This window comes from Aquarana catesbeiana, linkage group LG06, assembly GCF_042186555.1.
Source record: "Aquarana catesbeiana isolate 2022-GZ linkage group LG06, ASM4218655v1, whole genome shotgun sequence".
Taxonomy (NCBI): domain Eukaryota; kingdom Metazoa; phylum Chordata; class Amphibia; order Anura; family Ranidae; genus Aquarana; species Aquarana catesbeiana.
In genome coordinates this window covers 342,586,247-342,658,335 of record NC_133329.1, presented here as the reverse complement: position 1 = coordinate 342,658,335, position 72,089 = coordinate 342,586,247, and the positions used below count along the sequence as shown (strand labels likewise).

The window sequence follows — 72,089 nt, the reverse complement described above, 5'->3', positions numbered from 1 at the left end:
ACCAAAAAGTTTTTCTCCCGCAGGAAAAGGATTAAAAAATTATGCAAACAATGTCAGCCTTACAGATCAGTTGGTCTCGCTGAGAGAGGTTTCAAAAGCAGTGGGTCTGATGACCTCTTGCTTTCCCGCAGTGCCATGGGCAAGAGTTCATCAATGCCCATTACAGCTGTTTCTACTAAGGGACTGGGAGGGAGACGCAAGTTCCCTGGAATCAAGGGTCTTGTTACCCTCCAGGGTAAAAAGAAGCTTGTGGTGGTGGACACACCTGCACCTAACAAGAGGTCTACCATGGTCCATTCCTATATCCCAGAGGATCACAACGGATGCAAGTTCCTGGGGCTGGGAGCCCACCTCAGCAAACACAATGGCACAGGGAGAATGGTCCTCAAGGGAAGCAAGAGCTTCATCCGAATCAGAGAGAACTTCTAGCGGTTCAGAGAGCCTTGCAGGCATTTCAGGCGGTAATCAGGGCTCACACTCTCCAGATTCTATCCGACAATATCGCTACGGTTGCGTACCTCAACAAACAGGGAGGTACGAGGAGTTCGGATACTTCAGTCTGTTTCCCAGGAGATTTTATCATGGGCAGAAGGGAATCTAGCCTCAATTACAGCAACGCACCTGAAGGGGACACAATTGTCTGGCAGATTATCTCAGCCGCTACCCGGGTATGTCAAGACAATTGGTCCCTTTATCCCGAAATCTTTGTGGGTCTCACCGACAGATGGGGATGTCCCGAAGCAGACCTGTTCGCAGATCAGAACAATCGTAAAGACAGAGATGTTCTTTTCTCTGAACCCAGCGGATCGATCATTGGGGATCGATGCTCTGGTGAATCCGTGGCCATTAGGCCTCTGTTACGCCTTCCCGCCAATCAGGCTAATTCCAGAAGTCCTCCGGAAGTTTCTTTTAGAAGAAACATCTTATCCTAATAGCCTCTTTCTGGCCCAAGAGGCCATGGTTTTCCTTGTTACAGACTCTGGTCTCAGAGCCTCCACTGTTATCCCAGGGTCCAGTGTCACACCCACAGGTGGTTTCCTTAAGCTTGACGGCCTGGTATCTGAAGAAAAGATACTAAGCGCCCAGGTGTTCTCTGACAAAGTAGTCAAGACCCTGGTAAATTGCAGAAAACCAGTCACTAGAGCCATATATTCCAAGGTTGGAAGAAATTTAACTCATGGTCATCTGAAAATCAAAGATTAACTCATGATGTTCCTTCAATTTTGGATTTTTTTCAAGAGGGTGTCGAAAAAGGGTCTTTTCAGTTAGTACTTTAAAAGTTCAGATGGCAGCTATCTGTGTTTTTTTTTTTTTTTTTTCCTCCAATTTTCTCTCTTGGAAAATCCCACTATGGCTAGATTCTTCAAATCAATTTCTAGGTCCAGGCCAGTAGTGGTTAGAAGTTGTTCAAATTGGGGCCTGTCCCTGGTGCTTCAAACTCTGGTAGAATTCCCCTTTGAGCCCCCAGAGGATATTTCATTTAAGTTACTTATCTTATCCTATTTTTCTTGTGGCAATTACCTCAGCTCATTAGGGTCTGTAACTCACTTACCCATCAGTGAGGGAGCCTTTCCTCACAATTTTTGAAGATTGGGTCGTTTGAAAACTGATCCAGGATTTCTGCCTAAAGTGACCAGTACATTCCACAGATCCCAGGACATTGTACTGTCAACCTTTTGTAGTTCGCCAAAGGGCGACCAAGAAAGAAAATTAGTTTTTTAGACATGAGGAGAAGTCTTCTCCTCTACTTTGAGGTCACCAAGACCTTTAGAAAAACGGACGCCTTGTTAGTCCTCTTTTTCAGGAGCACAAAAGGAAAAGAGTGCATCTAATGCCGCGTACACACGAGCGGACTTTACGGCAGACTTTGCCCGGCGGACAGGATTTCGTCGGACAATTCGATCGTGTGTGGCTCCAGCGGACTTTGTTTTCTCAAAAGTTGGAGGGACTTAGATTTGAAACATGTTTCAAATCTATCCGACGGACTCGAGTCCGGTCGAAAAGTCCGCTCGTCTGTATGCTAGTTCGACGGACAAAAAGCCACGCTAGGGCAGCTATTGGCTATTGGCTATGAACTTCCTTATTTTGGTCCGGTCGTACGTCATCACGTACGAATTCGACGGACTTTGGTTGATTGTGTGTAGGCAAGTCCGTTCATTCAAGTCCGCCGGGCAAAGTCTGCCGTAAAGTCCGCTCGTGTGTACGCGGCATAAAGCTACCTTGGCTAGATCGAAAAAGCAAGTATAGCGCTTACTCCCGAAGGAGCGGCTTAATATTTGCTATATCTGTAATTCATGTTTACTACTCAACCCTCGCAGCCCATAGATTTAAAAGTCACAGTCCTTAATGCTTTTTCTTAATGCTTTATTCATCAACATAAACTGGGATGGGAGAAGGACTTCCTTTGAGATGCTCTTCTGTTACATTGTCATCTTTCAATGAATCATACAGGAAAATCTGAGTACAATTGCGGAACAGTCACGAAATAATTTTCTAATGATCTCTTCAATCAGGGACGATGGAAGTAGATTTGAGAATGATTAGAGAATGATTTGATAATGATTTAGTAACTTTAAAAGAACGATCCATATCTCTACATGTGTACTTGCAGCTTCACCGCTACCTCTTTACCACTACTTCCACCGACATGGTACTTCCAAATTAAGCTAAAGGAGAGCCAATCTGAATAACTCCTCCCGCTTGACTGATTGGAATCCCGGGGCAATGCTGAACTCAAAGTCACAGGCCATTACTGCCCATCTCACTTGACTTGTGTACCAACAACCCTCAGTCTCTGGCAGTACCTTTCCCTTGGGCTTTCACTCACGTGATCAATAGTCCATGTGTCACTCATAAACGATCGATCGCTCAGTTTCCTTCCGCTTTGTTGCTACTTCATCCGCAATGATCCTCAGTTTTCTCTATCTCTTTGTGGCCCGTTCCCCTCCCCGCAGGGGCGGCCTACGACATCCACAACTACACGCGGCAAGATGTCGTCTGTTCCTCCATGAGGACCGGATCTCCACCCTTCTCGCTAAGGTGAAGCTCCCTTGGCTCCCCGGAGGGGAAAACCTCCAACTTCCCCTCTGGGAACCAGGCTGGCTCTCTTGCTCCTCAGAGCAGGACTGGACTCGAACTCTCCCGGGCACCATGTGACCCCCTTTTTATATGAGAGTCCCGGGATTACCAAGCAAATTAATGAATGGCCGAGACCAACACATAAACCACCTGTCACTCAAATATGGAAATCAAACAAAACAGGCCTGCTGCAAATAGCATCAGCCTGTCTAAATTTACCTGTAACAGAAAGCTAACAAGAAAGGTCACCTGCTTAAAAGTAGGTGCCCGCTACACAAGCTGTTTCTGAAACTTACAAAATTAGGCAAGTTCCTCCACCTTTTGTCACTGCGCACTCTACAAGAGTCTTGTCTGTGTCTTGGGCTGAGAGGGCTGGAGCCTCACCGGAACAAATTTGCAGGGCTGCCACATTGTCCAGTTTTTCGACCTTCATTAAACCATTATTGCCTGGATCTCGTATCTGCTCAGGAGCAGGCGTTTGGTCGTAAGGTCCTTCAGGCAGTTGTCCCTCCCTAGACTGGTAAGTTCTGGCTCATCGTCTCATGGGCTGTCCTGGAAGACGCTTAGAGAAAAGCTGAGTTAGACTTACCGGTAACTCCTTTTCTGAGAGTCTTCCAGGACAGCCGGATTCCCACCAGGTTTTGTCTTGAAGTTATGTGTATTATGCATGTGTTTTACAGGGACGTCCTACGGTTCTCGAGAATACTGACATGGGGCCTGGTGGACCGCCCTTTTATCTGGTGGGGGTTGACGTGTTTTCTGTCCTGTAGGAGGCGCCCTAGGTCTCATGGGCTGTCCTGGAAGACGCTCAGAAAAGGAGTTACCAGTAAGTCTAACTCAGCTTTTTTGTCTAGAGTGTCTGCTTTAAGAAAACGTTTTGGGGGTTTATGTAATCTTTAGGCCTAAAATTATTATTTTATTTTTTTTTAGGCATGTGTGCAAAAAAAATGCAAAAACAGCTCTGGCAGCAAATGGGTTAAAGGCTGGAACCTCTACCTCTACATACATATATATATATATATATATATATATATATATATATATATATATATATATATATATATATATATATATATATATATATAATTTTATTCATAGCTTGCCAGCTATTGGTATTACATAAGAACTTGGGGTTTCAGGGGGTACAGCAATTGTTCTGTGATTGAACACAGCATGAGTTTGGCAGCAGATTTCAGCCAATGATTTTGGCTGAAACCTGCTGATCGGCTGTGTCCAATCACACACTGAGTTCTGTGTTCTTAAACACACACAACTCTGTATACAGAGAACAGCGATCTGACTGTTTCTTCTCCCGGAAGAGCAGGGTGAAAAAAACAGCCAGATCAATAAGTAAAACTAGCACACATTAGACTTGTTGGGCGCACGCGTACAGTACCCCCCCCCCCCTTCCCAGCCAGTGTCTTTAGTATTATCACTGAATTAGTGTCACTAGCGACACCAGTGTCCGTCAGACTCTCTCGGACAGTGTTTGTTAGTGCCAGATAGCCTGCCACACTATCACCGTCCCACTATAAGTAGCTAATCACCACCATTACCAGTATAGTGTCTTAGCTGTGTAAATTCTTCCAGTGTATATATTTCATAGTCTTTAGAAGTTATAACTTTTGCACAGATCAGCTAATATACACTTATTGAGATTTTTTTTTTTTAATTTAAAATTGAAAACATGTAGCAGAACACATTTTGGCCTCAGTTTATGAAGAAAATTAGATTTTTTTTGATTGGATATGTTTTATAACAGAATTTTTAATTTTTTTATTTTTATTTTTTTTTAAATATATATTATATATATATTTATATTTTGAATACAGTGTTGCAATTGCCAGTAGCAAAATGCTAAATAGAAAAAAATGGCCTGGTCATGAAGAGGGTAAAAACTTCCAGAGGTCAAGTGGCTAAAGTGGTTGTAAACCTTTGAAATAAATAAAAAAATAAAAATAAAAAAAAGCAAGAAAATCCTCATATAGGCCTCATTCACACTAGCATTAGGAAAATAGGTTTAGGCTACTTTTTCCCCTCACTCCCTGAATGCATAGCCATTGCAGCCCACAATGTATGTCTGGAAAGTGGGCAGAACTGTTCCCATTTAATAAAATACGTAGTGTTTGTGTTGCTTCATGCTGCTGTGCTGGAAAAACACTGCTACATGTAAAGTCTGTGCCAACTCCTTCCATTCAAGTATGGTAATGCATGTATTTATAAAATATCAGTGATGTGGAAAAAAATTGTGTTGGAGAAATATAGAGGAGATTATAGATGTCACTTTATTATTTACTATTACTACTATATATTTAATATATTTAACCACTTAAGGACCAAGCCTATTTCTGACACTTGTTTACAAGTTTAAAAATCAGTATTTTTTGCTAGAAAATGATATAGATAGATAGATAGAGAGATATATATATATATATATATATATATATATATATATATATATATATATATATATATATATATATATATATATATATATATATATATATATACACTAATCTTTTTTTTTTTTTTTTTTAAGCAGATACCCTAGAGCAGGGGTACACACTGTATTTGTGCAGTGGTCTTACAAACGCAATTTTTTTTTTTTTTTTTTAAATACACTTATTTGACTTAAAATAAGAAAACACAGTAAAGTTAGCCCAATTTTTTTTCTATAATGTGAAAGATAATGTTACACCAGGTAAATTAATACTGAACATGTTATTCTTCAAAATTGCACACACTCGTGGAACGGTGCCAAACTTTGGTACTTAAAAATCTCCATAGGCGACATTTAAAAATGTCTACAGGTTACCAGTTTAGAGATACAGAGGAGGTCCTGGACTAGAATTATTGCACTCGTTCTAACGATCGCAGCGATACCTCACATGTGTGGTTTGAACACCGTTTACATTTGTGGACGCGACTTGCATATGCGTTCACTTTTGTGCGTGAGCACAGAGGGATGGGGCGCTTTAAAAAAATAAATCTTATTTATTTTATGTTATATTTTTACACTGTGCCTTTAAAAAAAAAAAAAAATTGATCACTTTTATTCCTATTACAAGGAATGTAAACATCCCTTAATTATTTATATGATTGTTTTTCTTCAATTCTTTGTTTAGATAAGGTTTATGCCCCGTACACACGGTCGGATTTTCCGACGGAAAATGTGTGATAGGACCTTGTTGTCAGAAATTCCGACCGTGTGGAGGCTCCATCACACATTTTCCATCGGATTTTCCGACACACAAAGTTTGAGAGCAGGATATAAAATTTTCCGACAACAAAATCCGTTGTTGGAAATTCCGATCGTGTGTACACAAATCCGACGGACAAAGTGCCACGCATGCTCAGAATAAATAAAGAGATGAAAGCTATTGGCCACTGCCCCGTTTATAGTCCTAACGTACGTGTTTTACGTCACCGCGTTTAGAACGATCGGATTTTCCGACAACTTTGTGTGACCGTGTGTATGCAAGACAAGTTTGAGCCAACATCCGTCGGAAAAAATCCTAGGATTTTGTTGTCGGAATGTCCGAACAAAGTCCAACCGTGTGTACAGGGCATTACAGTTATACAGGAACCTCAACATTGGTGAACATCATCCCTCTGCCTCTAGGAGTTATGCCTGTACTTGTCAGGGTTTTTCAATGTCTCATGGGACTTGTAGTTTCAAAACAGCTGGAGGGCTGAGGTTGCCTACCCCTATTCAAGGTAGTCCCGGGGGGGGGGGGGGGGGGGGGGGGGGACAGGCAAAACAAAAAAGGGAGGGGGAACTTCCAGCCAGTTCCTCTATCCAAGCCAGGGGAGCCTTTCCATGCATCTCAGCTCCCAGGGGAGTTAAGACTTTAGCTCTACATGCTCCTCAGAATATATGTACTCGTGCCAATAAAACCATTTCTTGAGGAACTTCTCACATAGACCACTGTCCGTTGCACCAAGTCCTCCATTGCACTGATTTCGGCTACTCTTTTCAACCAGATGGCCAGCGCCGGCAGTTGAGTCTGCTTCCAAAAAAAGTGGAATGCAGCTCTTTGCTGCTGTGAGCTGGAGCAGTAAGATGGATATCCTTTAGAACTTGCTTGAAATCTCATGGTGATGTAAGAGGAAGAACGCGGGAGTCCAAAGCAACTCCCAATCAGTGAACTTCTGGACAATGCGATGGACCTCGGTCCAAAAAGGCAGCAAGACCAGTAGATGTGGAGGAGCGAGCCCGGTTCCTCTCCACACCTCCAGCTCAAATTTGAGCTCTGGAGAAACGTCTTTTTGATTCTCACAGGCGTATAGTACCACCGGGTCAACACCTTAGATCCCGCCTCTTGATGATTAGCGCAAACCGAAGTTTTAGAAGAGAATAGACAAAGTCTCTCCACTTGCTTCTCCATGAATTGAAGCCCTAGTTCTTGCTCCCACTTGTATATATAGGGAGGTCTGAAATCTGGGGTGGTGATACGAACAATTTTTTAAGTCAGAGAGACTGCATGGTGTGTAGGGGACTGCGGGCCCCCCCCTAAAGCACCTTGTCCCCATGTTGATGTTATCGGAATCCGGGAGCCCCCTATAATAAGAGGGCCCCCAGATCCCGGCCCCCCACCCTATGTGAATGAGTATGGTACCCCTACCCATTTACCTAGGGAAAAAGTGTCAATAATAAAACACACTACACAGGTTTTTAAAATAATTTATTAGACAGTTCCGGGGGGGGGGGTCTTCCTCCGGCTTCGGGGGTCCCTCCGGTTCCTCTTCTCCTGGCGTCCGGTTGGTTCTTCTCCGCTCTCTCTGGCCTCTTCTCCCGGTGTTGACACGACGGTCTCTCAGGCTGGACTGCTCTCTGAGCACTCCGCTGTGACTTGTATAGGCGGAGACCCCGCCCCCTTATGCCGTCACAGTCCCTGGGCATGCTGGGACTGTGATGTTTTAGTGGGCGTGGTCACTGGGTGATGTTGACCATGCCCCCTAAAACGTCACAGTCCCAGCATGCCCAGGGACTGTGACTGTATAAGGGGGCGGGGTCTCCGCCTATATAAGTCACAGCGGAGCGCTCAGAGAGCAGTCCAGCCGGAGAGACCGTCGTGTCAACATCTGGAGAAGAGAAGAGGGAAGAAGCCAAGAAGCCAAAAGTCCGGGCCTCCGCTGGCAAAAGAGCGGCATGAAGACAGCGGAGGAGCCGGCAGAAGAACTGGAACACCGAGAGAAGAGGCCAGAGAGAGTGGAGAAGAACCAACTGGACGCCCGGAGAAGAGGAACAGGAGGGACCCCCGAAGCCGGAGGAAGACCCCCCCCGGAGCTGTCTAATAAATTATTTTAAAAACCTGTGTAGTGTGTTTTTATCATTGACACTTTTTCCCTAGGTAAATGGGTAGGGGTACCATGTACCCCATACTCATTCACATAGGGTGGGGGGCCGGGATTTGGGGGCCCTCTTATTATAGGGGGCTCCCGGATTCCGATAAACCCCCTGCCCGCAGACCCCGACAAGTAACGTCCAGGGTTGTCGGGAAGAGGCCCTTGTCCTCATCAACATGGGGACAAGGTGCTTTGGGGGAGGGGGGGCCCCGCAGGGCACCGCCCCTCCCCCCAAGCATCCACCCCCCCATGTTGAGGGCATGCGGCCTGGTACGGTTCGGGGGGGGGGGGGCTTGCTTGTCCCCACCCCCTTTCCTGACTGGCCGCGCTGCGTGCTCGGATCGGGGTCTGGTGTGGATTTTAGGGGGGACCCCACGCCGTTTTTTCGGCGTAGGGGGTTCCCTTTATAATCCATACCAGACTTAAGGGCCTGGTATGCCCCGCAACGGGGTTCGCAAGTGTCAATCTTGCCAATAAAAGCGGCGAGATTCACTTCCTTTTCTAGTCCCGTCCTACCCGAGTCACATTCAAAATGAACGGACTTGGCCGTGTCTGTGGGCAAGTCCGTTCATCCTGAAAGTCCGCCGTATCTCCAGCGAAAGTCCGCCGGAAAGACGGGCGGACCTAGCCTGCCGGAAAGTCCGGTCGTGTGTAGGCAAGTCCGTCCGTTCAGGTAGTCCGCCGGAAAGTCAGGCGGAAAGACCGTCGGACCAAGTCTGTTGGAAAGTCCGATCGTGTGTATGAGGCACTAGTCTCAGAACACCCGAGTGGTTCTCTAACTGAACCACCAACTGGGTGCAGCCCTATGTGGGGAAAGTGGTTGTATACAGCAGGGATCAGAAGCTCCCTAGCCCGACCCAAACCACAGTAAAATTTTCAACAGAAAAATGCATAAAAGACAATTCAATTGGCTAATATGCCCGACCAAACTGGCACTGCGGCCCTGGAGCGTACGCTCAGGTGCACAGTGTCCAGGCCTACGAGCTTATCCATGTCGCTCAGATAATGGCGGCAGCAACAGAGGATTATACAATAGAGCCCTCCAATAAAAATCTAAAGTGGTGAAGTATTGGAGGGGGGGGGTTAGGGACCCCACGTGAGGAACCATGCAACAGAACAGTACAAGGTATACAGCTTGGTGTGCATTAGACTATTAAACCAATGCCTCTCCTCAGGAGCAAAACCCCATGGGGGGTGGGAGGAAGGGAAGGAGAGAGGGAAAACAGGGGAGAGAAGGAAAACTGGAGGGAGAGAGAGAAAACAGGAGGGAGGAAGAGCACAAACTTTCCGGATGTCACCTGGAGGGGGGGGCCTGACCATGAGATATACAATAACTATAGCTCCAGGGTAATTATAAAGTCTCCTCGTTCCCCTCCACTAACCCAAAGCTGAATATATGGAGGATAGAGAGCTGGGCTGGTCAGTTGTTTAACACCCAAAAACCCCAAAATACACACCCCCCACAAAAACAAGTAGATAATAACCCCACAAAATCATCCAACATAACCCCAACCTCCTCCACCCTCCACATGCCATGCTGAGAGGAAAAAAAAAAAGACTAAACTGCAGTGCATAGAGCAAGACACAAGCCCAGGCTACGGTCCATTTGAGGCCTTGCAAATCAAAATCTGAGCGACAGTCTAAGGTTGGAGGATCTTACCCAACATCCATGATGGCAGGCCTGCTGCATACCGTCCTGTGTGCGGGCCAGAAAAGGCTCCCGATGGGCCACCAAAACAGCTGTTTGTTGGGGTGTGGAGGGAGAACAATCGGGGGGGGGGGGGTGCGGGGGCGATAAATTCCAAGAAAAGGACAAGGAGGGGAGTCCTGAGGAGGCCCAGGTTCCATCAGCTAGGCATAACAAACCACACACTCAAGCTGCAGGCTGATCAGTTGGTAGGCTACTCATGTGGAGATCCTTGTAGCATCACATCTCTGGATCGTTCACCATAATCGGCCTCTGATCCCCCCCGTCAGCATCTTGATGAGCGGCGTGGCAGATCTGATCTGTTTACCTAAGGTGCTGGATGAGTATCTCTGCTGGGCAAAGGACGCAGCCAGTCCTGGAAGGGAATTGCCTCCATCTCCAGGAAAGCAAACAGGTCCAGGAGATCTGCATAGTGCCTAAGGGTGAACGAGAAGCCTCCTTTGCGGAGGGGGAAGCCCCAATCATACGGCAAGTTTAGGAGATATTCACGGTACCTACAGGTAAGCTTTATTATAGACTTACCTGTAGGTAAAAGTGGTAGTACAGAGTTAACAACCACTTTAAGGAGCAATCTGTGTATTTAGGCACCTAAATTATAGTAAAATGCTGTGTTTTTTTTTTTTTTTGTGACACAAGGGGCACATACTTAGCATGGATGCTGGCATACTAAAGGTAAGGCGCCCAAAGCCAGCACCCCTTACTTCCTGGAATTTGTGGAATTATGTGGCTTACCCAGCATGCACATCCAATTCTTGCGCATGCTCAGCAAGCACACAGCACGGGAACCCAATTGTTGACAGGTTGACATAGCGATAGCAGTGTCGGCAGAAGTTCCCACCCTGTTGCTATAGCAACATGTCAACAATAGGGGTTCCACAACAGCAGCAGAGGCCAGTGTCGGCCAATAAAAGGCTAGCCAAAAAAAAATGACATAATAAAAGAATAAATAAAAAGTTTATTCGTTTAAAATGAAGTCCTGAATTGTGTGTGTGTGTGTGTGTGTGTGTGTATATATATATATATATATATATATACACAGTGCATAAAATAAGTATTGAACACGTCACAATTTTTCTAGGTAAATATATTTCTTAAGGTGCTACAGACATGAAATGTTCACCACATGTCACGTTTTTTATGTTGGTCCTCTGGATCTACTGTGGGTATAGGATTGGGTATATGGGATTGTATGATATTTTTATTTTTTTATGGTTGAATTAGATGGACTTGTCTTTTTTCAACCTAACTATGTAACTATGTAACAACCCATGCAATCCATACATACAAAAAAAACTACAACAAATAAGTATAGAAATGAAGTTATGTGTAATAAAATGAAATGACACAGGTAAAAAGTATTGAGCACACTAACTGAAATGTATTTAATACTTCGTACAAAATCCTTTGTTGATAATGACAGCCTCAGGATGCCTCCTCGTACAAAATCCTTTGTTGATAATGACAGCCTCAGGATGCCTCCTGTATGGAGAAACTAGTTGCATGCATTGCTCGGGTGTGATTTTGGCCCATTCTTCCACACAGTCTTCAAATCTTGAAGGTTCCTTGGACCTCTTTCCATAGATTTTCTTTTGGATTCAAGTCAGGTGATTGGCTGGGCCATTCTAGCAGCTTTATTTTCTTTCTTTGAAACCAATTGAGTGTTTCCTTTGCTTTGTGTTTGGGATCATTGTCTTGCTTAAATGAAATGTCCAACCTCATTTCATCTTCATCATCCTGGTAGATGGCAGCATAGTTTTATCAAGAATGTCTTGGTACATTTTTTCATTCATCCTTCCTTCCATGATATGAAGTTTGCCAGTACGGTATGCTGTAGGATTGTCCCGATACCGATACTAGTATCGGTATCGGCACCGATACCGAGCATTTGCCCAAGTACTTGTACTCAGGCAATTGCTCCCGATGCTTCACCCGATACCTAAAAGTCAGCTGTGATCGGCGCTTTGGGGAGATACAAGATTCTCCCCCAGCGGCTTTCAGCTGCTTTAGTGACACAGCGGTGATCGCTCACCGCTGACTGTCACTGCATTATCCTCCATGCCCCCTCCGTTCCTCTGTGCCTCTCCGCTGTCCCCCTCCGTTCTTCTCTCTTTTTCTGTCCCCCTCCGCTGTCCCCTCCGTTCCTCTTTCCTCCTCTGTGCCTCTCCGCTGTCCCCTCCGTTCCCCCCTCCTTCTCTGTCCCCCTCCGTTCTCCCCCTCCGTTCCTCTTTCCTCCTCTGTGCCTCTCCGCTGTCCCCTCCGTTCCCCCCTCCTTCTCTCTCCCCCTCCGTTCTCCCCCTCCGTTCCTCTTTCCTCCTCTGTGCCTCTCCGCTGTCCCCTCCGTTCCCCCCTCCTTCTCTCTCCCCCTCCTCCTTCCTTTGTGAATAGACAGAGTCAGCTGACTCTGTCCATTCACATAACTGAAACATTGTAATCTCTTGTGATTACTATGTGTCAGTTTATGAATGGAGAGGAGCCGCTGTCTTCTCTCCATTCATTCTCAGTGCAGCTGAGGCTGCAGAGAAAGGGACTGGGGAATCTCTATCCTCTGTCTCTTTCTCTGTCTCAAGGGGGAGATATCAGAGGTCTGTTAAGACCCCTGATATCTCACCAAAGCCCCCCAACAGGGCTGATTAAAAAAAAAACAAAAACAAAAAAACACATTGCAATAAAGAATAAAAATTCTAAATTAAATTAAAAAAACAAAACAAAACACATACACACACATACACCGTTCACCCCCCCCCCCCCCCCCCTAAAAAAAAAAAAAAAAAAAAAAAAAACTGTTAAAAAAAAAATAAAAAAAAACACTGTCACGTGACATAAAAAAAAGTATCGGTATTCGGTATCGGCGAGTACTTGAAAAAAAGTATCGGTACTTGTACTCGGTCCTGAAAAAGTGGTATCGGGACAACCCTAGTATGCTGCAAAACAGCCCCATACCATGGTGTTCCTGCCTTCAAACTTCACTGTTGGTATGGTGGTGTTTTTGGGGTGATGTGCAGTGCCGTTTGACCTCCAAACATGGTGTGTATCATGGCATCCAACGAGTTAAATTTTGGTCTCATCTCACCAGACTATATTCTCCCAGTATTTCACAGGCTTGTTCAAATGTTGTGCAGCAAACTTTAAACATATTCAACATAATTTTTCTTCATGGAGCCTTGCATGGCGAGCATGCATACAGGCCATGGCAATTGAGTGCATTACTTATTGTTTTCTTTGAAACAATTGTATCTGCTAATTCCAGGTCTTTTTGAAGTTCTCCACAAGTGGTCCTTGGCACTATTGCAATATATATATTGCAACAGCAATATTGGGACTTTAAATGAGGATAGTGGGGCCGTTCATACCCCTCCTCCATCCCGGTTCAATATTAGAAACTAAAAAAGAGAGCAGATGTGGGACTTTGAGTGAGGGACACGGGAGCAGAAGTCAAACTAGAATAAAATTTCAATTTTTTAATATAAAGTAATACATAAATTCATAAATTTACATTTATAGGCACACAGCTCAATAAATATAATTTGTATTCAATCATAAGATACATTCAATCATAAGATACATGTAAACATATGAGGATATGAATAAAAGATACATAACAATAAATATGTGGCACTCAGTGTCATTAGAAAAAAGTGGCAAAGACAAAATGCAATAACATTGGAACGTCCATACATAGCTAATAATAGTGTATAAATAACGGTAGTTGTAAGCTCTATGCCGTTTCGGGACCTTATAGCAACTCCTCAGGAGCATAACCGTATTAATCACCTACGAATAGGGAAAATAGCAATATTTAGAGTAGTTTAAAGGACAAGTGGGCAAATGTAAAACATAAAATTCCACATTCTTCCACAAAGACCATGAACTTACAAATGCGTCCATGCAAAGGCGGCGCAGCCCTGAATGCAAAGCCCACCCACAATGCCAGAGTCCGAAGCTGAGGGAGCGTGTCCAAGCAGCAGACCCGGCAACAAGAAACCCCCAGATTGGGTCAGAGTGTGACCGGGTGACCTCAGTGGAAGGAGGAAAAAAAGACCTGAAAAGCAAAAACACGAAGTGAATAGGTAAGAATAGTGTGAAAAAATGAAAGAAGAGTATAAAGCAGTGAAAATGGGTTGGAATAAAAAAGAGTGAAAGAAAGAGAAGGAGAAAAATGGAAAAGTAAAAGGAAAAAAGTTTCGAGAAAGAGAGAATAGAATATGAGAGAAATGACCAAGATAGTACAGAAAAAGACCAGGGAAGGGGGATGGTAGAACAAAAGAAGGAACCTGAGTGAAAGAAAAGGGGGTGAAGAAAGACCATAGCTGTGAGGAAAAAGACCTGAAAAACAAAAACACGAAGTGAATAGGTGAGAATAGTGTGAAAAAATGAAAAAAAAAGAGTATAAAGCAGTGAAAATGGGTTGGAGTGAAAAAGGGTGAAAGAAAGAGAAAGAGAAAAATGAAAAAGTAAAAAGAAGAAAGTTTTGAAAAAGAGAGAATAGAATATGAGAGAAACGACCAAGATAGTCCAGAAAGAGACCAGGGAAGGGGGATGGTAGAACAAAAGAAGGAAAGTGAGTGAAAGAAAAGGGGGTGAAGAAAGACCATACCTGTGAAGGATAGGAGTAGGGGCATGATTGCCAAAAGTGTGTGGCTGCTTGATGGTGTACAGATAAAGCCTGAATTGGGAGACACCTCACTGGGAGAAGCCAAAGCGGGGAGTGCCGCCGCAGAGCACACCCCCAACGTCATGCAACCAGCAAACCAAAGGGGACCGGCGGGAGGCGCCGCAAACCCGCCAGCCAGGCAACCGAGCTGGCCGACCGCGAGTGCCAAACCGACCCCACCAAGCGCTGGAGATTGAAAATACGCTGCCGCTATGGGGCGTCATAAAGACGCTGAACAGCCGGCGCAGAAGGCATGACGTCGCCGCGCAGTGGAGGAGGCCCCGCCCGCCCCACGTCACAACAAGGCGGAGGGGGGATCCCCAGTACGCGTCGCAGCTCTGGAGTGTGGCAGAAAGGGCAGGCCGAGACAGACAGCACCCAAAACCAACAGTGCACGGACACAACTGCAAACATTGAATTTATCAAGGGGCAAAACACCTGAGATGACTTCCTAGTGACTGACTCTATATAGGGACAATCAAGGTGTGAAATAGGGAAATTCTGGATAGACATCAAAATTAAATTAAATTAAAAATCTGAAGATTAAATGATATAATGCTTGGAAGTGCGACCGTGTGCCTCCATCCCTAATTATTTGATTTCTGTCAGAAATATTGAGAGGAGCACCTGGTCGTGACCAGTTTATGGTGAAATTATGTTCTTTCCACTTCCGGATTATGGTCCCAACAGTGCTCACTGGAACATTCAGAAGTTTAGAAATCCTTCTGTAACCAATGCCATCAGTACGTTCTGCAACAATAAGGGTGTCTTGAGAGAGCTCTTTGCTTTTGCTCATCATGAGATGTACCTGTGTGACACCTTGGTAATGACACACCTTTTTATAGGCCATCAGTTGAGACTGAAGGAAGAGCGGCTGCTCCCATTCACATCACTGGATCAGGATGGGGCAGAGGTAGATATAAATGTGAAGTGAGGAGAGCTGCACCCAGAAGGTTTTGTACCTTAAAGCGGAGTTCCACCCAAAAATGGAACTTCTGCTTTAAGAGAAGGTGACCCCCTGACATGCCACATTTGGCATGTCATTTTTTTTTGGGGGGGGGGTGGATACCCTCTTTACGGAGGGTTCCAGCTCCCACTTCTTTGTGGCACACCCTCGGCAACGGAAGACCTCTCCCGCCTCCCTCTAGGCAATCATCTGGGACACGTCACAGGTCCCAGATGATTGCGCGGCCAGTCACAGCATGCGGCTCGCACATGTGCAGTGGGTGCCCAGCTGTGAAGCCACAGCCGGACACCCACAGTTACAATGCCGACGCCGCAGAACAGAGGTGGAGACGAGCGGGGCTTCGATCCCCCGCATCGCTGGACCCTGGGACAGGTAAGTGTCTAATTATTAAAAGGCAGCAGCTGCAGTATTTGTAGCTGCTGACTTTTTTTAATTTTTTTTTTTTTAAGCGGAACTCCTCTTTAATGCATAGAATGCATTAACCATAAAGTATACTTGCCTCAGCCCATACTGCCTAGTGTGGATCCTGGCTCTCTCCTTCCTCTGTAATATGCATGTGTCCCTTCTGCAGGCTTTCTCAGACTCCAAGCAATCCATGGTGACAGCCCGCCCCTCTTCTAGCACACAACAGATTCTTGACAGCCTAAGATGAGAATGTGGCTACGTAGAGGGGAATGTATCCCTATTGCTCTGTGCTGTAGAATGTGTGACATCAGATTCCTACCTCCTGTTGGACTAAGCATGTACAGTAGCCTGGGGTCCTAGTTTAGACAGCTGCTTCATTCTATAGCAGTGGTCTCCAAACTGCGGCCCTTTGCAGGCCTTTATATGGCCCTTGGGGCAGTATTCCTCCTAATGACATTAGAAGTGGGGCATTATTCCTGCCACTGACACTAATGATGGAGCACTATTTCTCCCACTAATACAATGATGGGATTATGGGACACTATTTCTACAAAGAGAAGAAAGTCCCAAAAGCTACACAACCCCTGTGTGTGGAAAGTAAAAACAGCCTCAGCCCAGGCTCCATCCAGGCCACACCTTCAATGTGTTTTGCCCCACCCATGGGGTTTAATCATAGGAGCCCCATGATTAAGCCCATGGTGAGGCGAAACACATTAGGGGTGTGGCCTGGGCTGAGGCTGTTTTAACTTTCCGCACACTCTGTTGCTGCCTGCACTCCTGGCGGCTGATAGTAGATGAGGACCTGTCGGAGCCTTGAGCAGCCTTAGTTTTTGCATAGGGACACTATTCCTCTCACTAATATCAATGATGGGACATTGTTCCTCCTACTGATACCAATGATGGGATGCTATTCCTTGCAGTAATACCAATGATGGGACACTATTCTTCCTCCTACTAACTACCAGTGTTAATTTCGTCAACGAATATGTTTTCGTCAAAGTTTTTGTCAAAAGGAAGAATGCTTTCAAGGCTTCTACTCTTTCATTTCTATGGTTCCAAAACCATATGGCAGAATGTGGCCCATGTGCTCAAGGTATTCATGTTGTGGGGTACCTGGACAATCCTCCTGCTGAAAGATCAATCCCCGCTATCCCTGTCAGCTGACACTGCGGCCATTTTAGAACTTTGATTTGATCCTTAAACTGTGGATTTCATCTCTGGATCCATCTCACAGACTAGAGTACTTGGAAAAAAGGTAGCGGGAAAGAACACAAATAGTTCCACGGGATAAAAGGATTGGGCAATCTGTGGTCTTCTCCAAACAGTTAAAAATATCTTGGTATCAAAAGTACGTATAAATGTGAGTGTGCAAACTACATCCTTATGGAAGCTCCAGAGGGATGAAGCTAAGGGGAAAATAATACTGGGAGTATGCTATAGGCCCCCTATCAGGAGGGGGAGACGGATCTCCTATCACAAGTTGGATTAGCAGCAAGAAGGAAGTGTTATTATAATGGGGGATTTTAATTCTCCAGACATCGACTGGTCTGAGGGAACCACGCATTTGTCTAAGGCCTGCCATTTCCTAAATTTCTTGCAGGACAATTTTGTGGTTCAGATGGTAGACGCACCAACTAGAAATAAAGTGTTACTGGATCACCAACAATACAGAACTGATCATGAATGTGAAAACACGGGGCAATTTAGGAAACAGCGATCACAGGTCAATTGGCTTCAGTATAAATCGCACAAATAGGAAACATAAGGGGAATACAAAGACACTGAATTTGAAAAGATCCAGCTTCCCTAAACTACGAACCTTGCTAGAAGGCATGAATTGGGATGAATTCATAGGAACAAAGAACACGGAGAGATGGGTTTGTTTTAAGAGCATATTAAATAAGAGCGAACAAAAGTCCTGGATGGCTTAACTCCAATGTAAAAATGCATATAAAAGCAAAGGAGAAGGCCTTCAAAAATTACATGGTTGAGGAATCATCATCATTATTCAGACTTTATAAAGAATGCAACAAAAAAATGTAAGGGTGCAATTAGGACAGCTAAGATAGAACACGAAAGACACATAGCGGAGTAGAGCAAAAAAATCCCAAGAAATTCTTTACGTATGTAAACAGTAAAAAAAGAAGGACAGACCATATTGGCCCCATAAAGAATGAGGAAGGACATCTGGTTACAAAGGATGGGGAGATGGTGAAGGTATTGAATTTATTCTTCGACTCAGTCTTCATGAGGGAATCGGGGGGGGCTTCAGTAACCAAAACTGCAGTGTTTATCCTCATGACACATCACAGGAAGCACCTCCATGGTTAACAAAGGACAGAATTAAAATTAGAATTGAGAAACTTAACATTTAATAAATCACTGGGACCAGATGGCTTGCATCCGAGGGTACTTAGGGAACTCAGTCAAGTAATTGCCAGACCATTGTTCCTAATTTTTACTGACTGGAATGGTACCAGCTGATTGGAGAAAAGCCAATGTAGCACCAATATTTAAAAAGGGCCCAAAATACAGCCCTGGGAATTACAGATCAGTTAGCCTAACATCAATAGTATGCAAGCTCTTGGAGGGAATGATAAGGGACTATATACAAGATTTTAGTAATGAGAACGTTATCATTAGCAGTAATCTGCATGCATTCATGAAGAATTGTTCTTGCCAAACCAATCTATTTACCTTCTATGAGGAGGTGAGTTGCCATCTAGATAAGGGAAGATCCATAGATGTGGTGTATCTGGGTTTTGCAAAAGCATTTGACACAGTTCCCCATAAACATTTACTGTACAAAATAAAGTCCGTTGGCATGGACCATAGGGTGAGTACATGGATTGAAAACTGGCTACAATAGTAAGTTCAGAGGGTGATGATAAATGGGGAGTACTCGGAATGGTCAGGGGTGGGTAGTGGGGTCCCCCAGGGTTCTGTGCTGTGACCAATCCTATTTAATTTGTTCATAAACGACCTGGAGGATGGGGTAAACAGTTAAATCTCTGTTTTTACGGACTAAGCTATCACTAAGCTAAGCAGGGCAATAATTTCTCTGCAGGATGTGGAAACCTTGCAAAAGATCTTAACAAATTAACTACATGGCAAATGAGGTTTAATGTAGAAAAATGTAAAATAATGCATTTGGGTGGCAAAAATATGGATGCAATCTATACACTAGGGGGAGAACCTCTGGGGGAATCTAGGATGGTAAAGGGGTCCTAGTAGATGATAGGCTCAGCAATGGCATGCAATAGAAAGGGGATTAACTCCATAGATAAAACGATAATTCTCCCGCTCTACAAGACTCTGGTCCGGCCGCACCTAGAGTATGCTGTCCAGTTCTGGGCACCAGTCCTTAGGAAGGATGTACTGGAAATGGAGCGAGTACAAAGAAGGGCAACAAAGCTAATAAAGGGCCTGGGGGAAATTAGTTATGAGGAAAGGTTGTGAGCACTGAACTTATTCTTTTTGGAGAAGAGACGCTTGAGAGGGGATATGATTTCAATTTACAAATACCACACTGGTGACCCCACAACAGGGAGAAAACTTTTTTTGTGGAAGGGAGTTTAACAAGACACGTGGCCACTCATTAAAATTAGAAGAAAAGAGTTAGAAGAAAAGAGGTTTAACCTTAAACTAACAAACTTCTGTGTCTCCACTCCCATTCCCAAGCCCTTGGTGGCCTAGAGGAAATCTTCGCTTTGAACCCGCACGAGGGTCTTGGGTCTAATGATTGCCTCCTTTGAGTCTGTACTGTATGCACAGTCTCACTCCAGACTGTTAAATACAACAAAAACAATACTGGCTTGGTGGATTTCCAACCCAATACTAGGGCCATGGAAGCCCTATCCTCCAAAGACATTGAGGGTTCTCATGATGGATGCCAGCCTATTGGGCTGGAGAGGAATCCTGCATGCCCTTTGTGTACAGGGGACTTGGTCATCAGAGGAAGCTGTCCTCCCATCAACATCCTATAACTAAGGGCAATTTGGTTTTCCTTTGAACGCTGGACCATTCAAATTGTGAGGGAATTTGATGACAATCCAGTCAGAAATCGACATGGTTGTGGCCTACATCAAAAATCAATGCGGCACCAGTTCAAAAGGAAGCAAACATGAAGCTCTGTCCACTGTCTACATCCCACGCATGGGAATTTGTGAGGTGAACTTTCTGTCACCAAGTTTAGATCTGTGGGAATGGGCATTCCATTTGGAATGTGTTTCAAGCCCTTTGTCACAAATGGGGGATCCTGGATGTGGATCTTCTAGTGTCCAAATGCAACAACAAACTGGATAGGTTTGTTGCTAGTTCTAGGGATCCACGGGCCTTCGCAGTAAATGCTCTGGTAACTCAGTGGGATCAGTTGATCACAGTGATCTATGCTTTTCTGCCCCTCCAGATTCTCCCTCACCTGCTCAACAGAGTTGAGATGGAGGGGATTCTGGTGATTCTTGTCACACTGAATTGGCCTAATGTGAATGTGGTAATCAAACATATTCAGACTCCTAGCAGACACACTGTGGGATCTCCTGGTTTATCCAGACCTACTGTCCCAAGGACCAGTACAGTCTCCTGCTTTTTTGGTCACTGGCTTTAATGGCATGGCTCTATGGGACATAGGTTCCTCCCTTCTGATGTTATGGTCTCCTTTATTGCTTGCTTACAAAACTGAAGCCAGCTAGAAATGGGAGGGGATGTGTAGGTAATATCCCAGTAGCTGATTTTATTTTTTTTTTAATCATTGTCCAATCGACAAAAGGTAGCTGTAAATACCTCATCCTTAAAGCGGAACTTCAATCTCTCAATTGACATTGATATTTTTAATCCTTATGCCGCTAGCATTAGTAAATGGATAGGAAAGTATATCATATTTGCTTGTTTTAAACCTCTCCTTTTTTTTTTTTTTTTTTTTTTTTTTTTTTTTTTTTTTACATTTCTTCAGTTAGTTCCTGGTTTACATGCCTAGGCAAATGATGTTATACATCCCAGGAGTCTTCAGTAGGGGAGGAGGGGCTTTCTCAACTAAGCACACCCTCTCCTGCTTACTGGTAAGTCAAAAATCCTATTTTTCTGCAAAAAGAGAGCAATAAGAAGCAGAAGAGACGTGTAATAATAAACATCTCCTTATTAATCTAACTCATCCAATGATATGTGCTAAAGGATATAATTTAAACCTTGTGTGCTGTATTCAGTAGGTAGAGACAGTATGGCTTGTTCACATCAACTTGTTACTAAACCCAGGACACTACATTCACTATATCTGGTCTCCCACAGTACACAGAATACCGAAATGCAATAGATTTAGTAAATATAAACTGCTAAATACCTTTTCTCATCAGCAGTTATAGCATTCTTATGACTTCTATCAGTGTCTGCCCGAGCACTGGTTAAAGCTTGTAGGAGAAGTTTTCATTCTCCTCTAACTGTCCTATGAGGCTGCAGGACCCCTGGCCCTCTGTCTGGACAGTGCTGATTGGCTGATCACATGCACCTTTCCAAAAAGAAAAACTCTCTAGCAATACACACCAAACTGAGCATGTGCAGAGTGCCTCCTATGGTTCTGTACTATCAGAAGATGGATTGGGGACTGTGGAAGAAGGGGAGGACCAGAGAAGACAGGATCAAACAACATTTTTACGCAATGCAGAGGGTTAACCCTGTAGGTTCCACAGTAAGTATAACAAGCATGCTTTACTGCATATAGAGACTGATTTTACTGTTGTGAGTTTAGTAACACTTTAATGATCCTTTTAGCTTGCAGGCTAGTGTCTGTTCTGTACAGGGTCTGTGCCTTGCATTTTGATAACATAAGGCACCATTTACCTTTACCCTAACATTATTGGAATGTCAAAAAGTGACATCTTACTCATGTCTATGCATCGCATCAGAGCTGCGCTGCAGAGACATCAGGTGGACACCAATGTGGTGCAAAAGAATGCAGACATGCTGCAATTTTCCGCACCTGTCCCGCCCATTGCAGTGTGATCAGGGTAAATATAAAATCATTATTTTTTATGTGCCTTTGTGGCCTTTTTGTATGTAATAAGGACTAATATGGCAACTTTTCTACCCCCACAATAAAAATACAGATACAAATGCTTGGAAAAGGTGTGGATATTTTATTGCATTTTAATGTTGATATACAGCTTTTGCTGATATTGTTGAGTAAAAAAAACGACAGCATTCTTTTAAATTCATAGACCAATACATATATTTTTCACACAATGGCTGGAGGCATATTTAGCCTTTATGTAATAGTAAAAAGTCAGACCACACCAAATCCTGTTTTATTTTAAGTCTAATTATTATGAATTGTGTTGTCTACACATTAAAGGATAATTGTTCTTTTAGAGAAAGTACTTTTATCCTTTTTGCCTAACCTTCCTGACTTAAATTTACCTGCCCCAGATACATACTTGACCAAATCACGTGTCCTGCAGGAATCTCCAGAACTTCTGACTGATATCTTCTTTGCCCCCGGCTATACCTGTGCTATCAATTCCCACAGACTTCTATGGGGCCAACTTTTTAATACAGGAGCTGGTCCCATTGAAATGATGAGGCTTGAATTTGCATAGACATTAAAGAGGAATAAATGTGCAGGTGCATCCAGTGGAAGGAAGATTTTTGACCAGAGGCTCTAAACTTTTCTGCTGGTAGTCGTCATCTAATTTGGGGAAAGCATACATTTGGAAGGTGGGACGATTAGGTCAAGTAGGCCATGGACAACTAGCATGTCGGATTTTTCATAGGAGCGGCTATAGGCACTAGTAATAATCACTGTGTGTTCTCCTGCCAGAGACGGTGTTCTGCCGAGAAAGTTTCCCTCGGCGGATAAGGACCCCCCTGTGCTGCGCAGGCGCAGCGCTTGCGCAGTACGAGCCGCCGGAAATAGCTGAAGCTGAATAGCTGTAAGTTAGCTGTACACGGCGCCTGTAAGAGGGCCGCTCGCCACGCTTCAGGCATTGCTTCGCTTTGCTCGGCACTTTTTTATTCTACCTCTATGTCCACTTGGATGGTGGGGCTTCAACCTGGACTCAGGGCGCAGGCGCCGTGTACAGCTGACTCAAGGTTTTCAGCTTCAGCTATTTTCGGCGGCTCCGTAGTCGTTTGTACTGCGCAAGCGCTGCACCTGCGCAGTACAGGGTATGTCCTTATCCGCCGGGGGAACTTTCTCGGCAAGACAACGGCTCTCCCCGCCGGGAGAACACAATGGCTCTGTAGGAAGGATTCCCCCATCAACACAATCAGTAAGTGCATGTGATTGCAGGAAAGAAAATTGCACCAACTATGGCAGGCTTTAGGGGTAGGCAAAAATAATAACTGTACTATGTCAGAAAGTACAGATATCCTTTATGGAAACTGGTACTGAGAGAATACGGGGCAGAAGCTGCTGCTCTCCTGAAATTTGTGAGTTCCCTGACTGATTCTGGAATGAATACTGATCTGAATACTTGTTCTAGGACAGAGCCTCATATAGTACTAAAATGAATGAATCGCCATGACAGCCAGGTAAGCAATATTTTCAGGATAGATCAGCATTGGTAGGCTCTATATTGTCTCAGTACAAGTTTCCTTGCGCAGTTGTGTTCAGTATGTAAAACCAAGTTTTCTTTTAGCATGTTGGATATCCCCAGAATCATAGATCCCCTTTATTTGCTGGGTAGTGTCATTCTGGTAGGCCGGAAGTTGGACTCCACTGGTGTCCTGTACTAGGTAGCTGGGCCGAAGGCCTCCTCTGCCAGAGTAAACTGGGCCGCGCCCACCACCAGTACCAATCTGAGCTGCTTTCTTCAGTGCATATGGATTACATCCAGCATTGGTGACTGACTCAATCACTTGTTTGGCGTACTCTTGGAAAACATCCTCTTCCTTCACCATTAAAGCTTCATTTTGTTTGGTGTAAGCTATCTCTGCTCCTTTTTCTGCCTGTGACATTGTTTTCTTCTCAGCCTAAATTTAGCAAATAACATCAAATAAGATTTTGAACACAAACTTTGTACAATCATGCTGGCTTCTTAAAACATAAATGTAATAAATTTCAGCTTACCAGTCCTTAGATGTGGTGACTGCATTAGATTTCTTGTTTTCAGGCTAAGAACGTTTTAGCAAGTACAGAAAATATCTATTGATCTTGTCAGAAATGCAGTCTTAGGGCAAATTCACATTCACAATTTGCCACTGTGGCAACTGTCAGTTCCTGACAGCGGTAGAGGCCAGTGTGGTGCACAATTTAACGCATAACACAGCTCCTTTTTTTGTGCAAACTTTATTTGAAGTATACAAAAGTACATTTCATTCATGGTGATGGGCTGCTGTACAGTGCCATGTGGTTCTTCACAGTGTGATGTGATAAAATGCAGCATGTCTGTATTTCATCTCAGCACACGGCAGTGCAGCTCTGGGCCTTGTTGCAGCGTCAGTGTGACACAAAGAAAGCAATTGTGCGCCCTTGCAGTAACAGGCGTTTTACACTGCAACAGATTTATTATAATGTCGCATTTCATGTAATAATTGTGTCGTATTGCTTTGCGCAAGTTGTTTTATCAGATTATGTAAAAGTGTGGCAGATTTGCCACTCTGTTGCATTATGTAAAAGCAAAGCAAACTTGCCCCAGACTTGTCACAAATTGCCTAAAATAGGTGTCAGAAAAGCATTTTAGGTAGTAATTTTCAGATAAATCACTTCTTAATTATGTTACAGGTGGCTGTGTGAATTCTTATGCAACCTGGTTCTTAACACTTGCAACAAATGCATAAAATCGAGCAAATATTCACAAATGTGCGCAAAACAGTGGTGGTGAAACACTTTCAGAATGTTTAGCCACAAAGATAAAATAGTAACTGCACATGATTTACATACATTTGCAGAGTGTTACATTTGGAAATACAGAGCTATTGCGTTCGTAAATGACCCCCAATGACTTTGCAGAAAAGTGCAAAAGATAATTATGCCAGGGACAATGTGTACCCTGAGCCAGTGTCAATATGCAATTTACAATTAAATTACAATTACATTGCAATGCAATTTACTCCTTTAGTCAACTCCATTATATTAAAGTGTTCCTAAACCCAGGAGCCTGCATTAACTATATCTGGTCCCCCACAGTACACAGAACATGGAAATGCAATTATTTTAGTAAATACAAACTACTAAATACCTTTTCTCATCAGCAGTATATATTAGTCTTGTGACTTCTATCAGTGCCTGGTTAAAGCTTGTAGGAAGAGTTTTCACACTGCACTGGCTGCCCTATGAGGATGCAGGACCCCTGACCCTCTGTCTGGAAAGTGCTGTTTGACCCTGTGCTGATCACATGCACTCTCCCAAGGAAAAAAAAAAACTCTCTAGCAATACACACAAAACTGGGCACGTGCAGCCTGACTCCAGTATCTCTGTCTTATACTGACATGTTTCGGAGTCAGTGGAAGAAGAATATGAGGATTTGTTCATACAGGATCAAACAACCTTTTTACACCATGCAGAGGATTAACCGCTTAGGTTCCACAGTGAGTATAACAAGCATGCTATGCTCCATATACAGACTGATTTTACTGTGGTGGGTTTAGTAACATTTTAAATCCATCTAAAAGCGGAGTCATATACTGTATTCAGCTGTGGTTGGTAAAGTAAAAAAGCAGGTTCTTACTTACCATCTGTTGGATCTGCATTGTTTGAATTTTCTTACATTGTTCTTCTGTTTGCCTCATTTTCTCTTTCTGCTGTGCAATGAAGTAATTATCTGCCTCTTTTATTTTATAAAGGGCTTGTAAGGCCTTCAACTTCTCATCTTTTTCTTCCTCTTCTTTTTTTCTTCTCTGTTGTTAAACATAACATATTTCATAGGGTGATGTTTTGTGCTCACAACATTTTAAAGTCCACATGTTTCTAGCACCTAGTTGATTTTGTGGAAACTTTTAGACCCCTTAACTGGTATACTTATGTCATTAGTACTTACCAAGTATTGTTTCTCTTGCAACTGATTATTTACATCACTGCCTCAGTAAAAGTGCAAAATCCATTACAGAGACATTGGGGTCAATTTACTAAAGTCAAATATACTGTACAACGCAAGTGCACTTGCTCCACAGCTTAGTAAATCAGGTAAAGCTTCACTTTGCAAGGAATACTCAATCACATGCAAGGAAAATTTAAAAAACAGCATTTTTGCTTGTACATGATTGGATGATAGAAATCAGCAGAGCTTCCCCTCCGATCTAGAGCAACTGCACTTCCAGTGCACAGTATATTTGTCTTTTCTTTAGTAAATCAACCTCCCTGTCACTTGCCCATTCAGAGAAAAGTCACAGTGCCTACCGATAGCCTTTACTATTGATACTGCCTCTTCGCTCCTTTAGAGCCCATGCTCTATTTGATTTAATGGAGTGGGGCTTCCAGGGATGGAGGAGCACATGACCTCTCCCATGTGATGTTATCCATCAGAGATAACTCAAGGTCAACTTCTGCAGTGAGGAGGCCTTGGGGGACCATATCAGTAATTATAACTTGCTGGGGGAAGTGGACTATCAGGTGGCATTGTCACTTTCCCTTAATGGGCAGGTTATAGTGTTTCTTTAATCTGAACCTCCTGCTGTATTGAAAAGAAACAGCCACCTGAAACGTTTTCAGAAACAGACACTTACTTTCTAAACTGTTAAATTGTCTGTGCCCTGCTGTGTTAATTTGGCAAACTGTGTCCTGTAGTCATGTAGGGACCAACGAAAGGAACCACAGAGCAAAGTGGGAGGCCAAGAAACTGATACTACCAAAAGTGTTGGTTCTGAAGACAAAGACACCAATAAAAACTTGACAGTGGCTCTAACTTCCCTAAAACTATTCAAAGTGAGTTATTCTTGGGCTGGAGTTTGGCCTTTAATATAAGCTATTTATAATTGATTTATGAACAGTTATATTAAGCATATTTCTTGCTACTCATTCTGCTCAGGACAAACACCTTCCCTCATATCTACACTTTTTCCAGCAATGCAGAGGGATGATGGGCACAACAGGAGATCCTTGGCATTTAGAGTCTTAGGCTTACTAAATCATGAATAGAAAAACAAAGATCCATATGATCAAAAGCAGTTGTGTTATTACCATTGCAAGCCTATGCTCAGTGATGGCCTTGATATCCGATTTTATCTTCTCTTCTTTTTCCTGTGTTTCTTTTTTGTTTTTTGCTTCCATTTCGGCTACAGCTTTTGCTATGTGTTGTTCTTCATCATCAACTTTCTGTTTAATTTGTGCCGCCAGCAGTTCAGTGATTTGATCCCTACGTTCCATTGTCTGCCTGGTGCCCAACAAATCAACCCATTAGAATCATTGTGATGTCTTATTTAGCTCAACAAGTTCATGCATTTGCTTTAGCAGTAAATGTGTGCCGTTTCATGAATCAATTAACTGAGGCTAAATGATTTTTGGCCTTTGTGTGATTTGTAACAAACTGGGATTTATTACTGCCGACTAAGATAATATTTAGCAGAAAATTAAAAATTATGGGGTTAGGGTCCTAACTGATTGTGGAGCTTAGAAGTTCAGCTGTGAGAGGGAGGTTGTGATCACGGTTCAATGGGAGAAAAAGCAAAGCTGTAGGTGATCAGGGAAACAGGAGGTAGAATGGTGGCTGAATATGGATTTGGAAGTAGGTTTCTAAAGATGCAGAATGATAACTGGTTGTAGACCAGAAGGGCATAAAGTAGGCGTTGTGGAAGCTGAACATGACATTGGAACAGTACATCGTGGGAGGCAGAATAGGAGCTGTTGGAAAAGATAGTGGTAAAAGAGTGTGATCCATCACTGGGGAGAAAGAAAGTTGGCAGAATGTAGAAGCTCGTAGACGAGAAAGGACATGAGGCTAAGACTGAGCTGAACTAGGACACATGTAAGTGAAAGAATGGTGGCACAAAAAAGATAATCATAGATTGCAGAGAAGGCAGTGGTAACTAAATGTGGACAGTGGATGAAGAGGCAAATATGATTGTAGATCATTGGAAGAATATGTAAAGTGGGGCTAGTTTGGGGGCAGAGAGAGGGATGATTGTGGCTGGGGGAGCAAAGTGGAGTGAACATGGACAGAGGGGAGGCAGAGTAAGAACGGATGGATGGAAAGGGATATCAGCTGATTGTGTTCAATTAAGAAACAATGCAAAAAAGGATCACTTCATGGACTGGGAGGATGAACAAAGGGGTGGTAGAAAAGGAGCTGATCATGGATTAGGGGGATGTATCATATATATAAAGTGTAATTTCTCCCTCCTTTGAGGAAGAATGACAGTTCAAACCAATGTTCCCAATGTGTGAAGTCATTGTGCAGCTGTTTGCAATAAGCACAAAATGCCTGAAGGGATGGGAGTTGGTGGAAAGCAGGCAGTGCTTAGGACATACATAATTTTTTTAAATCAAGTATTCTTTATTGAAAAATGTTTCATTTATACATAAAGCTTCCAACCAACACTTTCTCCAAATTCTACTACATTTATATTTCTCTTATTCAATTTTAATACTTAGTACATACTGTACCCAAATAAACCCCGTTACCCATACATCCCACATACCCCATTTATCCCACCCACACACCACATACATTTTCCAGTTATACAATTTTCATAAAAGAAAGAAAATTCACTACACTCTTCTTCTCTTTTATATCTCAATTTTCCAATTAATTAATTTATTATAACCCATTACTAAGTTATTTGAGCACAACTCTAACAAAAGAGATACCCCAATATATCTTTTAGACTATACCTTACACCACCTATTCCTACTTCATTCAGACCTCTTCTCCTTAGCTTCTTGTTTACTTTCTCCTAACACACTAGAGGCTATACCCATTTCCATCTAACCAAGGTTTCCACATCTTTTCATATTTCTTTAAATGTCCTTGTTTTGTATATACAAACTTCTCCTTCCATATCATATCGTTGGCTACCTTTACCAAGTCCGCACTAATTGGGGGAGCTTGCTCCAACCATCTCTGTGCGATCAGTTTTTTTGCTTGGAATAGGCACTTTGACATTGCTATCTGTTGGTTACCTGTCCACACATTCCTTTCCACATAGCCCAGCACACGTAGTTTTGGCTCAAGGTCTAGAGATGTCCCAAAAAAACAAATTCATGGTATCAAGAACCTCCCTCCAATACCTATACAGTTTTGGGCACCTCCAGACCATGTGTATAAGGTCCCCCCTTGGGTCTCCACACCTTGGGCACTTAGCATCAGGCCTTCGTCCAAATATAAACAACTTCTGAAGTGTATAGTATGCACTAAGAACAATTGTGAAATTATTTGTGAAGCGGACACCAAGACAACGGCCCTAGTTCCAATATACATCTCCACTTGTTCTCTGTTATATTCCCAAGATCCTCCTCCCACTTCCTCTTACTAGGGAGATCTGTTTCCCTTTTTTTGCCAACTTGCAGATACTACCATTAATGTCAGATATCAATCCTCTAGAGGTGTTCGCAAGGACATACATACTTATGAAATGTAAGGTGGACAGGGCTCAGTGTTGATAATCTGCAAAAAGTACAGGAAATTGACGCATGTGTAATGCTCGATACAGCATTTGGTATTGTGGAAACATATTGGGATGGAATGCAATGTAAACAAGCACAGACATGAGTAGACTGTAGTGTGAACTGTAGGGGGGAGACCTCCAAGAGAAGCTACATATTGCAGACAGTGGAGGTTAGATGGTTGACACTTTGACATTTGATTAAGCTTACTATGGGGTTTTCCAATTTCTAAACAGATATGGAAAATCCATTTTAAGCTTTCTTTTTCCTATTATTATGCAGAGCAAGGGTCGTCAGCACTGACTTTTACACCCTGCAATGAAAATGCGCCTGCCTTGAATGAAGTAAGAAATGCCTTCACCCCATTCTGCAATTTTAGAAACAGAATTGTTTAGTTTAAAGTAGATTTTATTCACATTTCTCAGTCTGCCACTATACAAAGATAGTTGTATTCAAGACCAGGACAACTATTAACCTATTGGTATCTTAGATTTTAAATATTGGGGTTGAGCGTCCTCCTTTTTTTTTTTTTTTAATCGCAGAAACCCAGGTTAAGGATCTATTTCCAAAACAGCTGATTGTGTTCCATTAAGAAACAACGATCTTTCACTGCCTCTACATTCTGCAGCCTAGGACTTGCATACATCCTCACCTGTACAGTTCCTCCTCTCTTTCTTTTTTCAAGTTGGACATTTTTTTCTTTGCAAGAATAAAGCGACGTACCAAGTCATCATTCTCTTCTTCCTTCTGTTTCTCAAGCTCTCTGAGCACATCTCTGTCTGCAACATGTGCCTGTCAAATAATCAAAGGTATTCCTAGATTTATATCACATAGTTCATACTTTTAGCTGGGATAATTTGTGATTAGCGCGTCCCACTGTGTGGTCTAGACTATGTATGTCAAACTCAAGTCCAAAGATAGGCCACAAGGACAATGCCATCTTCCATCGTGGGCCACACTTTGACAGATATACAGTATGTGCATGACAGATATGTTGGAACAAAAACTAATAATGATAGCCCAAAAGAATTTCCTAGGAATCTCCAGGGCAGTGTAATTTACTGAGTCTGCCACCACCATCTTCTGCCTGTGCCAATTTACCCGCTTTTCATGCCCACCACTTTTAACTGCTCTTAATGCCATGGGCAGGTGGAGCCAGAATGGTTTATGCGTTTCAGTTCTCCATGGGGTCTGCCTGATGGCCAGTGGGAGGAGCTGTTTCTTCCTATGTAGAAATTGGCTGAGAAACCGCTCCTACTGCAAGCCATCAGAGGAATTGATGGGGAACTGACTGCCTGCAGTTTTATTAGCAATAATGTCAAGACTGGCATCCTTTGTTGGCAGGACACAGGCGGCAAAAGCTGCCTTTGTCCTAGCATCTAGCTTAGCAGTGGTAGTGGCCAATCGAGGCCATTTATGCTGTAATGATATATGCATGTAAACCTATGTATAAAACATTCAGGCTGGGTTCACACTACTGCAAATTGGATGCGGTATCCAATTCGCAATAGCAGGCGATTGCGAATGGCTCTCTATGGAGCTGGTTCACATATCTCCGATGTAACTCCGGTGCGAATTTGCACAGGAGCCCTGTGCATCTTTTGGTCGGTTTCAGGTCTGAATTCAGCCCAAAATTCGGGCTGAAATCGGATCTGAAACGGTGAACCAGAACGCACAGGACCCCTGCTGGGAGCCGCATCGTTATTAGGTGTGAACCGAGCCTCAGAGTACTATACGCAGGATCTTGCTTTTGGCAGCAAGATTCTGAAAAAAAAATACTACAGTGCTGTGTAAATGTGGCTTTCATGTACCTGGAAGCATGCTGCATTGCCCATTTTGTAGTTCTTTGACTTGCCCCATTCTTTTACTATTTTCCAAAAACGAGGCTTTAAAGGACAACCTTCTTGGTGTAAAAACAAAGTTAACTATAGCAATAAAAATAGTCCTTATATAGCAATAAAAATAGTCATTTGCTTTTCAACACCACCAACTTTATAAAAGCAAAATGGGGAAAAAAGATACTATAATATTGTCATTATTGATGATGTAAAACATGACCAACATGCAATAGAGATGTGAAAAATAATTAGCGGTTGTAAAAAACATGAGATTTATTTTAAATATTTCTAAACTTGTCGTATGTCTCTTTACATACAATTCGATTTTTACCTATTTGAAAAAAAACAAAAAAAAAAAAAAACGGATAAGATTATCTTTGTTTGCACACTAATGCCGCGTACACACGGTCGGACTTTTCAGCTACAAAAGTCCGACAGCCGTCTGACAGACTTTCGACGGACTTTCAACAGACCTTCTAATGACCGGACTTGCCTACACACGATCACACCAAAGTCCGACGGATTCGTACGTGATGACGTACACCGGACTAAAATAAGGAAGTTGATAGCCAGTAGCTGCCCTAGCGTGGGTTTTTATCCGTCGGACTAGCATACAGACGAGCGGATTTCTGGTTCCGGCGGAGTTACAGCGTAAAGATTTGAAGCATGTTCCAAATCTAAAGTCCGTCAGATTTGCAACTGGAAAAGTCCGCTGAAGGTCCGGTGAAGCCCACACATGATCGGATTGTCCGTCGGACAAGTCCGGTCGAAAAGACCGACCGTGTGTACGTGGCACAAGAAGATGTGGCTGTTCTTTAAAGTCTCCTTTTTGGAAAATGATGGAATACTGTATAGGTCGTGATGCGGGCAGCCATGCTTTCTAAAAGGGCCCTATATGTAATGCACAGTTGTTGTTTTTTGTAATCTACTGACCAAATGGGCTCTCATTATTTCTTGTTTCTCATCCTGTTTCAGTTTAGCCAGCTTGCCCATTTCCCACTCGTTCAGTCTGGTCAGTCTTCTGATTTCTTCACCCTCCCTGTAGTTAGCTTGCTTCTCTAGTTCAGCAGCACGTCTGTGTTCCTCCACCCTGGGGAGAAATGAACCACATATGAAAGCTGTACCTGCTAAGAACATGGGAAGAAAGCAACAAAGTTAGCATAAATGGTAGACTGAAATCCAAGATTTTCAACTGCTGACTCATGAATGGAGTATGTTAACTTTTTACGTTTACTTAGATCTTGTAAAAATACTGTATGCATATAGACAGGCTAACCAATGACTAATAAAATCTGCCAAAAAAAAAAGTAGTAAATTTTCACATACTGTTTCATAAGCTCGTTTGCGTTATACTTTCTTTCTGTCAGTCTCTGCAGCGCCTTCTGCTGGTCATTATAAATACTCTCTTCCAGTTCTCGCTGCGTGTTTGCCAGAGTGTCTTTGCCTTGCCTATTGCTCCTATTCATTATCTTATTTTTGAGCTCCATCTGTGCATCTCGCTCTTTTATGACTTCAGTAAGTAGCAGCGCACTCTGTAAATAATACAGGTCACACGTTTTTAATAAAACAATTGCACATTTTTAGTTGGACTTCAGAATAACCAGCACAGCAGAACGCTATGAAATATAAAACAAACTATGTACATGGAATGTCTTGACTTTATCAGTCTGGTAGTATTGCTTGGTCCTGGCTTTTTCAATTGCCTCTCTCCTTTTCTCCGCCTGATATTGGGCCTCCTCTAGATCAATTTTCTGCTTTTCTTCCTCTTCTTTTTCCTCCCGAAGCTTCTTTGCTTTTAGCCTCTTCTGCCTCAAACCCTACAATTGATATTGAAAAAAAATAAATGTTGTTTATCGTCCTATGATAATAATAAACACATGGCAATGATCATTTTTTTTATCCTTAAAAGCTATGACAGAAGAGCTGCTAGTATTAAAGAAAAAAAAAAGATCTATGTATAAATAATCCCCTAAAAATACATAAGATGCCAGGCTATAGTTGGCTTACATGGTTAGTTTTTTTTCAAGCAGCCAGTGGGCTGAATTAAAAAAATATAACCTAAGGCCTGATTCACACCTATGCATTTTTAGTGCTTTTTGCATTTTGCAGATTTTCTGAACAGTCCATTTAACATGGTTTCCTATGGAACATGTTCTGTAGTGGAAATCTGCAAAATCCAAAAAGCACTAAATAATCATAGGTATGAATCAGGCCTAAGGCTCTATTCACACTAATGCGTTTTCTGATGCATTTTGCAGAAATGCATGGGAATTTTTTAACATGGGTTCCTATGGAACATGTTCACATCAATGCATTTTTGTGCCTCTGCGTTTTTGGAAAGGGTCGGGGACTTTTTTCATGCAAAATGCAGCGTTTTGCATGTAATAGAATTCAATGGACCCGCATCCAAAAATGCAAGTACCGCGTTTTTGCCGCGTTTTGCGTTTTTTTTTTTTTTTTTTTTAACACTGTATACAGTATAAAAAAAAAAAACGCAAAACACATGTTCAAAAACGTGGAAAAAATGCATGTTCAAAAACGCGGCAAGCACCGCAAAAAGCACTGCAGAAACGCTCAAAAGCAACATGCATAGATGTGAATCGAGCCTTATGCCCTGTACACATGATCGGACATTCCGACAACAAAATCCATGGATTTTTTCCGACGGATGTTGGCTCAAACTTGTCTTGCATACACACGGTCACACAAAGTTGTCGGAAAATCCGATCGTTCTGAACGCAGTGACATAAAACACATACGACGGGACTATAAACGGGGCAGTAGCCAATAGCTTTCGTCTCTTAATTTATTCTGAGCATGCGTGGCACTTTTCGTGTCGGATTTGTGTACACACGATCGGAATTTCCGACAACGGATTTTGTTGTCGGAAAATTTTATATCCTGCTCTCAAACTTTGTGTGTCGGAAATTCTGATAGAAAATGTGTGATGGAGCCTACACACGGTCGGAATTTCCGACAACAAGGTCCTATCACACGTTTTCCGTCGGAAAATCCGACCGTGTGTACGGGGCATTAGGCTCCATTCACACTAGCGCGTTTTTTGATGCATTTTGCATTTTGCAGAAATGCATGGGAATTTTTTAACATGGGTTCCTATGGAACATGTTCACATCAATGCCTTTTTGTACCTCTGCATTTTTGGAAAGGGTCAGGGACTTTTTTTCATGCAAAATGCAGCGTTTTGCATGTAATACAATTCAATGGACAAGCATCAAAAACGCATGTGCACCGTTTTTGCAGCGTTTTTGATGCGTTTTTGCCGTTTTTTTTATTTTTTATTTTTTTTAAGACTGTAAAAAAAAACTGTAAAAAAAAAAAAAACGCAAATCGTGGCAAAAACGCTGCTCAAAAACATGGCAAGCATGAAAAAAAAAACTCCAAAAACGCTCAAAAGCAACATGCATAGATGTGAATCGAGCCTGAGGGCTGGGTCACATCAGATGCTTTCCAGTGAGTTTTAAGGCCTGGTTCACACCTATGCAGTTTGCTTTTGATCCGTTTCTGTAGTGCTTTTTGCTGTGCATTTTGTGTTTTTGCACGTGTGTTTTTTCCATATTTTTGATGCGTTTTGCATTTTTTTATGCTTTCGTTGGGGTTTCTTTGACCAATTTGTTGTTGAGCAGATAAAAAAAAATGCAAACTGCAAATCGCAGCAAAAAATACACTACATGCTTTTCTGCAGCTTCTCCATTGAAGTCTATTGGACCAAAAATGCACTGTTTTGCGTTGAAAAAAAGTCCCTGACCCTTTTCAAAAATGCACAGATGTGAAAATGTCCCAAAGGAAACCTTGTTAAATGGACTGTAGTGCGTTTCTGCAAAAAGCACAAAAAAAAGCATAGGTGGTGAACCAAGCCTTAAAACGTATCTGAAGTGCATGTACAGTAATTGACACGTATTCCAGTGCGCTCAGTTCTCATCTTTCAATAAATATTTTTTAAAGAATAAAGTTTTATTGAATTTTCAGACAGAAGAAAAAGATATCAATACAGTGTGCCAGTGAAGTCATTAAACCCCATACGTAGTGTCAATAATACAGAACATGTTCCATGGCTCAGAACAAAACACATTATCATAAAAGTACTCCAACGCACAAAAAGGAAGAAATATAATTAGAACAGAGACTCAGGCCGACCATAAGATTAAGGAATTACATTTTGCCATGTAAGAAAGCAACGTGGAAACCAAGACCTTATCGACCTATAACAGATCTGTCTGGTCATTTAGGACTAGAATATATCATGAGACAAGCATAACAACTAATGCCTGATACACACAATGAGATTATCGGACTTTTTTTTTTTTCTTGCATGCTGATCTCATATCAAAAATGAGGAGTTTACTAAAATTAGTACGAAAATAGTACGAAATAGTTACGAAAATTCTCGTAAGACAGAATAAAAATTCTGAAGTGATGTCATGTGTTGTAGTGTATTTGTATTGCATTTTTGAACGACAACTGTACTGATTAAACGAAAATCGCACGATAAAAATGTTCGTGCTTGTCCGATCGGATAATATCGGATGAACTGTCATGATTAACTCTCAAAAGCTCTGTACTAATGATCAGATTATCGTTCGATCGCTCCGAATATGTGTTTATTTACCAAAACTGGAGCACTCAGAATCTGGTGCAGCTGTGCCTGGTGGCCAATCAGCTTCTAACTTCAGCTTGTTCAATTAGGCGTTGGCAATAAATTCTTGAAGCTGATTGGTTTCTTTGCAGAGCTGCACCGGATGTTGCACTCTCCAGTTTTAGTAAATAACCCCCAAAGTGTGATTTCTGGCCTTTATTACAGGATCTGGGGCTCGTATTTAGCAAAGAAAATGACTACGGCTATCACCTGAGATAGTATAATGAACATAACTCACAGATATGGTGTTAGTCCAGTTTTTCACCACTTCCTGGGAACGTAGGTGCAAGGTTTCCTGCTCCTTCCGCTCTTCATAAAGCCTCCTTTCTTCTTCTTCCAATGTGTTGTTATAATTCACAATCCGTTCCCAGTCTGCTTTAGGAAGCACAGTGACATGACGCAGATCCACCGGCTTTACTGTTACACCAGCATTGTCTGTGACCTTTTCAGCTGCGGTGGGAATTACAGGTTTCTTAGTTAGTAAGCCTGACAGTAAGAATCTACAGTAAGGATCTGTAAGGAGGGGGGGGGGGGGGGGGTGCAAGAGATGATGAGAGGAGTCACAAGGCTCATTATAGTTCAGAAAAACACAAAACAAACTCTACTATCTTTTTTTTTTTTTTTTAATGAATATTTTTTTTTACTAAGGAAGTTTACAGCAGTATAAGGACAGAAAGAGACATCACAGTACAGGAATATCTGATGCTAAACAGTCATTATACACATTGGTAGTAGATTAACATGGAAGTTCTAGGAAATAAAGTGATATTAAACCCTCAGTTTTTAACCACTTTCAGCGGCTGTTTTTTTTTTACTTACTGAGTATGCAGCTTCTTTATCTTTAACCACTTCAATACCAGATACTTTCGCCCCTTCCTGCCCAGGCCAATTTTCAGCTTTCAGCGCTGTTGCACTTTGAATGACAATTGCACGGTCATGCAACACTGTACCCAAACAAATTTTTTTATCATTTTGTTCCAACAAATAGTTTTCTTTTGGTGGTATTTGATCACTGCCGGGGCTTTTTATTTTTTGCATAACAATTCAAAAAAGACTGAAAATTAAAAAAAAAAAAAAAAAATTTTTTTTTTGTTTGCTATAAAATTTTGTAAATAAGTACATTTTCTCCTTCACTGATGGGCACTGATGAGGCTGCACTGATGATGGGCACTAATGCGCAGCACGGATGGGCACTGATAGGTGGTACTGATGGATACTGAAAGGCTGCACTGATGAGGTGGCACCGATGGGCACTAATATGCAGCATTGATAGGTGGCACTGAAAGTCTGCAATGATGGGTACTTATGGGTGGCACTGATGGGCATGGATGGACCCTGATGGGTGGCACTGATAGATCACTGATAAGGCACTGGCAGGCTTTAGTGATGGGCACTGACTGACACCATTTGTGGGCACTGATCTTGGCAAAGATTGGCATCCCTGGTGGCCATGGGTGGCATACCTGGTGATCATCAGTGGTGACAATCCCTGGTGGTCCTGGGTGGGCAGCGCTGATAATTAATCTGTGCAGACACCCCCCCCCCCCCCCCCCCCCCGGCAGGAGAGCAGCTGATGGGCTCTCCCCTACCCTCGTCTGTCTGATACACGGCTTTTCCTGTTTGCACTGTGATCAGCTGTGATTGGACACGGCTGATCCCATGGTAAAGGGCCTCCGTCAGAGGCTCTTTAGCGTGATCGATGTTGTGGTGTGTCAGACTGACACGCTACACCACCGATTGCCGCGCTGCACACCCCCACGGGCGCAAGACGGCTGTTATCCTGAAAGACGTCATATGACGCCCAGTCAGGGTAACCGCCCGGCCGTCATTCTGCTATAGGCCGGGCGGTAAGTGATTAAGGCCTGGTTCACACCAATGCTTTTTCTTTTGTGCGTTTTCAATTTTGCAGGAACACACTACAGTCCATTTAACATGGTTCCCTATGGATGTAATTCCCATCTGTGCATTTTATAGAAAGAGCCAGGGATTTTTTTCTGGTTTTTGGTTCCATAGACCTCAATGGATCAAAAGCTTGTATTGAAAAACACAAAATGCACCTGGAATATGCAAACTGCAACCTGCATAGGTGTGAATCAGGCCTTAGGCCCCATTCACACTAGCGCGTTTTTTGATGCATTTTGCATTTTGCAGAAATGCACGGGAATTTTTTAACATGGGTTCCTATGGAACATGTTCACATCAATGCTTTTTTGTATCTCTGCGTTTTTGGAAAGGGTCGGGGACTTTTTTTCATGCAAAAAGCAGCGTTTTGCATGTAACGGTTTTCAATGGACAAGCATCAAAAACGCAAGTGCACCGTTTTTGATGCGTTTTTGGTGCGTTTTTGGTGCGTTTTTGCCGTTTTTTTTTTTTATTTTTTTTTTTTTTGTAATTTTTTTTTAAGACTGTAAAAAAAAATGAAAAAAAAAAAAAAAAAAAAAAAACGCAAAACGCAAATCGCGGCAAAAACGCGGCAAAAACGCGGCTCAAAAACGTGCCAAGCATGAAAAAAAAACCTCCAAAAACGCTCAAAAGCAACATGCATAGGTGTGAATCGAGCCTTAATCCTCGTCTGTTTTAGTTTAAGCTGGTGTCATGATCACAGCCCCGGGTTACCTGTTTCAGGGTGCATAGCTCCCAGCTGTCCCGGATTTCAAAGTCCCTCTGTCCCTCTGTCCCTCTTTCCTCCTCATTTGTCCCTCATTTTGGTCTGATCTTTATAGTTGTATATAAAATGCACTTTTTATCTTTTTATCTAAAAGTGTTTCCCAGTGCTAAACCTTTCATCCAATTTCTAAATTGCTGCATCTGCAAATTTTAAAAGCCAATATAAAGGAATAGTAGTGGTAAAAAAAACACTTGTGGGTTTAACCAATCTTTATTTTGCATAATTCTCCTTTAAGGGAGTCACGGCAGGGGGTGTGTCCTATTCCTACATACTTTTGCTTATAGGTGTCCCTCATTCCCATCTCAAAAAGTTGCAATGTATGAGGGCGGTTTCTTTCTTCTGCAGCAACCTATGAAGCAACCCTTGCATGCAGGGACTAGAGCTGTTTCTCTACACTGTGCATCAATAGAAACACACAGCCCCATACCCTAGGATAGCAAGGTACTCCCATACTACGCCCTCCTCCTCTCTTCTACAAGCTAACAGAGTGACTTGAGGCTGTCCACTGTTAACACTTTTCTGTGAAAATTGGAAGTTCAGAGAAGCAGCAATGAGAGAACAGGAGCCAGCTTCTCCCATTGTAGTCCTCAGATTGGGGGAAGCTGAATGCCAGGAGGTCACATGAGCGCACAGCGGTGCTCTGAAATAAGGTATTTCGCTGCATAATTTTTAACAAACACAGATACTGCACAGTATATCTTTCTGTAACAGAGGGGGCATCTGGCTTTGAAATTCGTGACTTTACAACTACTTTAAGGCTGGATTCATACTATTGTGAATTGGATGTGGATTATCGCCGCATCCGATTTGCATAGCAGGAGATTGTGACCAGCTCTCTATGGAGCCAGTTCACAGATGTCTGCAGAGGCTTCGGTGTGAATTGCACAGGAGTCCTGTGTGCATCTTTTGGTCCATTTCAGGCCCCGAAATCGGGGTATTGGACCTGAAACGGTGAATGGAGACGCACCACACTCTGTGTGTGTATATAATGTGAATATGACCCGGAGTGCAGGAAAAGTGAAATATTTATGGCGATTATATGGTCAGATCCAGCAGATTTTTTTATATATAACACACTATATTACCAAAAGTATTGGGACGCCTGCCTTTACACATATACATGAACTTTAATGGCATCCCAGTCTTAGCCCGTAGGGTTTAATAATGAGTTGGCCCATCCTTTGCATCTATAACAGCTTCAACTCTTCTGGTAAGGCCGTCCACAAGGTTTAGGAGTGTGTCTATGGGAATGTTTGACCATTCTTCCAGAAGCTCATTTGTGAGGTCAGGCACTGATGTGGACGAGAAGGCCTGTCTCACAGTCTCCACTCTAATTCATCCCAAAGGTGTTGTATTGGGTTGAGGTCAGGACTCTGTGCAGGCCAGTTAAGTTCCTCCACCCCAAACTCACTCATCCATGTCTTTATGGACCAACTCAATATTGTACCCTACAGACTAAGATTGGGATGCCATTAAAGTTCATGTGTGTAAAGGCAGGCGTCCTAATACTTTTAATATAGTGTGTGTATGTATGTGTATATGTGTATATATATATATATATATATTTTTTTTTTTTCTTTTTTATATGGTCAGATCCAGCAGACAATAAATAAATATATATGTATATGTATGCTGATTAGTCGGTGATGGTTCCTCTTTAGAATAGGTGACCCCTCGTCCTCCATTCTCCGGGGTGTCAGCACGGAGCCTCACCTGCCTGCCCTCTGCTGGAGCCTTTCCTCCGGCCATACTGAACCACAGGCGCCGACATCGTAGCCATCTCCCCGGATCCTCTCTCTTCTCTCCTGCACCACCAAGATGTTGGCACGTCCCCTTGTTGCCTGGCAACGGACGAGTCTTCGTCGCTTAGTGACCAAGCCGGAAATGGGAGGAAGTACGTCCATGACACCACGTGACAGCCTGACTGCGAAGGAAGGTGGGCGGTGCCATGAATTAAATGAGACGTACAGCATAGATAGTACGATGACAGAGCGAGAAGAGGATCAATACTAGGACTTTGGTTTGTGGAGGGGGGGGGGTAATTATTACATATCACTGGGTCTATAGCTAAAAGAAAAAAAATCTTCTGAGATAATGCGGCTGTGCAGTTCTTCATTATGGCAGGGCGATCATTTAGTTGATCTGGTGTCATGTTTGAGTTGATGGTTTTTGTTTTGGGGTTTTGCCCTCAGTAAAGATGGCGGGCGGGCTCTATTGACGTCACGTTGTACCTTTGCCCTGAGGATCTGTATAGAGCTGGGGCTGGAGTGTCAGCCTGGGAGATACAGAGATTACCAGAGTTGGAAATCCAGTCCAGTGTTCCTGCCAAGAAGCCAACCGATGAGAGGGAGATAGAGGAGGAGTGGGTGAGATCCATATTACTCTGAGCTCTGCCTGATCATCTCACCTGGGTGAGTGCCAGAAATCCTCTGTAATCTGCACACCTTCTGGAAGGGTTATGATGAATCCACAGATAATCCCTCATCATCCTGATGATCAGTAGGGTGTATCCTCCTTTATACTGTCACATATTCATTCCATCGATGGCTGGGAACAACGACCTGGGAGGAACCAAAATCATCCCTTGCATGGGGCTGATGGGGTTAATGGATGATTTTCTCCGGGGGGAGAGGACAAACTTTTACTTACCTGATCCTCTGGCAGACAGCGCTCCCCCACGACCAGGCAGTGGTCTGTCTTTCGGTGTCCTCCCATCCAGTGCAGGGCTATGGGCTCTGCTCTGGCCTTGATGACATCAGGACCCCAGACGGCTGCAGCGTGGGGGTGCATTAGCTGCAGGGACTGGTCTAGCAGCGGGGAGGCCTGGAGGATCACGTAAGTATATCTCCTTTTAGGCCTCGATCACGTCCGCCTGTCAGTTTTGTGAGGTGGACCTCATCAGATGGTCCATTCCCCCCTATGGACAGGGAGGTGTGTCCATTTACACCCACCTACCTCCAATCCGATCTGGTCCGCTAAAAAAAAATAAATGTGAGGGGATCTGTGTTTCTCTAAGCGGATTGGAGGGCAGTCAGGTGTTGATGGACAGAGGAGTCTGTTTACACCCGCCGGTCCATAGAGCAGAGTGGGCTCGGTCCATGACCGACCTGTCGTCCGCCCGCTCAGATCAGATCAATGGGATTAGCGGACAGATCCCCTGCTGATCTATTCGGAATCCACCGTGTGTGAAAGGGGCCTTATTGTGAACAAGCAATTAACCCTTTGCAGTGCAGGCACAGCCCTACTGTAAGGCCTGGTACACACTGAGATGAACGAAAAATAACTGTCAGCTCCAGTTGGAGCCGCTGTACTAACGATCCAACTAGTACAGCAATCTCCACCGCTGAGCTGTTGTGAAATGACAGGGGGAGCGGCCCCTCCACCAGAACACTCTGATCAGTGCTCTCTGCCATTGGCTGAGAGCACTGATTGGGAGTAAGGATGAGCTCCGGCGTGTTCGCACACTCCACGTGCAGAGCCTGCCAGGAAGTCAGTACTGCGCTAATCACAGGCAGTGAGACATTTCCCGATCTCTGCAGCCGCACATCGGGAAAATGTCTCACTGCTTGTGATTAGCGCAGTACCGACTTCCTGGCGGGCTCTGCACGTGGAGTGTGCGAACACGCCGGAGCTCATCCTTAATTGGGAGACGGTCAGCTGCTGGTTTTCCAGCATGCTCATCTGATAGAAGCTGGCTTCTGTGGGACCGGCTGGCATACATACGGGCCAAATGTCAGTTGTTTTTTCTTGAACCAGCTGATGTAACCCAGCATGCGGCTCGTGTGTATGGGGCTTAAGGGATCATTGTTTATTTGCCCAGAGTTGGACTTGGGGGCATCGTGTACAGAGAGCTTAAACACCATTTCTGCAGGCGTTCAGTGTTTTTATGGTTATAAAAGCACCTCTATGTGAGCATGTGGCTATGCACACGTAGGTGTTCACAGACAGGAAAAGGCAGGAGTGGAGCCTTTGAGCAGAAAATATGCACATAAATGCATCTGAATGTGTGTGTAAATTTCTTCAAATAGTCAGAATAAATGAATATTCTGGCCAGTAAAATGCATTTACACTCAAACACTATACACATATAAATGCATGTACATATTGTAACATTAGAAGTTTTTTTACTGCCAAAATATTGCTTAGGCCCCTTTCACTTGACAAGCCTGTTCGGACCTGCCTATCTGTTTTTCAGGCGGATCTGAGCGGGCCACCCATTGACTCCTATGGGCAGGCGGGTGTCAGTGGTGATGTATCCGCTGACACCCGTGTGCCAACCGATCCGCTCAAGACAGATGTATGGCGATACGTTCAGCCATCCGTCTTGGCAGATCGGATGAGATCTGATGAAAACGGACATGCCGTCCGATCTCCCCATAGGAATCAGCGGTGCTCTGACAGGTCCCTCCCCTCAGTGAGCAGAGACGGACCTGTCATCTGCTGGCTCAGTGGAGATCAATGGAGCGAACTCCCGCTGAGCAGATTTGTCCCCGTGTGAAAGGGGGCCTTATTTTCATAAGCCATGTGCATGAGGCCTAAAATGTATCGAGACCCAAAGGCACACATTTATTATACTGATGCTTACCAGTCTTTGATGTGATGCCTGCATTCGTTTTTTTAGGCTTTTATTCCTTTTTTTTCAACTGGTGATATAGCCAGTGAGGCTCCTTTCACACATGCGTTCGTTTCATCAGTTTAGTCACTTTTTTTTTTAAAGAAAAACGTATGAAGTTTACGTCAGTTTTTTTTTTTATCTGTTTTTCATCCGTTTTTACATCAGTTTTTTTACATCTGCCAGCTAGAGTCCTTAACCACTTGATTTCCAAAGCCATTATTTAATGCAAAAACAGACCGTTGGTCTGTTTACATCTATTTTTTGTCCAGCCTGTTTTTTTAACAGAAGAAAAATAGAGCTTTGATGCGTTCCAAAAAACGGATGTTGATGGAAACGGATGTAAATGGATGATCATTCATTTACATCCATTTTTCCATTGAGATGCATTGATGTCCGCTTTTCATCCGTCAACGGATGGATGAAAAACAGACAAATGGTCCGCATGTGGGAAAGAGACCTAATGGCCCGTACACACGATCCGAAAATTGTACGAAAAATAACGCTTTTGAAGCGAACATACGAAAATCGTATCGTTAGTACAGAGCTTTCGAGAGCTGATCACAACAGTTCATCTATTATCCGATAGGACAAGCACAAAAATTATTCTCGTACGGTTTTCGTTTAATCAGTACAGTTGTCGTCTCCAAAATACAATACAAATACACTACAACATATGACATCACTTCTGATTTTTTTTTTTCTTTTTTTTATTCTATCATATGAGAATTTACGTAACTTTAGGCTGCTTTTACACTGGGGAGGCGGGACCGTTAGAAGTAAAGCGCCGCTAGTTTTAGCAGCGCTTTACCGCTGTTTTAGCGGCGCTCCTAACCCCCGCTAGCGGCGGATAAAGGGGTTAATAGCGTGTTGGACTTCAGGGGCGCCTGCAACTGCTGCTGCTTTAATGCCACGGTATTACACCTTTGTTAAATACAGGCTCCGGTGTTTTTACCGTAAACTGATACCATCTCCACTCCATTTTGGATGATTCATACACCCCAATTGGGGATTATGGCAGTCTGTCTGTTTTAAATCATTTAGTCACACAATCTGTATGATTCTTACTAAATCGATCGCTCTACTATAACTCTCCCTGTAAAACATCCACTCAGGCGCCCCTGCTTTAATATTGATTTTAATATATAACTGTCTCTGTCTGCCCCCTACAACCATAAATGCGGTACAGGGCTTGTGACTTTCTTGGGGTGCCTTTCTCCTGTCGCAATTTTCATTGGGAGCTAGGGGAACCTTCAATTTTGGCACAGGCCTATATCATTTCCCTGAGGAAGCCAATGCTTTGGCGAAACATGTAGTAATTGATTACCTGTACTACTGGCCTTCTAACACCTTGGCCCGTTTTCCCTTTTTTTCTTTTTCTTAAATTTAATACATGTACCGTATTTGTTTACACCCTTGTATGTTTGTACATTGATGTTTATGTCTTTTTTTCTATATATGTAAATAAAGTATATGATATTTTATGTACCTTTTGTAATTTCCTATCTATTGGCAACGTTATAATCCCCTCCCTCTATCTCCATTTCCAATTTTTGTTAATAGCGCCCGTTTTGCGGTGCTTCCGAAGCGCTACCCATTCATTCCAATGGGCATGGGCGGTGTAGGAGCGCTGTATACAGCGCTCCTACACCGACCCAAAGATGCTGCTTGCAGGACTTTTTTTACCCGTCCCGCAAGCGCACTGCCCCAGTGTGAAAGCATTCGGGCCTTCACACTGGGGAGGCATGAGAGGCAGTTTTCAGGTGCTTTTTTTAGTGCTAAAACACCTGAAAACTGCCTCCAAGGTGAAAGTAGCCTTAGTAAGCTCTTCATGTTCGATATACGACTAGCATGCAAAAAAAAAAAAAAAAGGACGATCTGTCCGATTTTCGGATCGTGTGCACGTGGCATTAGTCTGTTATTTTTTTCATTTTAAGAGGAAATAAACCCCTTTATGCTTAACAGCCAAGGAAGTTGCCATCTTGGCCTTTGTTAGATCTGCAACTGCCATGATGCTGCTCATGTGATCAGGTTTGACACCAGCCATTTGATGGTTTGATTGGGAGCACTAGCACCTGCAACAGTTATTCATGGAATGCCTTGAATGTAACTGTTTTGGAAAACTGTCAAATCAATGGGGGGGGGGGGGGGGGCGATCACAATGGTCATCTTTTAGGGCTCATTCACACCATACTTGCATGAAAACTGATGTAAACTGATGTGTTTGTCTGATCGGTTTTCCCATCAGTTTTCATGCTGGTATGGTGTGAATGAGCCCTAAAAGATGACCATTGTGATCACCCCCCCCATTGGTTTAACCAATTTCCAAAACATTGGTGTGAATAGGGCCCATAACTGACACGCATGAAAACTGATGTCAACATGCATTAAAATTGACTGAAATGTGCATGAAAACTGATGTCTCTGCAAGTGAAATCTGCTCGGTTTTCCAATCAGTTTCAATGCAAATTTCATGCGTGTCAGTTATGTGCCTTGTTCACATCAATGTTGATGTCAGGTCCGTTTTTCTTTCCTGTGCAGAAAACTGCATACACATTGCAGATTCCTGCGCAGAAAAAGTCCCTACTGTTGTCCAAACATGTCGCCATTTCTCCTCCACCTGGAGACCATCTAAAGCTGACCATAAACTAGTAGATTTTCTAATGCACATTTGTACAAAAATTCTCAGCACATACAATGACTTGGCGAATGCTTTTAACATTCAATTTTGGAATAAATGGTCTTTGCTGACTGAACGCCACATTTACTGTTCGAAATTTTCCATTCTGCTCATTCATATTTTCTCCCTACTGTGGTTGAAAATGAATGTTGATTTGATCACACTAAGGATTAAAAAAATCAAATGTATTTTCCTAAAGAAGAATTCCAGGTATGGGTATTTTTCGTTTCCAATTTTTTATTTGCAGATTTCAGGTAATGCATATCAAACAGATATAAATATTTAATAGAGAGAGTTATTATCCATCTAAATCAACCAATGATAACATAAAAAACAGGAGGAGGCCCGAGAATAGGCAGGTATGCCTATTTTATAAATAGCTGCATTGGTCCAGCTTGGAGCCTAAGTGTCTCTGATAGGCTGCTCCAACTTTACTTATGCTTAATATTATGTGTGGCCTTTTAATGATGTCAGGGGCCACACTTGAGGTCCTTTCTATCTAGTTGACCATCACTATTGTAAAGTGGAACTTTACCTTTAAAAAAAAAAAAAAAAAAAGTGAACCGGCAGGGTTTTTAAGGCCCCTTTCCCATGGGGCGGACTCTGTTTAGATCAGCAGGAATCTGTCCGCTGATCCCTGCTGATTGGAGCAGAGCGAGGTGGATGGCAGGTCCATGTCTGCAGAGTGGACACGGACACAGACCACTTTGCCATATGGGTAGATGGCTGTAAACAGTCTCCGCTTGTTCTTTTTATACCTGACTGGTCTCCAATCTGATCCGCCAAGAAGGAGAGGGACGGATCCCCTTCCCCTTCCGTGTTTTTATTTTTTGTGTGGAATGCATTGGATTGGAGGTAGGGGGCCGTAAATGAACACAAGTCCTTTTACACCCGCCAATCCATAAGGGTGAATGAAGGGTCCGATCAGGTCTGCTTGAAAAACTGACAGGTGAACCTGATCAGACCCATCGTGTGAAAGGGGCCTAATGAGGATGGGACATGCTATGTCTCTTCTGCATTAAACTTACCTGCCTGTGTCCTCACTGTGCACTGAATTGCGCATCTGCAGCTCAGTGTAAGAATTTTGATAATGCTAAGATGACAGGACTCCTCTGCATGCACTGGAGTGACATCATTGTGGCACAGCCAATGAAAGTGGCTGGAGATCAATACTCTGTATCCACTGGGCTGAAGATGTCAGCGGGTGGTGAGGAGCTCTGGGACGTTACAGCGTTGGAGAGATTATAAGTATAGTTCCACTTTAAAGTGGCTGTAAACCCTTACATATACCCAGTGAAGTGACTGGCCTCAGGTTATACACAGATATGAAACAACTCCTACATAAGTTGTACATTTTTTATCTGCTGTCTTCTCTACATACATTCAAAGTCCATGTTAAGCTTGTCTGAGAGTTCAGAAAAAGGGGGCAGAGAGCTGATTGGAGGGAAAGGGCACACCCCCCTGCAACAGGAACAGAGCTGAGGCTATCAATCAGCTGGCGATCCCTCCCCTGCCTACCTTTTTTTTCTCTGAAGTGTCAGGAAAAGTTGTCAGAAGTGATTTATGCTGATAGCAAAGGAACAAAGCAGCAGAGAGAAATGACACTTAGTGCTTTGGATTGAGACAAGTACACACTATAGAGGGGATATGCTTTGTTCATATTTAATGTCTGAGGTTTACAAGTTTAGGTTTAATCTAATGCTAGTCAATATGAGTATTTCTGCTGTCGTGCTCCATGGTTAGATAATAACACAGAGCGTCATTACACTTATCGCTGATCATTCTTGCCAATGTAATGTTGTTATGGCAATGTGTCAATATGAATTCTGATCCGTCATAAATTCCTTTGGGCAGCTGTCAATGTATTTACTCGTGGTGCACAATTTCTGCATTTTCATACTGAAAACTTTGCTTTAGCATTAGAAGATACTGTAGACTCTCCACCAGTGACTTTATTGTATGACTGATATTGTGTTTATTTAGTCAGAGCTTTATGATTTCACGTAGCATGCTTCTGCTACATGTTGGGTTGACATTGAAGGTTTGTTTACAGTCCACCTCCGGTACTTTGATCTGCTTTAGTTATAGATTACTAGGTCAGGTGCTGATAAAAAGTAATTGGTTGTGCCACCTATGGCTGCAACAACTGCAATCAAACATTTGCGATAACTGACAATGAGTCTTTCACATTGCTGTGGAGCAATTTTGGCCCACTCTTCTTTGCAGAATTGTTTTAATTCAGCCACATTGGAGGGTTTTCCAGCATGAACGGCCTGTGTAAGGTCATGATACAGCATCTCAATTGGATTTAAGTCTGGGCTTTGACTAGGCCACTCCAAAACCTACATTTTTTGCTTTGTTTGAACCATTTGTAGGTGGACTTGCTGTTGTGTTTCAGATCATTATCCTGCTGCATCACCCAAGTGCACTTGAGCTTGAGGTCATGAACTGATGGCCGGATATTCTCCTTTAGGATTTTCTGTTAGAACTCAGAATTCATGGTTCTATCAATTATGGTAAGTCGTCCAGGTCCTGAAGCTGCAAAGCAGCCCCAGACCATCACGCTACCACAACCATGTCTGACTGTTGGCATGATGTTCTTGTTACGAAATGCTGTATTAGTTTTATGCCACATGCAACAGGATGTACACCTTCCAAAATGTTTCATTTTTGTCTCATCAGTCCACAGAATAGTTTCCTAAAAGTCTTGGGGATAATCAAGATGTTTTTTGGTAAAATGTGAGATGAGCCTTTGTGTTCTTTTTTGGTCAGCAGTGGCTTTGGCATTTGAACTCTCCCATGGATGCCATTTTTGCCTAGTCTCTTTCTTATTGTTGAATCATGAACACTGATCTTACCTGAGGAAATTGAGGCCTGCAGTTCTTTAGATGTTGTTCTGGGTACATTTATGACCTCCTCGATGAGTCGACGTCATGCTCTTGGAGTAATTTTTGTAGGCCGGCCACTCCTGGGAAGGTTCACGACTGTTCCAAGTTATCTCCATTTGTGGATAATGGCTCTCCCCATGGTTCACTGGAGTTCCAAAGCCTTAGAAATGGCTTTGAAACCCTTCCTAGACCGATACATGTACATTATTTTGTTTCTTATCTGTTCTTGACTGTTTTTAGATTGTGGCATGATGTATGGCTTTTTGTGATCTGTTGGCGTGCTTCTATTTATGCGATTTCTTGATTCAATAGGTCTGACAGTAATGAGGCCTGAGTGTGGCAAGTGAAATTTAACTCAGCTTTCCAAAATATTGTGGTTAATCACAGTTCATTCATGATTCAGCATGGGAGGACGCAATTACTTTTCACAGCACTATACTGTGCTTGTTTTTTTTTTTGTGCCCTGCTGGAGAACTTGCCATTTGTTTATATGGACTACATCAATGGGCCATACACAGTTTCTTTCTTGCCATTATTGAGTCAACTGGTTTTGTTCAAAAGCCCTTAAAGCAGAGCTGTTGCACAGAGGAGAATGACAGTCATCCAAAACGTGAATGGCATGCAACTTTATCTTCCAGGAAATAGTGATGACAGAAAGTGTCCTCCACCTATAGATACACTGCCCCTTACCGACTCCTCTGATCTCTGTTTAGGAGATCATACGGGCGGATGGCTGTCAACCCCAGCCTCAGGTATTGAACTGCACACGTATCCCAATTGGCCACCTCGACAGGAATCCTCTATATAGTGGATGGACACTCGTTCCCGTCTCCATGTGTTTATCTCTAGAGCTCTAGAGATGAACACATGGAGACAGGGGAACGAGTGTCCATCCACTATATAGAAGATTCCTGTCGAGGAGGCCAATTGGGATACGTGTGCAGCATAGGTGTGCGCAGCCTATTGCATTAGGGTGTGCATCCCAAAACACAAACACACATGAGTGCCTAATAGACTTTCCCAACAAACGGACTTGCCTACACACAATCACACCAAAGTCCGATGGATTCGTACGTGATGACATAAGACAGAACTAAAATAAGGAAGTTCATAGCCAGTAGCCAATAGCTGCCCTAGCGTCGTTTTTTGTCTGTCGGACCAGCATACAGACGAGGAGACTTTTCGACCGGACTCGAGTCCGTCGGAAAGATTTGAAACATGTTTCAAATCTAAAGTCCGTCAGATTTTTGACCGAAAAAGTCTGCTGCAGGTCCGATGGAGCCCACACATGGTCAAATTGTCCGCTGGATTCGGTCCGTCAGACCAGTCCGGTTGAAAAGTCTGCCCATGTGTACGCGGCATAAAGAGCATAGTGACAGATGAAAAGAAAGTCCATTGAAGTAATATCCCAAAAAAAATGTGTTTGTTTACCTGGTGCACCTCCACCGTGATAATAAACAGGATATGAGCTTACCATATCTCTTACCGGATCAAATGGGTTTTTTGCAGAATACAGATAACAGATCTCATAGTGACTGAGTGAATATGAACAGCATGTAATACACCATTTATTGATAGTTTTTTATGATGTGGGTTTAGTGAGGCTTTAACTTCGGTATAACCCCACTAAAATTGATCGGACGTTCCCAAAGTGAAAATATTAGAACGAAATTTAACTGATGTACAGCCAGCTGTACCAAAGAAAATAAATAAGCGCTTGCGCTGACTGGAACCTAACTGTCATTTAACTGGGCACATAAGAAGGCCAGGAGAGTGGTAGAGAACACCAGGTGAAGTGGATGCAGCTCCTCTTAGATTAGGTCTTGAGATCCTGATGTACATATAAAAAAGAAACAGAAGAGGGTGCTTCCATCTAGGTGTAGCGATTTTATTAAAAATGAAAAGACAATAAAAATGCACTCACTAGATAAGTGGATCTAGGTTTGTCATAAACCCATATAGACCTCCATAAGATCTCCGTGAAGTTGCAGAGCTCTGCAGGCATGTGGCTAGTTGAGGCAGAGTTTTCCATGGAAGTGCAACTGTCAGGCTTCAGGCTGGAACATAAGCATTAGCAGCTTTCGAAACTGGCAAGATGACTGCGGCTCCAAACAGCACGTTTCTCGGGTGATTACAGGAAGTGGAGGGGATGTGGCTACGTTTTCAGGGCAGGCAGGGGGCCCCTTTATCAAAACATAGGCCTATGGTTCTGCTGCTGATCCTGATGTTCCTGCCTGAAGCCTGACTAGCCATATGCCTGCTGAGCTCTGCAGCCTTACGGTGATCCCATGGAGGTCTATATGGGTCTATGACAAGCCTTGATTCACTTTTATCTAGAGTACATTTTTATTGTCTTTTCATTTTTTTTTTTTAATAAATTGCTAATCCTAGAGGGAGGCGCCCTCTTGTGTTTCTTTTTTATATGGCCAGCTGTACACTCATCTGCCACTTCTATCTTGGGCCAGATCATAAAAAAATAATCAGAAGACCACCAGTGGCCATTTCCAAGCTCTGAACCAATGATGGTTTTCCAGCATAACCATTTGACAGAAGCTGGTCATGCTGCTCCTACAGAACCAGCTGCGTTTTGATACCTGTGTACCGGGCTTACTTCCTTATCCAGACCAAATCCAATCTCATCCCTACTGGTAGTGACTAGTTGAATGAATCTGCTTGGCATGTAACACCCACTCTAGACCTAATATAACAGACAATGTAAGAACCATTCAACAACATGTTTACTTTGCATTTTTCTTTTTTTCTTTTTTATTTCTGCAGGCCAACTCAAAGGTATCAGCCCGGTCACAGAGATGAAGACACTGCTAGTTTTTGATTTTGACCACACGATTGTCAATGATAACAGCGACACATGGATTGTCCAGTGCGCCCCAGATAAGACGCTCCCGAACGTGCTGCAAAATTCCTACGAGAAGGGAAAATGGACAGAGTATATGGGCAGGATTTTCACCTACCTTGGAGAACAGGGAATACGAGAGGACGACATGAAAAGAATTATGATCTCCATACCATATACACCAGGCATGACTGAGCTTCTCCATTTCATTGGCCAGAACAAGGATCGCTTTGATTGCATTATCATCTCTGACTCAAATACTATCTTTATTGACTGGATTCTGACGCACGCAAATGTTCACAATGTTTTTGATCAAGTATTTACCAACCCTGCAGCCTTTGATCGGTTTGGAAATCTCACCGTCCAAAATTTCCATGTCCATCACTGCACATCCTGTCCCAAGAACCTATGCAAGCGAAAAGTATTAGAAGAATTCATAGCCAAGCAGACCAGCGATGGGGCTCAGTATTCTAAAATAGTGTATATTGGCGATGGCAGCAATGATCTTTGCCCGGTAACTTTCCTGAAGAAGGGAGATATTGCCATGCCACGGGAAGGCTATTCACTACAGAAGCATATTGCTAAGGAGATCGAAATAATTGATTCATCCATAAGCATATGGTCTACAGGCAATGAAATATTGGCTCATCTGAAATTATTGTTGGAGTAAAACTTTAGTATAACATTTTTAATTATTTTATTCACTTGCAAACAAATGTTAAAAGGTTTCCCTTGATTTCAAGTTTTCCCTTCAACGAAGCAGACAATCATCTAACTTCTGTGATTGACTGGCAACAAGCAACTGAAGCATCCAGTTAAACAGATGTGAAGGGACTACTTGCACCTGTTTCCTGAGACAGCTGGGAGCTGGAAACAATTTTCAGCTGTAAGAAGGAAGCTATAATGATTGTCTCAGCATGACTTAAAGCAGAAGTTTAATATGCTTATATTTTTCCTTCTCTGTTTTTTCTCCTTCTCATCAACCTACAAAATAAATATTGCAATAAAACCTGTTGTCACTTCATATCTTATTTAGATCCAATGACATCATCACTGGGTCTCTGTTTCTCTTTCCTTTGCAACCAGATTATGGCTGGTGGGAGGGGGTAGCAGGGTGCTGTACATCACTTCTGAAAACATCACAGCACCCTGCCTCAATACTACTCTCAAGAGCTCTCAACCCAGATGCTAGCAGTGGTCTGGCTCCTAGCAGGAGTTATACAAATACAGTGCTTCGAAAAAGTATTCATACTCCTTGAAATTTTCCACATTTTGTCACGTTACAACCAAAAAAACAAATGTATTTTGTTGGGGTTTTATGTGATAGACCAACACAAAGTGGCACATAATTGTGAAGTCCGAAGGAAAATGAAAAATGGTTTCAGATATTTATTTGTAAAAAAAAAAAATGTGAAAAAGTGTGACGTCTGTTTGTATTCAGCCCCCTTTACTCTGATACCCCTAACTAAAATCTAGTGGAATGATTGCTTTCCAAAGTCACCTAATTAGTAAATAGAGTCCACCTGTGTGTAATTTAATCTCAGTATAAATACAGCTGTTCTGTGAAGCCCTCAGAGGTTTGTTAGAGACCCTTAGTGAACAAACAGCATCCCGAAGGCCAAGGAACACAACAGACAGGTCAGGGATAAAGTTGTGGAGAAGTTTAAAGCAAGGTTAGGTTATAAAAAAAATATATATATCCCAAGCTTTGAACATCTCACGGAGCACTGTTCAATCCATCATCCGAAAATGGAAAGAGTATGGCACAACTGCAAACCTACCAAGACATGACCATCTAAACTGACAGACTGGGCAAGGAGAGCATTGATCATAGAAGCAGCCAAGAGGCCCATGGTAACTCTGGAGGAGCTGCAGAGATCCACAAATCTGGCCTTTATAGAAAAGTTGCAAGAAGAAAGCCATAAAAAGTCCCGTTTGCAAGAAGCCATGTGGGGGACACAGCAAACATGTGGAAGAAGGTGCTCTGGTCAGATGAGACCAAAATTGAACTTTCTGGCCTAAAAGAAAAATGCTGTATGTGGAGGAAAACTAACACTGCACATCACCCTGAACACACCATATACACCGTAAAACATGGTGGTGGCCGCATCATGTTGTGGGGATTCTTTTCTTCAGCAGCAGGGGGAAGCTGGTCAGAGTTGATAGGAAGATGAATGGAGCCATATTCAGAGCAATCTTAGAAGAAAACCTGTTAGGAGTCTGCAAAAGACTTGAGACTGGGGAGGAGATTCACCTTCCAGCGGGACAACGACCCTAAACATACAGCCAGAGCTACAATGGAATGGTTTAGATCAGGGGTCTCAAACTGGCGGCCCTCCAGCTGTTGCAAAACTACAAGTCCCATGATGCATTGCAAGGCTGACAGTTACAAGCATGACTTCCACAGGCAGAGGCATGATGGGACTTGTAGTTTCACAACAGCTGGAGGGCCACCAGTTTGAGACCCCTGGTTTAGATCAAAGCATATTGATGTATTAGAATGGCCCAGTCAAAGTCCAGTCCTATGATAACAGCGACACATGGATTGTCCAGTGCACCCCAGATAAGACGCTCCCGAACGTGCTGCAAAATTCCTACGAGAAGGGAAAATGGACAGAGTATATGGACAGTCCAATTGAGAATCTGTGGCAAGACTTGAAAATTGCTGTTCACAGACGCTCTTCATCCAGTCTGACAGAGCTTGAGCTATTTTGCAAAGAAGAATGGGCAAAAATGTCTCTCTGTGCAAAGCTGGTAGAGACATCCCCAAAAAGACTTGCAGCTATAATTTCAGCGAAAGGTCATTCTACAAAGTATTGACTCATGTATCACTGTGTTGGTCTATCATATAAAATACATTTACGTTTTTGGTTGTAACATGGGAAAATGTGGAAAATTTCAAGGAGTATGAATACTTTATCAAGGCACAGTATCCACATGCCTTGATGATGGATGTCAGGTTAGTGGAGTGGACATTTTGTAGGCAAAGTGTATTTGCAAAAAGACCGGCTTAGGTAATGCTGATGCTGGAGGTTTTCCGTCCAGGAAATGAGGTGGGATCAATCTGACTTGTTGCAGCTTCTATTGCACACTGTGAGAAGCTCAGTATACAGTACAAAATAGAGTAAGCAATTTTAGTACAGGAGAGGAGCCTGTAGGTAAAAACCAAGTAAACCTTTTAGGTTGGGATCTGCACAAGTACCTGCAGGATTAAAATCGAAATACACTCTCTCGATATTGTGGAGCATTGTGCAGGAAACCATTGTATACAGGTTTGTTTCCTCTTGCTTGGTTGATATTTTCTCACCCTGTGCTTTGCACATTCTCTTTGTAGGAACTGTCTGTGGCTGTATGCAACCTCCAGCAGCAGCTGAACATTATGGTTTTACTGTAATGACTACATCAGAATGCGTCAATGCTTGTAATCCTACTTAGAAAGGTTCAAGAAAGGGTGACAAACCTAAAACTTATTGAGTGTTGCTACCCTAGTAAAAGGAAATTCTTGTGGATACCACTTGCCGACTGTATAACATAGATATATGGTGGCAAAGTGGCAAGGCTGCTCCGGATCACGTGCCTAGTACGTGGTCCGACACTTCCAGGTCTGTGGCGCGCATGCGCGATTATACACAGCGAGAGCAAGTCAGTGGGTAACGCAAACTCGATGTCTGCTGGCACCCACCAATCCTTTGGTACAAAAGGAAGAATGGCGATCTGCCTATATATACAAGCCAGATCACTATTCTGTCAGTACAGAAGGCATGGATCCTGTGTTCCTGCAAAGCAGGGTGCACCGATCCATGCCTTCCCCTAGTACAAGCAGCTGGCACACAGTTAAACCTTTGATCGCCCCTGATGTTAACCCCTTTCCAGCCAGTGTCATTAGTACAGTGACGGTGCATATTTTTTAGCACTGAATACTGTATTAGTGTCACTGGTCCCCAAAAAGTATCAAATGTATTAGTTAGTGTTCGATTTTTTTCCGCCACAATATCACAGTCCTGCTATAAGTTGCTGATCGCCGCCATTACTAGTAAAAAAAAGATAACAATATCTGCTACAACTTTTGCCCAAACTAATCAATTTACACTTATTGGGATTTTTTTTTTTTTTTTACCACAAATATGTGCCAGAATACAAATTGATCAAGAAATTGCATTTTTTCAGCTTTTTATTGTATGTGTTTAATAGCAAAAAATCTTTTTTCAAAATTGGTGGTCTTTTTTTAATAGCACAAAAAATAAAAACTGCAGAGGTGATCAAATACTACCAAAAGAAAGCTCTATTTGTAGGAAAAAATGACATACATTTTATTTGGGTACAAGGTGGCACGACCGCGCAATTGTTAGCTAAAGTAACGCAGTGCCCTATCGCAAAAAACGGCCTGGTCACGAAGGAGGGTAAATCTTCTGGAGGTCAAGTGGTTAATTGAAAGCAGGACATATAAAAGAAGAAATTAAACATTGTGACATTACAGGAACATGAACATAATCAAATAAGTATTACAATATAATCGTAACATATGTGTTTAGGTTTCAGCACGCTTTGGGGGTTATTTACTAAAGGCAAATCAACTTTGCACTACAAGTGCACTTCAAAGTGCAGTCGCTGTAGATCTGAGGGGGACATGCAAGGAAAATAAAAAACAGCATTTTTGTTTGTACATGATTGGATGATATAAATCAGCAGAGCTTCCCCTCAGATCTAAAGCGACTGTACTTCCAAGAGCACTTGCAGTGCAAAGTGGACTTGCCTTTAGTAAATCAACCCCCAAATGTGACAGATCCTTTCACAAGAAGTGGGAGCTACACACGTTAATTCATCTTTCCTCTGCCTGTGGCTCACAGTTTATTTTGGATTTGCAGGTTCTAGTATGTCTTCCTGTTACCCATTGCTGTAGCTACATTCATAGCGGACCTGGTTGGCAGGCCGTGCTGGGCTATGGAGTTCCTCTGAGGATGAAGAGATGTAGGTTGAGTGAGCCTCTGTTATAGGAATGTGGATGGAGGAAAGCTTCAGTGCTGAATCAAAGAAAGAAGAAATCGGTAATCCTACCAATGAGCTCCTAACATCCTGTGCGGCACTGAAATCTCGGGCAGAGATCTTAAAGAGGAGCTCCAGTCTCCCCCCAAAAAATGAAGTCAGCAGCTACAAATACTGTAGCTGCTGACTTTTAATATTAGGACACTTATCTGTCCAGGGATCCAGCGTTGTCCTCACCCGAATCTTCAATTGGCTTTGGGTGCAGGTGACGGCATCTTATGTAAGTGAAACAGGAAGTGAAGCCTTCACATCTGGTTTCCTATTGCGCATGGACAAGAATGGGCCACAGTCTTCTGGGACCTGAGATGTGTCCGGGAAGAAGGAGGGGGCCGAACTTCCACACTGATCGCCATGGCAATTTGACCAAAGGTGGGAGTGGGTACCTGTCAAAACAGGTACCCACTCCTCCGTCCCCCAAAAAAGTGCCAAATATGGCAGTGAAAGGGGGAGAAAACAAGTGGAACTTCCATCTTTTGGGTGAAGTTCCACTTTAAGAATCATCAGCCCTCCCTTATTCCCCTCTGTGAGCCTCAGAACACTTCCACCTTATGTTATGAGAGGGGTAGGTGTTCTTTAGTTGAAATTTGAAGCGAGCAGCGTAGGGTGACAACACTGTTCCTCTATAGACACATTTGGGTAAATGACCATTGTCACCCTAGCATGGGAAGTGTGTTACTGGAAGGGTCAGCAGGTGCAAAAAAAAAAAAAAAAAAAAAGCATGCATTAAAGAGGTGTTCCGGCCCCCTGTAGCTGCTGACTTTTAATATTGGGACACTTAACTATTCCAGGGTTCCTGAGATGTCAGCACCCCAGACGGTTTTTGGACCGGCTATCGGGTGCTGCCGCAGCTATTCCTGGTAAGGGAACCTGGCAGTGAAGCCTTTTCGCAAAGCGCGCTGCCTTTTCTAATTGGCCCGGTGGTGGAGAAAGGAAGAGGGGGGGCCCAACTTCCAAGGTACGGCGCTGTCTCCGGAAGTGGGACCTACCTATCAAAAACAGGTCCCCCCCCTCAAGATGCAAAAGATGGCACTGGGGGGGGGAGGAGACAGATAAGTGCAAGTTCCACTTTTGAGTGGAATTCTGCTTTAAGGTAAAAAAATGTCCCGCCTTTAGAACCACTTTAAAGCCTAAGTTTAATCACAAATGAAAATAAAAATCAGCAGAAGGGACACTACATACAGTTATGCTGGTTCAAATATGTGCGGCTAAGATTACCAGCATGGGGTCCAGTGTGTCCCTGTTCCATCGGTTCAGGTGGGAATCGGGTCAGAATTTTTGCCTGAATTCGCACCTGAATTGGACCATTTTGAAATGCGGACCACGGCCGCCCCAGACCTGTGTGAATCGGCTCGAGCCGGGCACACTCACCTGTCATGTGAATTGGAATGCGGGGAAACCAATCCACACACATGTAAACTCGGCCTAAATCAGATGTCTCCCTTGTGCTACTGGCTCCTCTACTAGCTGAAATCTTCCTCCTCCAATCCCCCCTACCTTAGTTACTATAATCTTCTAGTGCAGTGGGGGTTAGTGGGACCAGCAGAGTTGTAGGAAACAATCATCAAGAGTACCAACCATACCCACCCTTTCTGCCCCCTTCATTCATAGAAGCTGTACTACTATACCCTCTATGATTGAAGCGTGATCTATGAATGATGGAAGACCTTTCATTCATCCTCCAATCATAGTTCATGTTTCTTTCCTAGAAGCTATAGTATGGCTTTTATAAATGGAGGAGCTAGGAGGATAGGGCGGGCATATTTGATCTTGATGAGTGCCTGTCACACTCCCTCGGCCCCTGCTGCCCCCAGAAGATTATGGCAGCGGGGGTAGGGGAGGATTAATTGAGGGTTTGAGCTAAAAAAGAGGAGACATGTCCTACTGATTGTAAGTTATATCCCTTGTGCTGATTTCTTTTTCAGTTGTGATTTAACTGAGGCTTTAAATAAGACCCATGCTACAGAGTGCTAACTTACCTACTTCACTGTCTGATGATGACAGCTTGTAATATTTTTTCTGTAATTACATTTCTCCTGCCCCCACATATGATAAAATTAGGATCTGATGCCACTGCTAGAATCTGTTTCTATGGGAAGTGTATTGACTTTTTTTGCAGTCATTTTCATAAATTTCCTGAAATCTTAACTGTTTGAACTACTAGATCTATTCATTAGGGCAAAGGTTTGAAATATGCCAAAATCTGTAACCCATAGCAACTAATTATTATGTATGACATCTGGTTGCTATAGGTTACTGCACTCTGCACAGCATCATGTACCTTTTAATCAGTTCAGCCCTGGAAGAATTTACCCCCTGCCTGACCAGGCCATTTTTTTGCAATACAGCACTGCGTCGTTTTAACTGACAACTGCCCAGTCGTGCGACGTTGTACCCAAACTAAACACATGTCCTTTTTTTTCCCACAAATAGAGCTTTCTTTTTGTGGTATTTGATCACCTATGCCGTTTTTATTTTTTGCGCTATAAACAAAAAAAGACAGACAATTTTGAAAAAACAAAACAATATTTTTTACTTTCTGCTATAAAACATATCTAATAAAAACATTTAAAATCCCAGTAAGCAATGTTGATTGGTTTGGGCAAAAGTTATAAGTCTACAAACTATGGGATATATTTATGGAATTTTTTTTTTTTTTAAAACGAATAATGGCAGCGATCAGCGACTTATAGTGGGACTGCGATATTGCGGAGGACAAATTGGACACTGACACTTTTTTGGGAATCAGTGACACTAATACAGTGATTATTGCTAAAAATCTGCACTGTCACTGTACTGACACTGTCTGGGAAGGGGTTAACATCAGCAGTGATCAAAGGGTTAACTGTGTTCCTAGCCATTGTTTGTGCACAGTGTGGTAGGAGCTTTTACTAAGGTAAGACATGGATCCTTGTCCTTGCTTTGCAGGAACACAGGATCAATGCCTTCCCTACTGACAGAATGGAAATCTGCCTTGTTTACATAGGCAGACTGCCATTCTGCCTCTGCAACAAATGATCAATGGGTGCCAGCGGACATCGAGTCTGCGGTACCCAGTGATTGGTTCTCGCTTTGCATAATCACAGCGAAAGCAAGCCTGCTACCCGAAAGTGTGGGATCATACACATTTATATATATATATATATATACATATATATACACATATATACATATATACACATACACACGATCCTGCACACAGAGGTCGCCCTGTAGCAGTAAAACTGCTATAGGGCAGTCATGAAGTATAACCAGGCCATTCAATTTTTAAAACCCAATAAGGTCCTTTTATTACGGCATATAATCTCTCAAATGAGTCCACTCGATGGGTTCTGGTTCGGGGCTTAGACTGCCGTGAAGATGGATCCACCTCGAGAAAAGATGCAGGGAGCCGGGCAACCACCATGATGGCTCTTTGCATCTTCTCCTGCGGCGGATCCATCTTCGCGGCAGTCTCAGCATGGACCAGAACCCCTCAAGTGGATTCATTTGAGTGATTATATGCCTGTCACCTTCGGTGTTTTGTGAGTGTATTACTTATGTTCTTAATGTCAATTATTTAATATACTGTGCTAGACTATTGGCGGCTTGGTGCTTCTTCCTCCCCATCCATTCTTGTTCTTTCAGTGGTCGGGTTCCCAGCCTGTTCCAGAAGCAGCCTCACCTCTGCCATTCAGTGTCAGCAAGAGACTGGATTTCATCCAGCCATATGTTTAGCTCTGGGTTGTCGAACTTTCAGTTTTATCTTCATACTTAATAATCTTTAGACGTGTTCACAGCATCAGGTTCTCCTGTACACACAGACAATTCAGAACAGATTGGTGCCATACACCGTTCAATTGTTATTGTATTTAACACTGTCCTTTGTTGGCAGCAAGTGCAGCGCTGAGTAAATAATTTAGTGTGCAGTTTATGGCCACATATGTGCTGTGCATGGTAACTAATGCCCATCTTAATTGTTGCACATACACTATATTATCAAAAGTATTGTGACACCTGCCTTTACACAAACAAACTTTAATGGTATCCCAATGCAGCTATAACAGCCTCAACTCTTCTGGGAAGACTGTGTACAAGGTTTAGGAGTGTGTCTATGGGAATGTTTGACCATTTTCCCACTCTAATTCATCCCAAAGGTATTCTATCTGGTTGAGGTCACTCATCCATGTCTTTATGGACCTTGCTTTGTGCACAGGTCTGACTCATTTGGTGGAGGGGGGATTATGGAGTTGGGTTTGGCCTCTTAGTTCCAATGAAAGGAACTCTTAAAAGGAGTCAGCACACCAAGACATTTTGGACGATTTCATGTTCCCAACTTTGTGGGAACAGTTTGGGGATGGCCCCTTCCTGTACCAACATGACTGCGCACCAGTGCACACAGCAAGGTCCATAAAGACATGGATGAGCGAATTTGAGATTGCGGAACTTGACTGGCCTGAACAGAGTACTGACCTCAACCCAATAGAACACCTTTGGGATGAATTAGAGTGAAGACTGCAAGCCAAGCCTTCTGGCCCAACATCAGTGTCTGACCTCACAAATGCGCTTCTGGAAGAATGGTCAAACATTCCCATAGACACACTCCTAAACCTTGTGGACAGCCTTCCCAGAAGAGTTGAAGCTGTTATAGCTGCAAAGGGTGGGCCAACTCAATACTGAACCCCATGGACTAAGATTGGCATGCCCTTAACCTCCCTGACGGTATTCCCGAGTGTGGCTCGGGGTGAATTTTCAGTACCAAAAGCAGTAACCCTGAGCCACACTCAGGATTGCATCGCAGGATCCAGGTACAGTTACTTACTTACTGTTACTTACGATGTCTCCCCGCAGTGTATGGCAGCTGTGTCTCCGCTCGATGTATCACAGAGCCAGGCGCCGTTCCCTGCGAGTGTTGTGACGCACAGGGATGGAGCATGGCGCCAAATTCAAAAAGTGAAACACACACAGTACATACAGTACACTGTAATCTTACAGATTATGTTATTGTATCAAATAATTTCACATCCCCTTTGTCCCTAGTGGTTTGTCCAGTGCCCTGCATGCAGTTTTATATTATAAATACTGTTCTTTCTGCCTGGAAACTGATTGTCCATAGCAACCGAAACCGTCCCTTTACATCAAAAGCAGTTTCCTGGTGCCTCCATGGCAGCATACTGGTGATAGAGCTCCGTCTCGACTCCTCCCTCAGGACTAGTGAATAGTATAAATTAAAGGCATAGTCCCTCCCCCAACATTCCCCTTTTTTTCCCTCATACCTCTTGTGCTAGTGAAGAGTAGCAGTATGTCCATACCTCTGCCTTTGGCAGCGTCCGCCGGGTTTAGCCTTTCCCGTGCGCAGTCCCTGTTCTTGGGCCGGTCACAGCGCTGATAAGACTGGGAACCCCTCTGTGGATCTGTTGGGGTCTTCTTGCAGAGTTTCCTCACAGGAACGCAGTCTGCCATCATATCCTATGATGAAGGCAAAAGGAGTCGCAAAAGGATCAGCTCCCATTCTTCCAGGCTTGTGATTTTTCAGTTTATTCCATTTTTCATTTTAAAAAAAAGAAAGAAAGAAGCATATGTCTTTCCCCTCCCCTCTTCCCTTTCTGTTTCCTTCCCTTCTTCCTTTGAAAGAATATATATATATATATATATATATATATATATATATAAATAATAAGAGGGAGTAAATATGTTCCTTTGCTTGTTACCTGTCATATTTTCCATGCTGCTGCCCTTTAAGTTTGCATCCTTCGCTCTATTGCTGCGGTGCCTTGTTTTTCGCTGTTTTCCTTCCCTGCTGGTGGAGACAGCGCGGTCCGGCGTCCCCACCGCCGTACTGCGCATGCGCGATCCGGGGAGCTAGAAGGCAGCCGTCGTTTAGCGAGGTTTTCTTGACTTCTCGGCGTCAGCTCTACTGCGCATGCGCGGTCTCTCGGCGCCCCGGTGGCCATTTTTAGTTCTGGAAAAAGGGCCAGTTTTTGCCCTTCTTCTCTTCTCAAGTTAAAAAAAAAAAAAAAGAAGAAGTGAGAGAGAGACTGGGGGTTCATGGGATTACCCCACCCACCCTTAAGGGTATTTAAGGTCAGCTTTGGGGCTAGCAGTCAGAGTCTCCTCGGCTGTGCCCTGTTAAACTTTCTCTAAAGCTGCTCTGTGGTAAGTATTTAAAATAAAAAAAAAAAAAAAAAAAAAAAAAAAGGGTAATGTGTCTTAAAAAAAACAAAAAAAAAAAAAAAACAAACAACACCTTTTCTTTTTTTTTCCTTTTCTTCTTGCTATATTTCCACAGCTGATCCTTTTGCCCAACTCCGCACTGAGCCATTCTCGCAACAAAGATCCTCACACTTCCGTTAGGTATGGGACCACCTATATGTGAGTATATAAAAAAAAAAAAAAAAAAAAAAAAATAGCGCTCGCTGGCCTGACATGGTTCTTTTCTTAAAATCATAGCCCTGCCCACTCCAAGAGGACCGAAAAATCCTCAAGGCACCACGATGACGACAGCCCAAGTCGCAGATCTCGTTCTTCACGCCACCGGTCCCGCTCGTCAAGACGTGAGTCCTATTCTTCTCAACATAGATCAAGATCCAGAAGGCGGGATCGGTCCCCCTCTCCTAGATGCTATAAGAAGAAGTGCTGGACCTGTGGGGCTACTCCGCTACCGAACAAAGTAGTTTGCAAGGACTGTTTTGCGGAATATGCGTCCAGCCGCGAGTTAGAAAATCAACAGGTTGTGGACCTGCTCAAAAGAACTATGAAGGACTCCTTCTCTGAGCTTGTGGTTTTGGTTCCCGATCAGCCAGTCCCGCAGATGTCCCAGGCTCAGGATGTTGAACTTAATCTTCCCGGTCCTTCTGCAGCCAGTACTCCTCTACCTCCATCAGGCCGACCGGCCAGAGATTCCCCACCTGAAGACCTCTCGGGGGATCCGTCAGATCCTTCTGGCTTCAGCCAATTCATTGGTAAAACCATTCATCCAGGCAGTCAGAGCTGCAATAGCCTGAGAGGATGCTGAAGAACCTTCCCAGGAAGCAAAAAGCTACTTCCCATTCCTTAAAAGGAAACAGACTTTCTTCCCTTTGATGGGCGAAATTAGCCAAATCATTCAAGATGAGTGGTCAAAGACTGATAAAAAAACTTTCATTGGGCCGTTTCAAAAAACTATATCCCTTACCGGAATCAGGAACGCAGTCATTAAACACCGTGCCTGTGGTAGACGCATCAGTGGTGCGACTCGCAAAAAATATCACCCTGCCTATCGAAGATTCCGCTTCTTTCAAGGACCCTCTTGACAGACGAATCGACCTGGACCTCAAGAGGAGCTATTTAGCTGCAGGAGCAGCATGTAAGCCAGCGATCGCCCTCACCTCAGTGTCTAATGCCATTAGAGCTTGGACGGATAACACTGAAACGGCTCTGTGCCAGGACGTCCCCAAGGAGGACATAATTAAAGCCTTGGAGGAAATTAGATTGTCAGCAGACTTCGTCGGAGTAACAGCTATAGACACGATTAGGTGTTCAGCAAGATCTATGCTGCACTCAGTAATGGCGAAAAAGGGCCTTGTGGTTGAAACCCTGGACGGCAGATTTAGCTTCCAAGCAAAATTGGTGCAAAATCCTATTCGACGGGAAGGCATTATTTGGAGACAAGATGGATAAAGCCATCTCCAGGTTGTCAGGAGGAAAGTCTGGTATGCTTCCCCAAGACAGAAGGATGCAGAGATCCAGAGGGGGTTATTCTAGGTTCCGCCAGTCAAATCCTAGGGATTTTAGACAATCAAGGCAGTTCAGAGACAGCAGGAAACCCTGGAGGGGCACTCAGGCATCCTTTTTGGGCAGAAAGTTGAAGGCCCCTCCGACTCCACATGAGCAGAAGCAGTCCTTTTGACGCCTGATTAGCCCAGACACTCCCGGTGGGAGCCAGACTAAAGTTCTTATTTCCAGTCTGGGCCAACAAATGCCAGGATCCCTGGGTCCTGTCAACAATCCAACAGGGACACTTTTGGAGTTTCTCTCATCCTCCACCTCAAAATTCTTTCAAGAGAACAGAAATTCCATCCTCTCCGCTGAAGGCTCAAGCCTTAAAGACACTTCGTATCGTCACTCCAGCTTCAGGGAGCAGCTGTGCCGGTTCCCTTGGCAGAGCGCTTCGCAGGCTTCTACTCCACTCTGTTTCTGGTCCCAAAGAGAACGGGTGGATGGAGGCCTGTGATAGATCTAAAAAAGGCTCAACAGGCACATACACCCCGAAAGCTTCAAGATGGAGTCTCTACAAACAATTATTCAGGCAGTGCAGCCAACAGATTGGATGATTTCAGTCGACCTGCAGGATGCGTACCTACACGTGCCAATCCTACCTGCCTTTCAGAAGTATCTCAGATTTGCAGTAGGACAGACCCACCTGCAGTTTCAAGCCCTGCCCTTCGGTCTGTGCGCCTCCCCCAGGGTACTCACCAAGATTCTAATATCCGCCCTGGTTCCCCTACGGGAGAGGGGTTTGAGGATATACCACTATTTAGACGACATCCTCCTCCTAGCAAGCAGTCCGGATCAGCTGGTATATCACCGAGACATCCTTCTCCAGTCCCTGAGAGAACTAGGATGGTTGATAAACTCAGAAAAGAGTCAGCTTGCGCCTACACAGCGGATGATCTATCTGGGTGCAATGTTCAACACCCAGGAGGGGACAGTATCACTACCATCTCCGAAGATGAGGATTATCGTCCAGAAGATGGTCAAAACCATCACAAGCCTGTACCTAACGGCGTCACAATGCCTGAGTCTCATTGGCACGATGTCTGCCTGTATACCAATGATTCCTTGGGACCATTGGCACTTGAGGTATTTCCAGATGGGTTTCTTGGCGCAGTGGAGCAATAGCAACTCTCTCAGACAATTCTGTTGACGGGAGCAATGCGCAGGAGTCTTCATTGGTGGACCCTTCCAGAAAACCTCTCCAAACCTCGTCACCTGGGTTCCCTCTCCTGGATCACAGTTACGTCCGATGCAAGTGGACAAGGCTGGGGAGCCCATTGCGGGAAAACCAGGATACAGGGAAGATGGTCCTGTTCCACCCAGGGAGTAGTATCCAACATCCTGGAGATGAGAGCAGCGTTCTTGGCACTGACTTCATTGGCATCTCAGATCAGAGGCCAGAGAGTACTTTTACGCCTGGACAACAGGGCAGCTGTTGCGTATCTGCAGAGGCAGGGGGGCACTCGCAGCACATCACTCCTCAGGGAAGTAGAGCCGATTATGCTCTGGGCAGAGAAGAACATCTTAGACCTCAGGGCGATGTATCTCCCGGGAAGGTTGAACACAGAAGCAGACATGCTATCGAGGAACTTCTTGGACAACGAGTGGGCTCTTCATCCCCAGGTCTTCCGTCAGATTGCCAACCTCTGGGATATTCCTCAGGTAGACCTATTTGCCACTCCGGAGAATGCCAAACTGACCAGATTCTTCTCTCACCTGCCGTATACGCAAGCCGAGGAAGTAGATGCCCTGTCATGCCCCTGGAGGTTCACTACCGCATATGCCTCCCCCCCCCCCCCCCCCGGCCATTAATATTCAAGTTCCTCCTGAGGCTTCTCAGAGAGACAGTCCAGGTACTGGCAGTACTTCCATATTGGCCGAAGAGACCATGGTTTCCTCTAGCTATGCGCCTCAGTGTGAGCTCTCCAATCAGGATCCCTCCTTTCCCTCAACTTCTGACGCAGGGCAGTCTAGTTCATCCAAACTCTCAGAAGCTGAATCTTCGAATCTGGAGGTTGAGAGGCGAAGGTTCGAGTCCCTAGGATGTTCCCCAGGGGTCATATCAACCCTCCTGGGAGCTAGGAAGCCAGCAACCAATGCTATATATTCAAAAATATGGAACAAGTTCTTGTCATTTGCTACCTCAAATGAGTTTGATCCAATCCTTCCTTCTACATCGGATGTTCTAGGTTTCCTCCAGACAGGACTTGATCTGGGTCTTGGCCTAAGTTCCCTCAAAGTGCAAGTAGCAGCAATTTCTGCCGCAACAAATAAAAGATGGGCGGAAGAGCCTTTAGTAGTCACTTTCCTCAGAGGAGTGTTAAAGATTCGTCCACCTGTCAGACGGTCTTTTCCCAAATGGGATTTATCCCTGGTCCTTGAAGTCCTCTCTGACCATCCCTTTGCCCCAATGGAACAAGTGGCAATATGGAACCTAACACTAAAGACGGTTTTCCTGCTAGCCATTACATCTGGCAGAAGGATCTCAGAACTCCACTTTTTAGGGATAGGTGATGACCACATCTCTTTCTTCCACGATAGAGTGGAGCTTCGTCCCCTTCGGGGGTTCACACCTAAGGTCACTACTCCAAGCCACCTTTTGGAGCCTTGGGCACTACCAGTATTTGCTGAAGGGGATTCGGAATCATGTCACGGGCTGGACATATCCAGAGTGCTCAGAGCCTACCTAGAGGCCACCAGATCCTTCAGGAACTCGGAAAGACTTTTTATTGTTCCATTTGGTAAATATAGGGGCAAAGAAGCTTCCATCAGAACTCTGGCATCTTGGGTGGTAAAGTTAATCCAGAAGGCCTACAGGATGAAGAATATGGAACCTCCATCCTGAGTGAATGCTCATTCTACAAGGGTAGTCTCAACCTCCTGGGCAGCAAGGGCTAACGTTTCATTAGAGACGGTGTGCAGGGCCGCCACCTGGTCTTCTCACAATACTTTCCTCAGACACTACCATATTGATCCAGGAGCTCTCACAACGGTTGAGTTCGGGAGGAGGGCAGTTCAGGCTGCAATGTCCCATTCTAATGAAACATTTATTGTTAAGCATTATCCCACCCGTGTCAGCTAGTTATTCATCACCAGTATGCTGCCATGGAGGCACCAGGAAAACGGAAAATTGTATCATACTTACCGTAATCTTTCTTTCCTGGTGCCTATCCATGGCAGCATACGCTCCCACCCTCGGTATTCTATTTTACGGAGAATGTTGGGGGAGGGACTATGCCTTTAATTTATGCTATTCACTAGTCCTGAGGGAGGAGTCGAGGCGGAGCTCTATCACCAGTATGCTGCCATGGATAGGCACCAGGAAAAGGAAAATTACGGTAAGTATGATACAATTTTCCGTTTTTAGACCAGCTAGAAAAAAGCGATAATAAATTAGAATCACTTGCAGAATTGAGCAATAGTGATTTGTGGGGAAATTCGTCATCAAACACTCAAAGTAATGACAGCGACAATTCTGCAACTGAGCAAATTTCTGTGTTTTTGATTTGATTACATTATTGAATAATTTTTATTACTATTATTTGTTATAATTATTTATTATATTATGATTTTGTGTTTCAAACTTTATCATACCCGGGATGTCTACTAGACTCTTGTTTGGACAGATTTAAGTGAGTTATTCTAAGAATTACAGGCCTACAATATGAAACGCCAAATTTCCATGCAAAATAATTGTACCGCTTGGAGCATCAAAAATCTGAAAAAAATCATACCACCAGGGAGGTTAAAGCTCATGTGTGTGTAAATGCAGGCATCCCAATACTTTTTGGTAATATAGTGTATATGTTGAATAGTCCATATAGCAATGCTGACTTGTCAACTTTTCCAAAATACTTGGTGGAGGAATATTGATGGTGGAAGACTACTGAAGCACCATCAGTAAAGTATATATCAGCCAGTGAGAAAGCAAATGCTAAAATGACTCACCAGACCACTTCAATCCCTTTTCAGTGATAGACAAGTCAGCATCACTATATAGACATTTCATATTTAATATACAGTATCTCACAAAAGTGAGTACACCCCTCACATTTTTTAGTAAATATTTTATCATATCTTTTCATGTGACAACACAGAAGAAATTACACTTTTTTTACAATGTAAAGTAGCGAGTGTACAGCTTGTATAACATTCTGCTGTCCCCTCAAAATAACTCAACACAGCCATTTATGTCTAAACCGCTGGCAACAAAAGCGAGTACACTCACAATTGAAAATGTCCAAATTGGGACCAATTAGCCATTTTCCTTCCCCGGTGTCATGCGACTTGTTAGTGTTACAAGGTCTCAGGTGTGAATGGGGAGCAGGTGTGTTAAATTTGATGTTCTCACTCTCATACTGGTCGCTGGAGGTTCAACGTGGCACCTCATGGCAAAGAACTCTGAGGATCTGAAAAAAAGAATTGTTGCTCTACATAAAGATGGCCAAGACCCTGAAACTGAGCTGCAGTATGGTGGCCAAGACCATACAGCAGTTTAACAGGACAAGTTCCACTCAGAACAGGCCTCGCAATGGTCAACCAAAGAAGTTGAGTGGACATGCTCCATGTCATATCCAGAGGTTGTCTTTGGGAAATACACATATGAGTGCTGCCAGCATTGCTGCAGAGGTGGGTGGTCAGCCTACCAGTGCTTAAGACCATATGCCGCACACTGCATCAAATCGGTCTGCATGGCTGTCATCCCAGGAGAAAGCATCTTCTAAAAGATGATGCACAAGAAAGCCCACAAACAGTTTGCTGAAGACAAGCTGGAACCATGTCCTGTGGTCTGATGAAACCAAGATAAACTTATTTGGTTCAGATGGTGTCAAGTGTGTGTGTGTGTGTGTGTGTGTGTGTGTGTGTGTGTGTGTGTGTGTGGCGGCAACCAGGTGAGGAGTACAAAGACAAGCGTGTCTTGCCTACAGTCAAGCATTGTAGTGGGAGTGTCATGGTCTGGGGCTGCATGAGTGCTGCTGGCACTGGGGAGCTACAGTTCATTGAGGGAAACCATGAATGCCAACATGTACTACGACATACTGAAGCAGAGCATGATCCCCTCCCTTCAGAGAGTGGGCCGCAGGGCAGTAGTCCAACATGATAATGACCCCAAACCCACCTCCAAGACGACTACCGCCTTGCTAAAGAAGCTGAGGGTAAAAGGTGATCGACTGGCCAAGCACGTCTCCAGACCCAAACCCTATTGAGCATTTGTGGGGCATCCTCAAATGGAAGGTGGAGGAGCACAAGGTCTCTAACATCCACCAGCTCTGTGATGTCGTCATGGAGGAGTGAAGAAGACTCCAGTGGCAACCTGTGACGCTCTGGTGAACTCCATGCCCAAGAGGATCAAGGCAGTGCTGGAAAATAATGGTGGCCACACAAAATATTGACACTTTGGGCCCAATTTGGACATTTTCACTTAGGGGTGTACTCGCTTTTGTTGACAGCGGTTTAGACATTAAAGCGGGGGTCCACCTATCTATCGTTTTTTTTTTTTTTAGTTCATTCACAAACTTTTCTTCTCAGCATTACATACTCACATATTGTGTGTAATATGTCCGCCTGTGTCAGATTTCGTCGGAAAGAATAACTTATATTATTTACTGCAGGTGGTTTCCATCTTCATTGTGGGCATTTGAAGCCCACAAGCATTTATTTCCTGGATGTGGTGAATGCTGTGCTCCCAGCATTCACCGCTCGTTCCCGCACATGCTCAGTGGCATACTGGGAAGCCTGAGACTAGCTCCCAGGAGTCTGGGAGAGGCTAGAAACAGGCCTACTCCCACGGGAGGAGAACCAGGAAGTGCAAAGAAGAATAGAAAAATAAAAGGTAATTACGGCGATTTAAATTTTTTTAAACGGCATGTCAGCATCTAGGCAAGGAAGAGAATACATACAGATATTGTTCAAAATTTGGGTGGAACCCCGCTTTAAAGCAGAGTTCCGCCGTTTTTTTTTTTTTTTTTTTTAAGTCAGCAGCTACAAATACTGCAGCTGCTGACTTTTAAAATATGGACACTTACCTATTCTACTACCTTCATCCTTGTCACCATCAGACAGGTCTATAGCCATTCACTTTAGTAGCTCCCTGCCTGCCACCTTCACATATATTCTATACCCAACTCAGGTGTCTCCCTGTCTGCCCACCACCTAGAGTAAGTCACACAGAGGGTGTCTTGATCGAATCTGCTGTCCTGTATTGCACCGCAGACTCTATACAAATACAGGACCAGGGAAAGTAATTAAAAAAAAAAAAAAAGGTACCTTCCAGGATTTTTTTTTCTTCTTCTGTTGTCTAAACTTGGAAAAAAAAAAAAAAAAAAAAAAGTGTTATTCCTACCAAACTTTTTTTCTAGTTTTGAATAAAGTGGGAAGTGATTAGGATTTCCCACAAGCGTATGCATATGGGAGGTGCAGCGCTCTGAAGGAACACATGTAACAGTGAAATCACCGGCTGCTGCGCGCTAAAATAAATAGAATAAAAAAAAATGATACAAAGACAGGAATACCACACGTGTATTTAAACATTTCACTATTTAATATCAGAGACAGTCAATATAAAATGGTGCATTTTAGGTACTCATTCAGCTAAAGGGTTAGTGTTTAAAAATGACACTTTAGCTTTTGGTAGATGCTAGTGGGTTCAATAACCACAGCCCCCCCCCCCCCACTTGCTACAGGCATTATGAGGAGTCTTAATTCTCAGATTTGTGTTATGGACAGTAATGCATCACAAATGAGACCTCAACTACAGCAGAAGAAGCAAGAGTCCATATCTCACCACAGAAGTCCATAAGGGATGAAAGAAGTTAGTGCGTAGTGGTGGTCATATTATATACGTATATTTAGATTCCATCAGTGTGTGACCTCTTGAATCCACACAGACAAATAAGGCATTGGGTCATCCTGAGGACTTCCTGTGCTCACAGTTCAGATACACATGTAGGATTTACTATGCAAAGCCCCCTCCACCTAGTAAGAAATTCAGCTTGGGATTTCCTTTCAAAAACCTAAAGTAAACCTATCAGAAATTTGCAGTAACCGTTTTTTCTTTAAATCTACCCATTTTTTTTTAATGCAGTATTTATGTGCTAGGTAAAATTAGCCTAGGCACGGGAATTGCTGCAGCACAGAAGAAAGCATCTACTAAGGCAGGCCGATCAATGGATTGACTTGGTTACACTCAGTCTGCCCATGCATGGAGCGAATCTCGGCCAGAACCTGCTGAACCAGCAGAGATTCAAACCATCTATGGTCGAAATAACACTTCTCTGCCCAGCGATTACTGTTCAGTGCAGTTTTGGTCGGTCGCAAGGTGGCACCAGTGTGGCTATCTTGTGTGATATTGTGATGGAACACAGAACACAGAAGTAGTTGTGAATGCCGGATTGTATGCTATCCGATGGTCATGGAGAGGAAGCAGGAGTTGGCT

At 43.4% G+C, this 72,089-nt stretch overlaps 2 protein-coding genes and 1 long non-coding RNA gene across 5 annotated transcripts in view; 1 reads left to right on the top strand and 2 right to left on the bottom strand.

Annotated features, from left to right (window-relative positions):
* Window positions 1-22,265: 22,265 nt before the first annotated feature.
* On the bottom strand, window positions 22,266-40,730 carry CFAP210 (cilia and flagella associated protein 210). Its single transcript, XM_073633950.1, has 9 exons — window positions 40,560-40,730; window positions 36,417-36,628; window positions 33,168-33,341; window positions 32,851-33,056; window positions 32,458-32,614; window positions 30,339-30,478; window positions 27,266-27,458; window positions 25,822-25,986; window positions 22,266-24,120 (listed from the first exon to the last, which is right to left on the bottom strand). Exons 1-9 carry the CDS (start codon window positions 40,624-40,626, stop codon window positions 23,758-23,760), a joined length of 1,677 nt encoding a protein of 558 aa, XP_073490051.1. The 5' UTR covers window positions 40,627-40,730; the 3' UTR covers window positions 22,266-23,757.
* Window positions 40,723-52,894, top strand: PHOSPHO2 (phosphatase, orphan 2). Of its 3 annotated transcripts, none has more exons than XM_073633951.1 (2): window positions 40,723-40,782; window positions 51,805-52,894. In XM_073633951.1, the coding sequence occupies exons 1-2, from the start codon at window positions 40,731-40,733 to the stop codon at window positions 52,548-52,550; spliced, it is 798 nt and encodes a 265-aa protein (XP_073490052.1). In that variant the 5' UTR covers window positions 40,723-40,730; the 3' UTR covers window positions 52,551-52,894. The 3 variants fall into 3 exon arrangements, with proteins under 3 accessions (XP_073490052.1, XP_073490054.1, XP_073490053.1); XM_073633953.1 differs by having other exon boundaries at window positions 40,731-40,866; XM_073633952.1 differs by lacking the exon at window positions 40,723-40,782 and adding an exon at window positions 40,897-41,257.
* An 18,807-nt stretch (window positions 52,895-71,701) lies between these two features.
* Window positions 71,702-72,089, bottom strand: part of LOC141147789 (uncharacterized) — an 11,389-nt gene continuing 11,001 nt past the window's right edge. The window contains exon 3 of the long non-coding RNA XR_012245140.1: window positions 71,702-72,089. This exon is cut by the window's right edge and continues 1,514 nt beyond it. This is a non-coding gene — a long non-coding RNA (uncharacterized lncRNA).

Bases quoted from the DNA above. Each gene is read 5' to 3' on its own strand.
- PHOSPHO2 (XM_073633951.1), top strand. From the start codon at position 40,731: ATGGGAGGAAGTACGTCCATGACACCACGTGACAGCCTGACTGCGAAG. The intron at 40,783-51,804 runs GTGGGCGGTGCC...TTATTTCTGCAG, and splicing joins CAGCCTGACTGCGAAGGAAG to GCCAACTCAAAGGTATCAGC.
- CFAP210 (XM_073633950.1), bottom strand. From the start codon at position 40,626: ATGGCTACGATGTCGGCGCCTGTGGTTCAGTATGGCCGGAGGAAAGGC. The intron at 33,342-36,416 runs GTGAGTTATGTT...TATCAATTGTAG, and splicing joins ACTGGACTAACACCATATCT to GGTTTGAGGCAGAAGAGGCT. The intron at 33,057-33,167 runs GTACATAGTTTG...TATTATTTACAG, and splicing joins ATAAAGTCAAGACATTCCAT to AGTGCGCTGCTACTTACTGA.